The sequence below is a fragment of the Amblyraja radiata genome, chromosome 8 (genome assembly GCF_010909765.2).
Source record: "Amblyraja radiata isolate CabotCenter1 chromosome 8, sAmbRad1.1.pri, whole genome shotgun sequence".
Lineage (NCBI taxonomy): Eukaryota > Metazoa > Chordata > Chondrichthyes > Rajiformes > Rajidae > Amblyraja > Amblyraja radiata.
In genome coordinates, this window is record NC_045963.1 from 8,030,607 (window position 1) to 8,102,695 (window position 72,089).

General features: G+C 46.1%; 1 protein-coding gene across 1 annotated transcript; it reads left to right on the top strand.

The window, feature by feature from the left end:
- The first annotated feature begins 22,818 nt into the window (after positions 1 to 22,818).
- fam161a (FAM161 centrosomal protein A) lies at positions 22,819 to 49,450 on the top strand. Its single transcript, XM_033025132.1, has 6 exons — positions 22,819 to 23,132; positions 28,749 to 28,984; positions 31,602 to 32,753; positions 43,085 to 43,184; positions 47,903 to 48,060; positions 48,805 to 49,450. Exons 1-6 carry the CDS (start codon positions 22,971 to 22,973, stop codon positions 48,911 to 48,913), a joined length of 1,917 nt encoding a protein of 638 aa, XP_032881023.1. The 5' UTR covers positions 22,819 to 22,970; the 3' UTR covers positions 48,914 to 49,450.
- Positions 49,451 to 72,089: the final 22,639 nt, after the last annotated feature.

Below are 72,089 nucleotides of genomic sequence, written 5' to 3' on the forward strand. Positions count from 1 at the left end.
GGATTTAACGACATACCCGGATATGACGACTTACCCGCATATGACGACATACCCGGATATGGCGACATACCCGGATTTAACGACATACCCGGATATGACGACATTCCCAGATATGAGGACATACACGGATATGACGACATACCCGCATATGATGACATACCCGGATATGATGACATACCCGGATATGACGACACTACCGGTTCTGACGACATACCCAGACATGACGACCTTCCCGGATATGACGCCATTCCCAGATATGGCGACATTCCCGGATATGACGACATTCCCAGATATGACGACATACCCGGATATGACGACATATCCGGATATGATGACTTTCCCGGATATGAGGATATACTCGGATATGATGACATTCCCGGATCTGATGATATACCCGGATATGACGACATACCCGGGTATGACGACATACCCGGATATGACGACATTCCCGGTTATGACGACATACCCGGATATGACGACCTTCCCGGATATGACGACATTCCCGAATATGACATTCCCAGATATGGTGACATTTCCGGATATGACGACATACCCGCATATGACGACATACCTGATATGGCGACATACCCAGATATGACGACATACCCGGATATCACGACATTCCCGGATATAAGGAAATACCCGGATATGATGACATTCCCGGATATGACAACATATCCGGATATGACGACATTCCTGGATATTACGACATTCCCGGATATGATGACCTTACCAGATGTAACGGCATTTGCGGATATGACGACATTTGCGGATATGGCGACATTCGCTGATACGGTGACATAACCGGATATAACGACAAAACCAGGTATGGCGACATACCCGGGTATTATGACATTCCCGGATATGATGACATTCGCGGATATGGCGACATCACCGGGTATGGCGACATACCCGGGTATTGCGACATTCCCGGATTATGGCGACATTCCCGGATATGGCGACATTCCCGGATATACAATACAATACAATACAATTCAATTTATTGTCATTTGGACCCCTTGAGGTCCAAACGAAATGTCGTTTCTGCAGCCATACATTACAAAACAAAAAGACCCGAGACACAACACAGTTTACACAAACATCCATCACATCGTTGTGATGGAAGGCAAAAAAAACTTATCTCTCCACTGCACTCTCCCCCCCGATGTCAGAGTCAGAGTTAGAGTCAAAGTCAAAGCCCCCGGCTGGCGATGGCGATTGTCCTGCGGCCATTAAAGCCACGCCGGGTGATGCAAGGTCGCGCACCGGGTCTTGGTGTTAGAGCCCCCGGCGTGCGCTCGCAGAGTCCCGCGGCCATTCCAAGCCGCGCGGGGCGATGGTGTAAAGCCCCGCTCAGGTAATCTTCAACCCCGCAACTCGGGCGGGAGAAGTCGCCATTGCGGAAGCCCCGAAAAGCGGTCACCCAGCAGGGACCCACGGGCTCCCGATGCCGCAGTCCGCCAAACCAGCAGTTGCAGCCTCCGAATCTCCAGAGGTCGGGTGGCAGCAGCGTCCACCACAGCTCCACCCGCTCCGGACTCGGCCAGCCCCGTGACGGTGAGTAGTCGGCAGCTCCGCAGCTGGAACCCCAGGTCGCTCCTGTTGGAGGCCGCTCCACGTTGCAGCCCCAACGACAACGGAGACCCGACAAAGAAAAGGTCGGGTCTCCCGTGCAGGGGAAAGATTTTAAAGTTACCCCCTCCCCCCCACACCACCCCCACCCCCCCACACACATACCCCAACAAAAAACAAAACAAAAACTACATAAAAACGAGACAAAAAATAATAAAACACAGACGGACTGCAGAGGCCGCTGCTGACGAGAGTCGCACCGCCCACCGAGATTCCCAGATACGGCGACATTCCCAGATATGGCGAACTACCCGAATGTTGCGACATACACGGATGTGATGACATACCCGGATGTAGCGACATACCTGGATATGGCGACATTCCCGGAGATGGCGACATACCAGGATATGGCGACATAGCCGGATATGGCTACATACCCGGATATGACGACATACCCACATATGATGACATACCCGGATATGGCGACATACCCGGATTTAACGACATACCCGGATATGAAGACATACCCGGATATGATGACATTCCCGCATCTGACGACATGCCCGGATATGACGACATGCCTGGATATGACGACATACCCGCATATGAGGACATTCCCGGATATGGCGACATTCCCGGATATGATGAAATACCCGGATATGACAACATTCCCGGATATGATGACATACCCGGATATGAAGACATACCCGGATATGACTACATTCCCGCATATGACGACATTCCCGGATATGACAACATACCCGGATATGATGGCATATCCAGATCTGACGACATTACTGGATCTGACGACATTCCCGGATCTGACGGCATACACGGATATGACGACATACCCGCATATGACGACATACCCGGATATGACGACATACCCGGATATGATGACATACCCGGATATGACGAAACTCCCGGTTCTGACGACATACCCAGACAGGACGACCTTCCCGGATATGACGCCATTCCCGGATATGGCGACATACCCGGATATGATGACATTCCCAGATATGACGACATACCCGGATATGACGACATGCCCAGATATGGCGACATTCCCGGATATGACGACATACCCGGATATGATGACATTCCCGTATATGACCACATATCCGGATATGACGGCATTCCCGGATATGACGACATTCCCGGATATGATGACATACCAGGATATGATGACATTCCCGGATATGGCGACATTCCCGGATATGATGACATACCCGGATATGACAACATTCCCGGATATGACATTCCCGGATATGACGACATACCCGGATATGACTACATTCCCAGATATGATGACATTCCCAGATATTATGACATTCCCAGATATGATGACATTCCCGGATATGAGGACATACCCGGATATGACGACATTCCCGGATCTGACGACAAACCCGGATATGATGACATACCCGGATATGAGGACATGCCGGATATAAGGACATACCCGGATATGACGACATTCCCGGAAATGACAACATACCCAGATATGACTAAATATCCGGATCTGACGACATTCCCGGATCTGACGACATTCCCGGATCTGATGACATACACGGATATGACGACACTCCCGGTTCTGACGACATACCCAGACATGACGACCTTCCCGGATATGACGCCATTCCCGGATATGGCGACATACCCGGATATGACGACATTCCCGGATATGACGACATTCCCTGTTACGACGACATACCCGGATATGACGACCTTCCCGGATATGATGACATTCCCGGATATGACGACATACCTGGATATGACTACATACCCGCACATGACGGCATACCCGGATTTGGCGACATACCCGGATATGACGACATACCCGGATATGACGCCATTCCCGGATACGGCGACATGCCCGGATATGACGACATTCCCAGATATGACGACATACTCGGATATGACGACATACCGGGATATGACGACATACCCGGATATGACGACATTCCCAGTTACGATGACATACCCAGATATGACGACCTTCCCGGATATGATGACATTCCCGGATATGAGGACATACTCGGATATGATGACATTCCCGGATCTGGCGATATACCCGGATAAGACGACATACCCGGGTATGACGCCATACCCGGATATGACGACATTTCCGGTTATGACAACATACCCGCATATGACGACATACCCGCATATGACGACATACCCGCATATGACGACATACCTGATATGGCGACATACCCGGATATGAAGACAGACCCGGATATCTGGCGCCGACCTGTAGGGGGTATGGCTGCCTAGCCTGCAGCTGTCTGTTTTTTCATTTCTTTTTTCTTATTTTTAGTTAGTTTAGTGTTTAGTTTTCAGGAGTTCTAGCTTTTTTATGTGTGGGGAGGGGGGGGGGGAAGGGGGAAACTAATTTTCAGGGTCCCTACCTGGTCGGAGATGCAGCTTTTCTCCGGGCTGCACCTTCGACCCGTCCTCGCGGCCTACCAGCGGGCCTGGAGCGGCATTTCCTGAGGGGACCGCCCGGAGCCTCGGCATCGGCATTGGCGGCGGCGGCTGCGGAGCTGCGGGTCCGAGGAGCGAGGGAACCGCCCGGAGCCTTGGCATCGGCGGCGGCGGCATCGGCATCGGCGGCAGCGGAGCTGCGGGTCTGAGGATGGCGGTGCAGCGCTGGAGCGCTATTGCGGGGCAGGCGGTGCCTTGCCTGGGTCGCCGCGCTGGAACTCCGGTGAGCAGGGACCGGCGTTTAAAACATCGCGGAGCTGCGGGTGGCGGCGCTGAACTTTACACAGGGAGCCTGGGATCTCGCGACGAGATCGCCAGCTGAGCTCCATTCGGCGCGGCCTTGTCGGCTCCGGAAGCCACGGTCTCGAGTAAGGAGGCGGCCGTTCCAGGGTTCCCATGCCGCTGAGAGGACTCTCCCGACGCCGGAACATCATCACCCGGCGAGGACGGCCTGGAACATCGGGCCTCCGTAGAGGCAACTGTGGAGGCCTCAATAGGTCCGACTATGGGTGGACATTGGGGATGGGACTGGACTTTGTGCCTTCCCCCATAATGGGAACCATTGTAGGGGGATGTTTTTATGTTAAAGCTATTTATTATTGTTATGTTTGTATTCTTTTTTATGTGCTGCATTGGCCAAAAGAATTTCACTACATCTAGATGTATTTGACAATAAATCAACCTTTGAACCTTTGATATCACTACATTCCCGAATATGAGGATATACCCGGCTATGATGACATTCCCAGATATGACGACATATCCGGATATGATGACATTACTGGATATTACGACATTCCCGGATATGATGACCTTACCAGATGTAACGACATTCGCGGATATGACTACATTTGCGGATATGGCGACATTCGCGGATATGGTGACATAACCGGATATGACGACATTCGCGGATATGACGACATGGGCGGATATGGCGACATAACCGGGTATGACGACATACACGGGTATGGCGACATTCCCGGATTATGGCGACATTCCCGGATATGGCGACATTCCCGGATATGGCGACATTCCCAGATATGGCGACATTCCCAGATATGGCGAACTACCCGGATGTTGCAACATACACGGAAGTGATGACATACCCAGATGTAGCGGCATACCTGGATATGGCGACATTCCCGGAGATGGCATACCCGGATATGGCGACATACCCGGATATGGCGACATACCCGGATATGGCTACATACCCGGATATTACGACATACCCGGATATGACGACATACCCGCATATGATGACATACCCGGATATGGCGACATACCCGGATATGACGACATTCCCGGATATGATGACATTGGCGGATATGGCGACATAACTGGGTATGGCGACATACCCGGGTATGGCGACATTCCAGGATTATGGCGACATTCCCGGATATGGCGACCTTCCCGGATATGGCGACATTCACAGATATGGCGACATTCCCGGATGTGGTGAACTACCCGGATGTTACGACATACACGGATGTGATGACATACCTAGATGTAGTGGCATACCTGGATATGGCAACATACCCGGATATGGCAACATACCCGGATATGACGACATACCCGGATATGACGACATATAACCATATAACCATATAACAATTACAGCACGGAAACAGGCCATCTCGGCCCTACAAGTCCGTGCCGAACAACTTTTTTCCCTTAGTCCCACCTGCCTGCACTCATACCATAACCCTCCATTCCCTTCTCATCCATATGCCTATCCAATTTATTTTTAAATGATACCAACGAACCAGCCGCCACCACTTCCGCTGGAAGCTCATTCCACACCGCTACCACTCTCTGAGTAAAGAAGTTCCCCTCATGTTACCCCTAAACTTCTGTCCCTTAATTCTGAAGTCATGTCCTCTTGTTTGAATCTTCCCTATTCTCAAAGGGAAAAACTTAATCACATCAACTCTGTCTATCCCTCTCATCATTTTAAAGACCTCTATCAAGTCCCCCCTTAACCTTCTGCGCTCCAGAGAATAAAGACCTAACTTTTTTAACCTATCTCTGTAACTTAGTTGTTGAAACCCAGGCAACATTCTAGTAAATCGCCTCTGTACTCTCTCTATTTTGTTGACATCCTTCCTATAATTGGGCGACCAAAATTGTACACCATACTCCAGATTTGGTCTCACCAAAGCCTTGTACAATTTTAACATTACATCCCAGCTTCTATACTCAATGCTCTGATTTATAAAGGCTAGCATACCAAAAGCTTTCTTTACCACCCTATCTATATGAGATTCCACCTTCAAGGAACTATGCACGGTTATTCCCAGATCCCTCTGTTCAACTGTATTCTTCAATTCCCTACCATTTATCATGTACGTCCTATTTTGATTTGTCCTGCCAAGGTGTAACACCTCACATTTATCAGCATTAAACTCCATCTGCCATCTTTCAGCCCATTTTTCCAAATGGCCTAAATCACTCTGTAGACTTTGGAAATCCTCTTCATTATCCACAACACCCCCTATCTTGGTATCATCTGCATACTTACTAATCCAATTTACCACCCCTTCATCCAGATCATTGATGTACATGACAAACAACAAAGGACCCAACACAGATCCCTGAGGCACCCCACTAGTCACCTGCCTCCAACCCGACAAACAGCCATCCACCATTACCCTCTGGCTTCTCCCATTCAGCCACTGCTGAATCCATCTTGCTATTCCTGCATTTATACCCAACAGTTTAACCTTCTTAACCAACCTTCCATGAGGAACCTTGTCAAAGGCCTTACTAAAGTCCATATAGACAACATCCACTGCTTTACCCTCGTCAATTTCCCTAGTAACCTCTTCAAAAAATTCAAGAAGATTAGTCAAACATGACCTTCCAGGCACAAATCCATGTTGACTGTTCCTAATCAGACCCTGTTTATCCAGATGCTTATATATATTATCTCTAAGTATCTTTTCCATTAATTTGCCCACCACTGAAGTCAAACTAACAGGTCTATAATTGCTAGGTTTACTCTTAGAACCCTTTTTAAACAATGGAACAACATGCGCAGTACGCCAATCCTCGGGGACTATTCCCGTTTCTAATGACATTTGAAATATTTCTGTCATAGCCCCGGCTATTTCTACACTAACTTCCCTCAATGTCCTAGGGAATATCCTGTCAGGACCTGGAGACTTATCCACGTTTATATTTTTCAAAAGTGTCAGTACTTCTTTTACTTTGAAAGTCATTGTATCCATAACTACTCTACTCGTTTCCCTTACCTCACATAATTCAATATCCTTCTCCTTGGTGAATACCGAAGAAAAGAAATTGTTCAATATCTCCCCCATCTCTTTTGGCTCTGCAGATAGCTGCCCACTCTGTTTCTCCAATGGACCAATTTTATCCCTCGTTATCCTTTTGCTATTAATATAGCTGTAGAAACCCTTTGGATTTACTTTCACCTTACTTGCCAAAGCAGCCTCATATCTTCTTTTAGCTTTTCTAATTTCTTTCTTAAGATTCTTTTTACATTCCTTATACTCCACAAGCACCTCATTTACTTCATGCTGCCTATAATTATTGTAGATCTCCCTCTTTTTCCGAACAAGATGTCCAATTTCCCTTGAAAACCAGGGCTCTTTCCAATTTTTACTGTTTCCTTTCAAACGAACAGGAACATAAAGATTCTGTACTCTTAAAATTTCCCCTTTAAATGTCCACCATTTCTCTTCTACATCTTTCCCATAAAACAAAATGTCCCAGTCCACTCCTTTTAAATCATCTCGCATCTCATCAAAGTTAGTCTTTCTCCAATCAAAAATCTCAACCCTAGGTCCAGTTCTGACCTTCTCCATAATTATATTGAAACTAATGGTATTGTGATCACTGGACCCGAAGTGCTCCCCAACGCATACCTCCGCCACCTGTCCCGTCTCATTTCCTAACAGGAGGTCCAGCACTGCCCCTCCTCTAGTAGGTACCTCTATGTATTGCTGCAAAAAAACTATCCTGCACACATTTTACAAACTCCAAACCATCCAGCCCATTTACAGAATGTGTTTCCGAATGACATACCCGGATATGACGACATAGCCGGATATGATGACATTCCCGGATCTGATGACATTCCCGGATCTGACGACACTTCCGGTTATGACGACATGCCCTGATATGAGGACCTTCCTGGATATGACGCCATTCCCGGATATGGCGACATACCCGGATATGACAACTTTCCCGGATATACGACCTTCCCGGATATGACGCCTTTCCCGGATATGGCGACCTACCCGGATATGACGACATTCCCAGATATGACGACATTCCCGTTTATGACAAAATGACCGATATGATGACATTCCCGGAGATGGCGACATACCCGGATATGACGACATTCCCATTTATGACGACATACATGGATATGACTACATTCCTGGATATTGCGACTTTCCAGGATATGGCGACATTGTCAGGTATGGCGAACAATCCGGATGTTGCGACATACACGGATGTGATGACATACCCGGATGTAGCGACATACCCGGATATGGCGACATACCCGGATATGACGACATACCCGGATATGACGACATACCCGGGTATGATGACATATCCGGATATGACGACATTCCCGGTTATGAAGACATTCCCGGTTATGACGACATTCCCAGATATTGTGACATACCCGCATATGACGACACAGCCGGATATGAAGACATTCTCGGATATGAGGACATACCCATATATGACGACATTCCCGGATATGATGACATACCCGGATATGACGACATATCCGGAGATGACGACATATCCGGATATGACGACATTCCCGGATCTGATGACATTCCCGGTTCTGACGACATACCCGGATATGACGAAATATCCACATATGACGACATACCCGAATATGGCGACATACCCGGATATAACGACATACCCGGGTATGATGACATACCCGGATATGACGACATTCCCTGTTATGAGGGGTACCTCGGGGATGTGTGTTGGGTCCACTGTTGTTTGCCATGTGAATCAATAATATGGATATTGGTGTGGTAAGATAGATTAAGAAGTATGTAGATGATACTAAGATAGGTGGTGTTGTGAATAATGAAGTAGATTTTAAAAGTGTACAGAGAGATTTAGGTCATTTGGAAGAGTGGGTTGAAACATGACAGATGGGTTTAATGTTGATAAGTGTGAGGTGATACATCTTGGCAGGAAAAATTCAAATTAGACGTACATGGTAAATGATTGTGAATTGAGGAATGAAGTTGAACAGAGGGATCTAGGAATAACTGTGCATAGTTCCCTGAAGGTGGAATCTCATGTAGATAGGATGGTAAAGAAAGATTTTGGTGTGTTGGCCTTTATAAATCAGAGCATTGTGTATAGAAGTTGGGTTGTAATGTTAAATTGTACAAGGTATTGGTGAGGTCAATTGTGGAGTATGGTGTATAATTTTGGTAGGCATAATTATAGGAAAAAGGTTAACAAAATAGAGAGTACAGAGGAGATCAATTAGAATGTTGACTGGGTTTCAGCAACTAAGAGAAAAGTTGAACAAGTTAGGTCTTTTCATCTCTGCTTGTTGACACTAATGGTATAGTGATATTGCCTGGGTTTCAGCACCTAAGTTAAAGAGAAAGGTTGAACAAGTTAGGTCTTTATTATTTGGGAAAGATAGAAGGAATACCCACCATAGAGGGTAGTGATGTTTTCTTAAGGAACTATTTACTGGCAGTATCTCGTTCTATTACAGAATTAAAAATTAAAGGATTGCTGGCCCAGAGCCCACCACTGGACTTCCCGATTCACTCAGTCAAGGCTGGAAACTGGGTATTAATAAAATCATGGAAGGAAGAAAAGCTGCAACCTAAGTGGACTGGACCCTACCTGGTGTTACTAATCACCGAGACAGCAGTACAAACAAAAGAAAAAGGGTGGACACACGCAAGCCGATTTAAGGGTCCTGTGGAGGCCCCACCAGACAATATCAGCCCGTGGACTGTGCGTGAAGGGAAGGAACCATTGACTTTGTGCCTATTCAGATGTTGTATCATTCCCTGCGCACGGGGGCTAGCTCAGCGATTGATAGAGACAGCCCTGACAAAGAACAGCGCCGTCATGATGGCCTTCAGAACACAGTATGACCAGCGAGAGGAGGATAGGGAGGCGAAGAATCTGCTGCTAGCACTAGAAAAGGAGGATATAGTATAAATCAAAAGTTTAGTAACAAAAATAAAAATGGTGGATTGTGAGAAAAGGGTTAATAGGGATGGTTGATTTATACTAGAACTCTGAAATATAACTTAGAAAGAAATACTGCTGGTAGGAGATAAAGTAACAATATACAGAACAGAGAGAAATTCCAGATAAAAGTAGCAAATAGAAATACTTCAGCAGGAGTTTTAAGAAAATTAGCGCAGAGTGGAAAAGTACAAAAGGTCAAACATATCCACGCATGCCTAATGAACTTACATGAATATGTACACACACCCACTATGACAAGATGTCTAATTTAAATGCACATGCAATGCATGATAGGGGAGGTGTCTTTGACGTTGGGTGGGCATTCCAGGATGTTCTCGTGGGAATCTGGGCTTTATGTTATGATTGGAAGAAGCTCAATGGGGAGGGATGAGGGTGTGACAATAGTAAAATGAAATGTATAAAAATAGAAAGCATCTCCATCCTCGGTGTGACTCTAGAGGGCGATAGAGGAGAGACACCCTTTTCTGCGCAGAAATGTAATAAATGAGATAAACTTGTTTCTCTGACTTTGTCTCTGAGCATTTGTGAATTTGAATCTCACAACTACCATAAAGCGCAATAGGCTGTCAAATATTTTAAGGCAGATTTTAATTGGAATTTGGATGTTGTAGAATCTTCTTTTTATTGCGTACAGAGCTCTTCGAGCTTTCTCTTTCAGTGCATTCACTGCCATATTGAAGTTCCCTGATGCTGAAACAGTTAGGCCAAGGTAAGTATAGCTCATAGTGTGTTCGATAACAATACAATTGAGAGTAAATTTGTATTTATCTTCCTGACATCTGGGTCTTTTCTGAAAAATCATGATGTTGGTTTTCTTTATCTCTCTCTCTCTATCTCTATCTCTCTATCTCTCTATCTCTATCTCTCTATCTCTCTCTCTATCTCTCTATCTCTATCTCTCTATATTTCTATCTCTATCTCTTTATCTCTATCTCTCTATCTCTATCTCTCTATCTCTATCTTTATCTCTATCTCTCTATCTCTATCTCTCTATCTCTATCTCTATCTCTATCTCTATCTATCTCTATCTCTATCTCTATCTCTAATCTGGGGCTATGCATGAGTGGATATGGCGGGGATGGGGTAAAAGAAGCCAATGAATAATATTAATATAATATCAAGGGGGGTGGTTAGTGCGTGTGTGGGGGGGGGTGGTTAGTGTGTGTGTGACGTCGCAGGCCAGAGATTTACCCTCTCTCCCCCTCTCCCTCTCCCCCCCTCTGTCTCTGCCCCTCTCTGTCTCTGTCCCTCTCCTGCCCTCACTCTCTAACCCCCTCCCTCTCTAGACACGCCAGAGATTTGGGGGCTATGCGTCAGTGGATAGGGCGGGATGGGGTAAATGGAACAAATTAATATGAATATAATATCTAGGGGGGTGGTTAGTGTGGTTTATATCGAAGTTGCAAGAGAGGAACACTGGCAGCAACACTGAACCTTTATGTTGCCATCATAGCTCCTGGCAGGACAGATGGGGGAGGGTCAATTGGTATTGTAATTGGGAAGATGCTATTGGGGTTTTTTTTTCAACTCCAGTGCTGGGGGAGGCTCACGAGCTATGATCTTTGCTGAGGAGTGCTTGAGTCTTACCTTCGGCAACGGGTTGAGTTGGAGGACCACGCCTCTCGTGGGGGCTACGGTTAGGGGACGGGTGCGATGGTATTAATCAAAAGACTGTTATGAAGATTTATCTTTTGAGAAGCTTTGAACTTGAAGGACGTGGAAAAGCTTACATGTGTATCGAAACTACATACTCCTAATGCCATGCATTCTCCCGAGTGGCTAGAGAGATAACGGAGCGATCTCTTGAACAATATAATAATCTGCTGCTACACTATGACACATATAATGAATGACCTGTAGAGAAGACACCATTTCCCAAAAATTCCCAATCTTCGTACTTTATTCAAATGAACAAATGGGATTAGTGCTGATGAGCAGAAAGCAAGTAAGAATTCCATTGTATAAGACATTGGTGAGACCGCATTTAGAGTATTGTGTTCAGTTATGGGCACCGTGTTATAGAAAAGATGTTGTCAAGCTTGAAATGGTTCAGAGATTTATGAGGATGTTGCCAGGACTAGAGGGTGTGGGCTATAGGAAGAGGTTGATTAGGCTGGGTCTCTATTCCTTGGAGCGCAGGAGGATGAGGGGTGATCTTATAGAGATGTATAAAATTATGAGAGAAATAGCTCTGGTAGATGCACAGATTCTCTTGTTCAGAGTAGGGGAATTGAGGACCTGCGGACATAGGTTCAAGGTGAAGGGGAAAAGATTTAATAGGAATCTGAGGGGTAACTTTTTCACACAAAGGGTGGTGGGTGTATGGAACAAGCTGCCAGAGGAGGCTGGGGCTATCCCAATGTTTAACAGGTACATGGATAGGACAAGTTTGGAGGGATATGGACCAAGCGCAGTAGGTGGGACTAGTTGGCCGTTGTCGACAAGTTGGGCCAAAGGGCCTATTTCCACACTGTATCACTCTGAGTTTATGACTCTTATATAACAGTGACATTCTTTGTTCTGCATACCATACACAATGTATGCAAAGAGGCGCAGATAGTTACAAGTGTTCAATGTATGTAGTCCTCAATGGTCCCTTCTTATTCTCAGCACCCTCTTTCCCCCCCCTCCCCCCCCCCCCCAACCATGCCAGGTGCCTCTTTGTTCTCTCAGCGACCCCAACTTTCTTTGGTCTTTGTTTGTTGAAAAGGTGGAACGGGTATGTCCAAGGGTTATCGTCCACTTGCATTATGTTTTTTGTAAAATAGATTAAAGTTGCCAGAGATCTGTCACCTTGGGTTCAGTGCTGTCTGTGCGAAGTTCTCGTACTCCCTATGACCCCGTGGATTTCCCCTTAGGATTTGGTTTGTGGGTTACTTGGCCTATGTAAATTGCCCTGAGTGTGTAGGGAGTGGATGGGAAAGTAGGATAACATTGAACTAGTGTGAGCAGGTGATCAATGATCGGCATGAACTTGGTGGGCCGAAGGGCTTGTTTCCATGCTATATCTCTAAAAACTAAATTAAAGTCAATTCTCCAAACTTCATTAATGTCAAAGGTGATGTGTTTCGTTGTTCTAGGTTTATGGAACTATTCTGAGCATCAACAGAGGCAAGATACATGATCTTGAAAATTATTATTGATTCATTGGACCACGTACAATGGTACGCAAAAGAGCGCATGTACTTTATTCATAGTAAGGAAAAATAATAGGGAATAATATGAAGATTCATTAAATCGTGCTATATTGGTATTCTCCCGTTTCTTTACGTAGGCCTACCGAGGTTTGCAGTTTCCATTGGTCAACATGCATTCTCAATGAAGCTGATCATTTTCACTGAACCATTAACTTTGTTTCCCTCTCCATAGATGCTGTCTGATCACCTGAGTATTACAAGTATTTATTTCTCCACTCAGGTCTTCCCTCATTTGTATTTCTGTAACTCAAGGTTCCTTCCTCTCTTTCAATTTTAGCCTTCAGCACATCCCCATCTCTGCTTGCTCCACCAGTATATACCAGGATGTCAATTTCTGACATCCCTTCCAAAAATATTTCCCTCCTTATCTTTTTTTTCCGGTGGTTCTTAAAACCTTCACTGAATTTTACTTGACTTACTGACTCTAAGACTCAATGCTGCAACTGATCAACGAAAGCATACCATACACCTTCTTTACTACGCTTGCAACTTGTGTTGCCACTTTTAGGGGGCTATGGACGGAGCCCAAGATCCCTCTGTACATCAGTGTTGTTCTGGGCCTTGCTGTGTATCTTCCCCTTACATTCAACATCTCAAAGCGCAACAATTACACTTGGCTTGGATTGAACTGCATCTATAATTTCACATTTATAGTCAACCCCCACCTATCTTTAATTTCATGGGCCCCAAAATATTCTCATTTTAAAAATACTTGTATAACATAACATTATTGTGGTAAAACAATAATATCTTATTTTATTCCTCTGGTTTATTATAATTTTATATGTAACTAGACCAAGTGCAGACCCGTTGGGTCTGTTCCCCCAACGTGCGGTTGTGGGGGGGGAGGCAGCATGCAGCGTCACACACACTAACTATCCCCCCCCCCTGCACTCACGCTAATTACCCCCCTTGATATTATATTAATATTATTAATTTGCTCCTTTTACCCCATAACAACCCTATCTACTGACGCATAGCCCCCAACTTGCAGTCACATCTAGAGAGAGGGGGGGGGGGGGAAGAGAGTGAGGGCAGAGAGAGAAGGGGCAGAGACAGAGAGAGAGACACACACAGAGAGAGGGGCAAGAGGGATAGGGGGATGGAGAGGAGGAGAAGAGGGAGGGTGGGTGAGGGGGGGAAGGTGGGGAAGGAGGGGAGGAGAGAGAGAGGGTGAGAGTGAGGGGGAGGGAGAGGGGGTGCTGAGAGGAGGGTGAGGGGGAGAGGTGGGGAGCAGGGAGGGGGGAGGGTGGAGGGAAGAGGGTAGGGGGTGTGGAGGGGAGGGGGTATAGGGGAGGGAGGGAGGGTGGGGGAGAGGATGGAGGGGAGAGGGGAGAGAGAGAGAGGGGGGGGAGAGAGAGAGAGGGGGGAGGGGGGGGAGAGAGAGGGGGGAGGGGGGGGGGGGGGGGGGGGGGGGGGAGGAGGGGGGGAGGGAGGGGGGGAGAGAGGGGGGGGGGGGGGGGGGGGGGGAGAGAGGGGGGAGAGAGAGGGTGTGCTGAGAGGGGGGTGAGGTGAGGGGAGGGGGAGAGGTGGGGAGCAGGGAGGGTGGAGGGAAAGGGGTGAGTGTGTGTGGAGGGGAGGGGGGTTTAGGGAGGGACGGTGGGGGAGGGGATGGAGGGGAGGAGGGGGAGAAAAAGAGGGGAGAGAGAGAGGGGGGGGTGGAGATGAGAGGGGGGGGAGATAAGAGGGGGGGGGAGAGGAGAGGGGGGAGAGGAGAGGAGGGGGGGAGAGGAGGGGGGGGGGGAGAGGGGGGGAGAGGAGAGGGGGGGAGAGGAGAGGGGGGGGAGAGGAGAGGGGGGGGAGAGGAGAGGGGGGGAGAGGAGAGGGGGGGAGAGGAGAGGGGGGGGGAGAGGAGAGGGGGGGAGAGGAGGAGGGGGGAGAGGAGAGGAGAGGGGAGAGGAGAGGAGAAGGGGGAGGAGAAGGGGGAGAGAAGGGGGAGAGGAGAGGGGGGAGAGGAGAGGGGGGAGAGCAGAGGGGGGGGGGGGAGAGGGGGGGAGGGGAGGGGGGGGGGGAGGGGGGGGGGGGGGGGGGGGAGAGGAGAGGGGGGGAGAGAGAGTGCCTTTTGATTTCAACCCAAACCCCCCAAACAAACATTTGCAGCCAGTGCTTTTTTACTTTAACCGTATTTTCATTTTCAAACCACATTAAGGGTACTTACTCACAGTTGTGTGGACATGTGTTCAGTGTTATTCACAGCTCAGAGAAACGTGACCCTCTGCCTTCCTCCAGCTTGCAGACTAATTGAGGCACACCACTTCCTGGTTTTATAGTCCATCCCCCCTGCCGCCAGCGGGGGCAGCAGAGAGAATGAGGAATTTTGTAAAATCATTAATATCTCTGTCATTTTTCATCGACTGGAAAAATCCTCGGCACACATGCGGCGGAGGGGGGCTCTGAGCGAGGTGGCCAAAAATGACAGCCGTAGGTGGCGGCGTTCTCTCGGAAATCGCAGCATAGATCGCCAAAACCGGTCAAGAACAGACTTTTAGTAATATAGATAGATGGGTGCTCATACTGTTTGAGGAAGCAGAAGTAGTAGTTTGCAGAATAAAAGGAACACAAGAATCATTGAGAAGAAAAGAAACCCAGCTGATGCCAGGGGTCAACATTATTTTTTAAACAGAAAATGCTGGGAACACCTAGAACTCATTGACCTGAAATATTAACTATTTTTCTCTCCCAACAGTTGGTACTGACCTATTGAACTGAAGAGTAGCTGTGGAAAAAAATTCTGTTTTGTACTCAACATTTTTTGCAATACCAAATGAGGAAAATGCAGAAATAACACCATCTCTTTCTCAATTCATGCTGTGATGAACCATGTTGAAGTGCACTTGGTACACTGCCAAATCCTTATTCATAACTTCCATATATATTACTGTTTACTTGACCCATGGAAACTGCTTATATTTTTTACCAAATTGTGGCTCTGTTTTCCAAACCTCAGGCTTGCCCTATTTGGCTTTATCTAGCCCCTGTATCATTTACTCTTCAGGGTTTTTTTGTCACAATGAACAGTACTTTTCTTGAGTGTGTATCCTTCCTGTCAAAGTTTAGATGGTGAATGTTGGCAGCATGTTAAACTACATTACATTTATTGAGGGAGGCTTCTTTTTAGTTGAATTAATCATAATGTTGATTTCCCCTTTGTTCTGTATTGTGTAGGAAAGAGAGTACAATCCATACGAATCTTCAGTTATATTGTTTTCCAAAGATCAGAACCTTTTGCGTAATCTCCTTACGGATAACAATGTTGTAAATCAGACAGCTACTTTCATGCTTGGAGGTACAATGTGTATAAAAGAAACAAGTGATATACATTTGCACTTCATAGTAATTGCCATTGTTGAAACAATCTTATTTAACCTTCTTGAATACATAAGGACATTTGTTATTCCTTTGTAAAATAATTTTAAAAATTATACTTTGATTCAATAATGACTTATTAGATTTATCATTTGAATCAGCATAATGGTTGTAATTGTTATTATTCGTCAGCTTTTAATTAAAGCTTTGCACTGCACATGGGGAAAGAATATTACCTGGTCTGTGACATGACACATTATTGTGGAATAACCATCACCACGAGGATCAGACCCATCTGCATTCTTTGAAACGATTAAGTTTGGTCAATAAATTCAGCATTACCAGTACATCCTGAATACATATTTTTACAGAACTTTCATAAGGATTAGACAAGAGTAGCAAGGCCAGTGCTTATTGGTCATCTCTCACTGTCCTTGAGAAGTGACTCTGAGTTGAGGAAGAATTTGAAGTTCCTATTGATTATTCGCTTGCGCAGTTTACACCCCAGCGGTATGAACAATGACCTCTAATTTCAGGCAGTCCCTGCTTTCTCCTCCCCTTCTCACTTCTTCCTTTCTTCTTTCCGCCCCCCCGCCCCCCCTCCCCCCCACCCTCACATCAGTCTGAAGAAGGGTTTCAACCCTACTTCCTTTGCTCCATAGATGCTGCCTCACCCGCTGAGTCTCCAGCATTTTTGTCTACCTCCTGATTATTATGTTCTTTTTCCTTTATTTACTCACTTCCCTCTTTATTTCAATCGGACTAAATCACACGTTCCTCTGTGAATAAGATATGAAAGGATGTTGCAAGACCAGTACTTTAACATACTTATAGTACATAAGTATCCAAAATAATCAGTTCTCAGTGTCCCAATAAATCATATATTTTTAAAATAATAATAATAGTAATACTTTATTGTTATTGTAAATACATACAATGAACATTCCGGCGCACTGCCTGAGCGGAGCTCCAACGTATCAGATAAATAATAACAAATAACGAATAACAAAATCGGCAAGAAAACGTCGTCAAGTCACAATATTTCACAGTATAGTGTTGTGGCAGTACAAAATATTGGCTATGGGGGCTGTGTGTTCAGTGCAGTTCAGAGTGGTGATGGCCTTGGGGTAGAAACTGTTTGTTAATCTTGTGGTGTGTGATTGATTTGATGGACCTGTAACACTTTCCTGAGGGCAGAAGGACAAACAAGTGATGTGCGGGACGAGATGAGTGCTTTAGGATGCGTGATGCCTTCCACAGGCAACGAGAGCTATAGATCTCTTCCAGGACAGGCAGGAGTATGTTGGTGATCTTCTGGGCTGTATTGATGACTCTCTGCAGCGCCTTCTTGTCAGCCGCAGAACTGTTGCCATACCACACCAGGATGCATGTGTCAGGACACTCTCTATGGCGCAACAGTAGAATGCCACTAGCAGCTGTTGTGGCAAGTTGAGTTCCCTGAGTGATCTTAGGAAGTAAAGCCATTGTTGTGCCTTCTTTACTCTCATGGTTAACCCTATTTCCACAATTTTTTGCAGTGCAAAAATTGGCCATTTTGCTGTTTTTTTAACAGGGAAAGTGCCTGTCTCACTTTCACGAGTTATTCACGATTTCTCCCGAGTTTTCCCCTTGATTCAAACTCGCAGAATGTTCGTAACGAGTCCATAGGAGGTCGTAGGAGTTCGTAGATATATCGTAGCGGCCAATTATGCTAGCCATAGGTACTCGTGGCATCAGGTAAGTCGGGACGTTTTTTCCAGCCCGATAAAAAATGTCCACGAGTAAAAAAAATGGTTGGGATGAAAGAAATTGCAACTTCTTACTCGTAAGGAGGGCATCGAAATAGTTGTGGGAATTCGTAGACATACTCGTAGGAGTTCGTGAACATAGTCGTGGAAGGTCGGAGGAGTTCGTAGATTACCATGATCTTGATTTTTTTTTTGGTCCTTTAAACTCGGCAGAGGTTATGAATTAAGTCGTGAAAGTGTGACAGGCCCTTAAGAAAGTACGTGTTTCGTGTGTTACAAGTGTATGCCAGAAGCTGCCTTGTGCTCCAGGAGGATTGAGCCGCTCCGTGCGTCACGCCCTTTGACCCGATGACCTTACGTGCATCTGTGTCTGTATCTGTGCTGGCCTGGTTTAACTTCTCAAGACCACAGAACTGAATAGGGAGGTTTCACGGCAGTCGGGTCACGACCCATAACCCGTACTGTTGCTACGCTACGCCAGGTGGAGTACACGCGATGAACTGCAGGTAAGCACTTACCATTGTTTCCAGCGTAGCGGGCCCGTTAAAACCCGCCGAAATTGTCAATTTTTGCGCAGTAAATAATTATGGAAATTGGAATAAGCGTGAGAAACATTTAGCCTACTTCAGAATTCCAAAAGTGAGGAGAAATGACGGTAGATAGAAGCGAGAGCTGAAGGGCCAACAACAGCCAGAGTGCTTGGCGAACATTGGCTGTTTGCTCACTGCATTTCATCAACAGTAAGGCATTATTTGTGTTTTTTCTTGATTCTTTTGGCATCTAAAAAGTTTCAAAGTGATAAATCTGGCTGTAAAATTTTAAAATCACCCATGGTTCTCAAGTGGGTTTTTACATACAAAAAGAAAACGCCTCTGAAGCAAAATTTACAGCCAGATTTATTACTTCTGAGACTTTTTAGATACCAAAGGAATCAAGAAAACCCACAAATAATGCCTTACTGTTGATGCAATGCAGTGAGCAAATGCGACAATTCCCAATATTTCCAATAGGGAGGTTTCACGGCAGTCGGGTCACGACCCATGACCCGTAGTGTTGCTACGCTACTCCAAATGGATTACACACGATGAACTGCAGGTAGGCACTTACCATTGTTTCCAGCGTAGCGGGCCCATTAAAACTCGCTGAAATTGTCAATTTTTGCTCTGTAACTAATTATGGAAATCGGGATAAGCGTGTGAGACATTTAGCCTACTTTAGAATTCCAAAAGTGAGGAGAAATGATGGTAGATAGAAGCGAGAGCAGCAGAATACCCAGAAGGGACAACAACAGCCAGAGTGTTTAGCAAACATTGGCCGTTTGCTCACTGTATTTCATCAACTAAGGCATTATTTGTGTTTTTTCTTGATTCCTTTGGCATCTAAAAAGTTTCAGAAGTGATAAATCTGGCTGTAATTTTTTTAAATCGCCCATGGTTCCCAAGTGGGTTTTTACATACAAAATGTAGGTATGTTGCAAAACGTACCTGAAGCGTCGCTGAAAATCTGTCGCTGCGGGTGTGCGCGATTTTGGGCCGTTTAGAAGGGGGCGAGTTTAAAACGCGATTTTCCCTAGACTGTTCAAATCGAGGATGTTCAGCCTAGTTAATTATTAACGAAAAATCGCTGGAAGATTCCGTCGCTTTAGCTATTATTACTTTTAAGGGCTTTATCTAATTGTTATAGTAGTTAAAAAATTAACCTCTAAACTCGCGACCGCCGGCAACGGCCGGATCTCATACAGGGAACAATAGAAGGTAGGCTGTTTATTTTTACATTAAAAAGGGCTTCTTAAGATCCATTTATACAAAGTTTAATGTTGCGAGTAGCTAATTTTGGGCCCATTATATCCCGCAGTATTTTTCTGGGCATTTGAGGGCACAAATCTACCACAATGTGAACGTTCTAAACCAGCGCGTTCACAGGATCCCACTAGAAAGCTGATTTAAATGGACTTTAATTTACAGCAATTAAACACTAAATTCCTTCCATTTGGCCTATAAATTAATGTAAATGAGATTTAAAAATCATGTTTTATTGTGAATTATTTGTGAATATTATTTGGACACTTAGGCTATTTAAATATGTTAATCATTTATTAAGAAATGGATAGATGTTTAGATCTAGTAATTGAAGTTTGAAATTAGCTACAATTGGGTAACTAACTAATTATATGCTTTAATTTCAGGTCATCCAAGTAAGATTATTTTACATTTGTTTCAGAATGCTTCAATCTATGATAACTGAAAATTTCATTCAGTTCTCTTAATTTTTAAGAAGGTTGTGGGCTTTTGACTGTCCACGATCACAGCTTTTTTGTTATGTCCATAGAAAATCAATAGGGAACAAGATGCTAATTTCCGAGTATGAAAATGGCCATAACTTTTTAAATACTTGAGATATGAAAGTGAATTAGGTGTCAAATTAAACTTCTTTTTATGCTTTATCTGATGGGATAAATTGCAGACTTGATTTTTAAAATCTCAAAATTTTGTAACATTGCTACAAAATGAAAACGCATCTGAAGGAAAATTTACAGCCAGATTTATCACTTCTGAGAATTTTTAGATACCAAAGGAATCAAGAAAAAAACACAAATAATGCCTCATGTTAAAACCCACCCGAGAACCATGGGCGATGAAATGCAGTGAGCAAACGCGATAATTCCCAATATTTTCAATTCCGATATCTGCACAGCCAATGTTTACCAAGCACTTTAGCTGCTGTTGTCCCTTCAGTTCTCGCTTCTCTATAGGGTGATTTCACGAAAGGTCACTGGAGCGTAAATCCCCACTCACGTGACCGAAAATTTTAACTGGGGGACAAGCGTCAATTCCGGTACATGTTAGTGGATGGGAAAACACGCACTTTCACACCCGTTAAAAACATCGAAAACGGCCAGGTTTTGAGCTGCAATTAAGTGAGCCGGTCGGGGTGACCGCGAGGAACAGTGACCTAAATTTACAGTCCAAAAAAAAGATAGAAACTAAGGTAAATACAAGAGCGAGCTGAAGGTGTAAAAAAGGCGGAAGTGCTAGCGGACTTTTTTCTTGGAGATTTAAAGATCCAAAATATCGGGAATTATCGCGTTTGCTCGCTGCATTTCATCAAAAGTGGCATTATTGACTTTTTATCTTTATTCATTTGTTATATGAAAAGTATTAAAAGTTAGAAACCCGTCAGTAAAATTGCAAAATCGCCCATGGTTCTCGGGTGGGTTTTAACATGCAAAATGAACACGCTTCTGAAGCTACATTTACCATTTAAATAATCGTAAGCTCTCAATGCGTTTGGAAATCAATTTTACTCAGATGCAAGTTTACGATTATTTAAATGGTAAATGGAGCTTCAGAAGCGTTTTCATTTTGCATGTTAAAACCCACCCGAGAACCATGGGCGATTTTGCAATTTTACTGACGGGTTTCTAACTTTTAATACTTTTCATATAACAAATGAATAAAGATAAAAAGTCAATAATGCCACTTTTGATGAAATGCAGCGAGCAAACGCGATAATTCCCGATATTTTGGATCTTTAAATCTCCAAGAAAAAAGTCCGCTAGCACTTCCGCCTTTTTTACACCTTCAGCTCGCTCTTGTATTTACCTTAGTTTCTATCTTTTTTTTGGACTGTAAATTTAGGTAGCTGTTCCTCGCGGTCACCCCGACCGGCTCACTTAATTGCAGCTCAAAACCTGGCCGTTTTCGATGTTTTTAACGGGTGTGAAAGTGCGTGTTTTCCCATCCACTAACATGTACCGGAAGTGACGCTTGTCCCCCAGTTAAAATTTTCGGTCACGTGAGTGGGGATTTACGCTCCAGTGACCTTTCGTGAAATCACCCTATACCTTCATTTCGCTTCACATTTGGAATTCTGAAGTTGGGTACGTGTCTCTCACACTTACCCCAACGTCCACAATTTTTTTCAGCGCAAAAAATCAAAATTTTGGCGGTTTTTAACAGGTAGGAAAGCACGCGTTTCTAGCATTAATAACATATACCGGAAGTGACGGATGTCCTCCAGATGGATTGAGCGGCTCTGTGCGTCAAGCCCTATGACCCAGTGACCTTACGTGCAACCCCCCTATACACAATGATGTTGCCTGACTTGCTTGGTAGTATTTAATTTGGAAATGACCTGAAGCCACTGTTGGAGAATGTTCTTCGAAAGACGATGCGCTGTGCGTCCGGCCACGGCGGCTGCGGTTACTCGGCGCTGGTGGAAGACTGTTGCTGGGTAATGGCGGACGGCGGCGGTTGCTAGGCGCTGGCGGCGGTTGCTAAGCGCTGGCCTTTACTGGGCGCTGGCGGCGGTTGCTAAGCGCTGGCCTTTACTGGGCGCTGGCGGCGGTTGCTAAGCGCTGGCCTTTACTGGGCGCTGGCGGCGGTTGCTAAGCGCTGGTCGACGGCCTTTGCTGGCAATGGCGGACGGTGGCACCGCGATGAGGAGTTGCAATCCGCATGGAGACTCTGCTCTCGTCTCTTCCTGCTTCAAGACTCCTGTGAGCCCGCAGACCAGAATACCCAGTACCTTTCACGGCAGAGAGGAGGCCATGGCCGGACGCCGAACGGCCGGCGTGCAGGTAGAGGCCGAGTGCGGGGGGCAGTTCAGGGCGGGACATGGGCGAGGAACGGTCACTATTCTGCAAGCGGCACAATTTTCCCCCATAAAAAAAACCTATTTGCTAACGAGGTTGTTGATCGAAGAGATGTGTATTTGTCCGCTAACGTTTAAAACAACGCGTTGAAATGGCCTAATTCGTAATGCCCTGTTGGGTTTTGGCATGTCAACAGATTACATGTCAACAGATTTTTATGCACGGTTCTTTAAGTGTTATGTTTTTTTGACAATGGAAATTTCTCCTTTTAGAATTTTGATCCTTATTGCGAGTTTAGTCGTTGTTAAGGTCATGGAATTATATCTATAAAATTTTGAGATTTTAAAAATCAAGTCTGCAATTTATCCCATCAGATAAAGCATAAAAATAAGTTTAATTTGACACCTAATTCACTTTCATATCTCAAGTATTTAAAAAGTTATGGCCATTTTCATAATCGGAAATGAGCATCTTGTTCCCTATTGATTTTCTATGGACATAACAAAAAAGCTGTGATTGTGAACAGTCAAAAGCCCACAACTTTCTTAAAAATTAAGAGAACTGAATGAAATTTTCAGTTATCATAGATTGAAGCATTCTGAAACAAATATAAAATAATCTTACTTGGATGACCTGAAATTAAAGCATATAATTAGTTAGTTACCTAATTGTAGCTAATTTCAGACTTCAATTACTAGATCTAAACATCTATCCATTTCTTAATAAATGATTAACATTTTTAAATAGCCTAAATGTCCAAATAATATTCACAAATAATTCACAATAAAACATGATTTTTAAATCTCATTTACATTAATTTATAGGCCAAATGGAAGGAATTCAGTGCTCAATTGCTGTAAATAAATGCCCAATTTAAATCAGCTTTCCAGTGGGTCCCTGTGGAACGCGCTGGTTTAGAACGTTCACATTGCGCTAGATTTGTGCCCCAAATGCCCAGAAAAATACTGCGGGATATAATAGGCCCAAAATGAGCTACTCGCAATATTAAACTTTGTATAAAGGGATCTTAAGAAGCCCTTTTTAATGTAAAAATATACAGCCTACCTTCAGTTGTCTGCTTTATGAGACCCTGCGGTTGCTGGTGGTCGCGGGTTTAGAGATTGATTTTTAAACTACTATAACTATTATTCAAGGCCTTTAAAACTAATAATAGCTTTTGCGACGGGGTCTTTCAGCGATTTTTCGTTAATAATTTACTAGCCTGAACATCTTCGATTGGAACAGCCTAGAGAAAATCGCGTTTTAAACCCGCCCCCCTCTAAACGGCGCCAAAATCGCACACACCCGCAGCGACAGATTTTCAGCGACGCTTCAGGTAGGCTTTGCAACATACCTATATAATGGTGATTTATTCTAACTACTTTTTAATGAAAATGGAGTTCGAATTGTCATGATGTTTTTACGGCAATTCTTGGCATTAACTAGATAACATTTATTGTAAATTTATCTTGGCTTTAAGAAAATAGGTATTGTTTAAGTACAAACATAACTGAATAGGGGAAACAATTACTTATTAAGTAGAAAACAATCTGTGAGTCCAAGCCATTTTAAGTAACCTGTTATTAATTGACAATGTCAATCGAGCCTAGAAAACATCTGAGAACATAGAAAAGTAAAGCACAGGTACAAGCCCTTCTACCTACAATGTCTGTACCGAACATGTCAGTGTAACTAATCTCATCTGCCTGCATACAATCAATACCCCACCATCTACTGCATATCCATGTACCCTTTCTGAAAGCCTCTTAAATAGCATGATTAAATCTGCCTCCACCACCACCATTGGCAGCATATTCCAGGCATCCATCACATTATGTGGGTAACAAAAATCCCCTACATCTCCTTTAAACATTGTCCCTTTCACCTTAAAGCTATAACCCTCTATTCTTTAACATTTCACTCAGTGATAAATGTTCTATGTCTACCCTATCTATACCCCTCATAATTTTATATACTTCTATCAGGTCTCCATCCAGCCTATGACACACCAGGCTTAATTCAAGTTTTTTGTCTAACCTCTCCTTATAACTAATACCCTTGAATCCAGGTAGCATTCTGGTAAACCTCTTCTGCATCCTCTCCAAAGCTTCCACATCCTTGGAGTGACCAGACTGTACACAATACACCATATATGTAGGCTAAGCAAAGTCCTATGAAGCTGCATCATGATTTCCTGAATCTAATACTCACTGCCCTGAACAAACAACGCAAGCACAGCATACACCTTTTTTGACACTCTATCTACTTGTGTTGCCACTTTCAGGGAGCTATGAATTTGGACCCCAAGATCCCTCTGCACATTAATGCTGTTAAGGGTCTTGCCATTGATTATACTTTCCCCATACATTTGACCCCCCCAACGTGTAACACTATACACTTGCTATGATTAAACTCTATCTCCCATTTCTCCACCCATTTCTGCAACTCATCTATATGCCAGTGTATGTTTTGATAGCTTTCCTCATAGTCCGTAACTCTAGCAACCTTGGTGTCATGTGTAAAGTTACTAACCAATCCTTCGACATTTATGTTCGTCATTTGTGTGTATATATCAGAGGTCCCAGCACAGGTTTCAGCAGAACTCCACTGGTCAGTCATCATGCCTGAATAAAGTTCTTCCATCACAACACTTTGTCTTCTATTAGTAAAACAGTTCTGAATCCATGCAACCAAGTCACTGTGAATCCCATGCATCTTAATCTTCTAGATCTGCCTATCATGAGGAACTTTGATGATCCAAAGATCTACATTAAAGCTCCTGCATTCTCCTCTCTTGCCCCTATTAATAACCTGGGATAGATCACATTAGGCCCTGGGAATTTATTCATCGCAATGCTCTTTAAGATCCCCCACATCACCACCTTCTAAATTTGAGACTGTCATTGCATGTTGGTAAAATGAACAAAAAATGCTGGAGTAACGCAGTGGATCAGGCAGCATCTCTGGAGAAATCGGATGGTTGGTTTTTCGTGTCGGGACCCTTCTCGTTTTGCACATTGATCTCACTGTCCCCCATGTCCTTCTCCTTGGTGAATACAGATGCAAAGTACTTGTTTAGTACCTCAACTATATCCTCTGATTCCAAGTACACATTCTCTCCTTTATCCTTGAGTAGTCCCATCTTCTCCCTGGTTACCATTTTATTTTTAATGTAGTTATAAAAATCCTTGCTATTTTCTTTATACGACTTGCCAAAGCTATTTTTTGGCCCTTGTAAATTCGTGCTTGAGTTCTTTCCTACTTGCTTTATTTTCCCTCAAAGGCCCTGTCTGATTTAATCTTCTTAAATCTTACATGCGCTTTTTGACCAAATTTATAACCTCTTTGGTCATCTAAGGTTCCCGTACCATGCCATCATTATTCCTCCTCCTTATTGGACTCTGCAGATCCTGAACTTTGATCAACTGGCCTTTAAACCACTTCCATATCTCTTGCTGCCGATGTTGCTGCAGCCCTGGTGGAATGAGATTTGAAAGTGTCAGTATCCACCCCTGCAGCTCCCAAAACCTGTCTGAGCCATCTAGAGATGGTCTGCACCGATACCCTGTTGTGAGGCTGTTATGGCTGATCCATAATCCCAATTCACTGCCTCTCAGGTTTTTTGTGGTCTCTAAATATAACAATAGGTGTGTCACTACACACAGTCTCCGTAGGGTATGCCCGAAATGTCAGATGCTAATTTACCCAACAAACAAATAGATCCAATTTATTCTCCCTAGCACCTGCCTAATACAGGTGCACAACCTTTTATCCAAAAGCCTTGGGACCAGACACTTCTCGGATTTCGGAATTTTTTGGATTTCCGAATGGAAGATTTTTAGCGTAGATTAGGTAGGTAGCGCGGGCGACTTGAAAAGTCTGGAGCGGCTGCCTCCTCCCCGGAGACCGCGGAATCATTGTAAATCATTGCTTAAATGTTAGTCAGTTAGTTTGGAGGGATTTTATGTGGTGGGGGGGGTGAAGGGGGAAACTTTAATTCTTAGTCCCCTACCTGGTCGGAGAGGCGGGGAGCGGGCAATGCCTTACCGGGTTGCCGTGCAGTAAGCTCCGGAGCGCTGTGGCCGCCGACTCCCAACGTCGCGGAGCTGGGGACTGCGGGCGTCCGGCCGCGGGCGGTGCCGGTTGGAGCTCCGACTCCGGCAACTCTACCCCTGGCTGCGCGGCGCTCCAGATCCAGCGCCGTCTGCGGCCGGACGCCCGCAGCCCCAGCTCCGCGATGTTGGGAGTCGGCGGCCACAGCGCTCCGGAGCTTACTGCACGGCAACCCGGTAAGGCATTGCCCGCTCCCCGCCTCTCCGACCAGGTAGGGGACTAAGAATTAAAGTTTCCCCCTTCACCCCCCCCCCCCCTTCTTCACATAAAAGCCCTCCAAACTAACTGACTAACATTTAAGCAATGATTTACAGATGTTTAAGTGTCTCCCCGGTCTCCGGGAAGGAGGCAGCCGCTACAGTAGTACAGACCTGGGTTGACCGTGGGTCGTTTCGGGTCAAGTTTGGCGCCAAACGCGAGCTTTGGTGTGCAGACGACATCCTGGAAAAAATGTCCGATTTTCGGAGCTTTTCGGTTTCCGGAACTCCGGATAAAAAGTTGTGCACCTGTACATTGTAACTCCAACTTGTTGCTCCAATTTAGTATCTCCTCATCAGGTCCAGACTTATCCCTAATCAAAACATTCTTAATACTTATGTAGTTAATAATATATTTTTACCACCACTAAAAGAACCATGCATTTCTTATTTTTTATTGTCATTGCAATAAAAAATTTTTTTAAATAAATAAAAGATATAAAAGATATTATTAACTACATAAGTATTAAGAATGTTTTGATTAGGGATAGTTGTGATCACTATCCTTGGCCAGGATCTTTTCCCAACACAAGGTCCAGTTTCGTCCCTCCTCGAGTTGGACTATCCATAAACGGTTTTATAAAACTCTTGGATACACCTCACAAATTGCTGCTACAAGTAAGAATTTAACTGTTCTGTTTTGGGACATTTGACAATAAAACACCCTTGACTTGATTCTCTTTTGCACCAAGTCCTTGTCAATTTTGGAGAAGTTAATGTCACCCACCACAACAACTCTGTTGCTTTTGTATCTTTCAGTAATCTGTCTACATATCTGTTTCTCTGTCTCCCAATGACTATTGAGATCCTGTTGTATACTCCTATGAAGAACATTAGGCTAGATTGTCATACACTGACCTCCAGTGTAGGACTTGGACTGTTTACTGACTCATTGAATGACTCATTAAATTTATATTCTTCCTTCGATTTAGAATATTTTAATTTTGAATGATTTAACTAATTTGAGAATTATTTTAATGCAATTTTTGCAGAAGAAAATAAATATTCACTGCATTTTAGGTTGAATGTTTGTAATTTGTTGGCTGGTGTGGCTTGTTTGGCTTTGGATTTTCTGGAATATTACGTGCTATCTTTTGTTTGTTTTCTTTTAAATATACTCTTGCCCCTCCTCATCTAACAATAACATAGTAGTGGCAGTGTAGTATTTTGTTGACATGACAATAGTAAATTGTGACAAACAGGAAAAAACAACCAATTTTCTGTTTTTAAGAATGAAAATTATTTTGATCCAGAAGAAAACGTTTATCATGTGGACAGTGAAGATTCCTTGATCTCCAGCAATTTGTGTGGCAAGTCCAATGAAGATTACTATAAGCAAATAGAGAATCTGAAAAATGCACATGTTCATGCTATGGCACAACTAGAGAATTTGTATGAGAGTAAACTGCATGTCAGAAGTGAGATCATTGCTTCAAAGGATCCCTGTGAAACTCCAGTATGCTTCAGGTAGGCACATTGGCCACATGTTCAAAAGGAAACAAAATTGATCTTGCTATCTACCATAATACAAAAGACAAATAAGAAATGCATGGTTCTTTTAGTGGTGGTAAAAATTAATTACGCACTCTGAAGTTTAAGGCAAAAAGAAAATGCCTGTTATAAATCAAAACAGTTTTGAACTGAATATCGATCTCTGTTGGTTGACTCGTGGAGCAGAGTTCTTATTTTTGTACTCTGTTTATCCTCCTACTTTACTTCCAGCTTCTCAGCATTTCCCAGTCACTGTCTTTCATTTTCTTTTTCTAATCTGCTATCTGTACAATCATTATATTCTGCTCATTCACTGCCTTGCTGGTATGTCACTGTTCTTCCTGGACAATGCCTCTGCTCATTAATTTATCTACTTGATTGCACAGAGCCTGACAACCACTTTCATATGCCTAGTAGCAAAGTTATGAAGGGACATTTTAGAAGGGAAATGTCATGAAGGGACATTTTAGCAGGGACTTCTTGAACTCTCAACTTTACCTTCAGTGCACTGACATCAGCATGTAATTGATAGCCTCAGTTCTATCTCACCACAAGATCCTGAATGCGAACAAGCCCATTACTGGAAAGCCACAACAGCTAAATGAAATCCTATAGTTTCAAATTCTGAGAGCTCATTTGCAATTCAACAGCTGAACAAGGATAGACAATAGGTGCAGGAGTAGGCCATTTGGCCCTTTGAGCCAGCACCGCCATTCAATGTGATCATGGCTGATCATCCCCAATCAGTACCCCGTTCCTGACACACAAAGATTTCTAGTTTTATATAGACTACCACGTCCCCGTCCCCCCCCCCCCCCTTATTCTTCCTTGCATATCTGAAGTGTTCGTAGACTTTATTTTGAAATCAAGGCCATTTACTGGGTTGGAATTTGCTTCTTCTGTCTCCTTGAATCTCCCTTCATTGTACTACATTGGTCTTTCTCAGCCTTTGCACAGATTTGCTAAGTGCTATCTGATCACCTTGCAATCAGCCTCCGTATACCACTTCTTCTGGTCTTCCTCCTTGTTAATAATGCAATCTATTGGTTCGCCTTGTTAAACTCAAGCTAAAAAACACACTGGAGTAACTCAGCAGGTCAGGCAGCATCTCTGGAGACCATGGATAAGTGCCGTTTTGGGTCAGGACCCATCTTCAAACCAGTCAGTGTGCTGCCTCACCTGATGAGTTACTCCAGCACTTTATGTCTTTTTTTGTAAACTAGTATCTGCAGTTCCTTGTTTTTAGTTAAAATTCAACCTATCACTTTTTAAGAACTATCGATCCCTCTGCCTTAATATCCATGGTAGAGCTGTCCCCTAAATGTGATAGTGTCACTGAAGCACGTTGCATCACTCCTGTTTGAGATCCACTAATGGGTTTTTTTCCTCAACAAATTCAGATGTAATTATAATGATCTGTGGCCCAATTTGCGAATCTTTTTGTACCTTACAGTATTCGCTCAATTATGTTCTTTCCTCTTCATACCTCTCATTAGATGGTTGTAAACATTTCTCCATTACGCGCACATTTTTTCCCTTTTTCTTGGTACTCTTCCGTTTATAATTTGCATATTAATAATTTAGATTATTAATGGAGATAATGAAGGTTTTACCTTTCATATGTAAATTGTTGATACATTTACCAATGAATCCAGATTGGTCACTCCACTGCTGAGTATTCCATCCTTATTTATCTATCTATCTATATTTCTCTCTCCCCTCCTCCCCTCCATTAGTGTGAGTGCGGGGGGGGGGGGGTAGTTAGTGTGTGACGCTGCATGCCGCCTCCCCCCCCCCCCCCCCACAACCGCACGTTGGGGGAACATACCCGACGGGTCTGCAGTTGGTCTAGTATATTACTAAAAGTCTGTTCTTGACCGGTTTTGGCCATCTGTGCTGCGATTTCCGAGAGAACGCCGCCACCTACGGCCGTCATTCTTGGCCACCTTGCTCAGAGCCCCCCTCCGCCGTATGTGTGCCGAGGATTTTTCCTGTTGATGAAAAATGACAGAGATATTAATGTTTTTACAAAATTCCCCATTCTCTCTGCTGCCCCCGCTGGAGGCAGGGGAAGGGACTATAAAACCAGGAAGTGGTGTGCCTCAATTAGTCTCTGCAAGCTGGAGCTCTGTCAATTAGTCTCTGTCACTCTGAGCTCTGAATGACACTGAACAAATGTCTACAGCACTGTGATTACCCTTAATTTGGTTTGAAAATGAAAATATAGTTAGTTTGAAGTAAAAAAGCACTGCCTGCAAATGGTTGTTTGGGTTGAATTAAAAAGGCGCTCTCTCTCTCTCTCTCTCTCCCCCCCTCCCCCTCCCCCTCCCCCTCCCCCTCCCCCCTCCCCCTCCCCCCTCTTATCCTTATCTCAGGGTGCACTTTATATAAATTGCTATTCTAAAATGATTTCTACCTTGAAGACCCTTTGACTGAAAGTAATCTACTAAATTATCCTATTTTTCTGCATCATCTACTTCCCAGTGCTTAAGTTTTGAGAAGTTATCTTATATGAATATGTTATGCAAGCCATTTTAATAAATATGCCATAATATAATGAAGTAAAATAATTTTGCTTTGTACATTTTTATAGTACAACCTGCAAACCGAGTTCAGATAAGAAAAATGATGACCATCTTTCTCATTTGTCTACGGAGGTGGACAGTATTGTTTCCTTAAACCTATCGGAATTGTCCACTGAAGATCTGAAAGCAGATGAGGAAAATTTTATATTCCATGGAAGAGATCGAATTCGGGGAATGTGGGATGGATTTTCTTTGGAGATGTATGCCACATGTGAAAAGCCAGAAAAGCGTGGAAGTTCTAATTTGCAAAGAACAAAAATAATTAAAAAGGAGCACAAACACTGGTCACCAAAGATAACAATACCAGAACCTTTCCAAATGACCCTCAGAGACGATGAAAAGAAGCAGCAAAAGATCAAGTCTAGATCGGAAATGGAAATAGAGAATTATACGCTAAGAAAACAATTAGAGGAAGAAGCAGAATGCCAAAAACTATTCCGTGCTAACCCTGCACCCGCCCACACCTATATCCCATTAATGGAAGAAATAATGGAACGGAATGAGGAAAGGAGGAAGTTTATTAAGGCAAGGACCAAAGAGATTTTACTGGCAATGCAAAAACCATTTGCTTTTATTGAGAGGGAGGAAAAGAAGAAAGAAATTCAAAACATGCAAATAATCGACCTTGCATCTTCAGTAAAGAAAACAAAGACATTTAAAGCAAAACCTGTCCCCAAATATCTTCATGATCAAAAGATCATTGATAGGATTGAAGAGGAGGAGCTCTACAGAACAATAAGGATGAAAGTGAGAGCTCAAGAAATGTTAAACAGTGCATCCCTTCCACAAAGTATGCTTAATAATGCTGTTTTGAAAAGAAGAAAAAAGGTATGTGAGCCAGATAAAAAACTGAAATTCAAACCCCAGAATAATGCCAAAGTTCCAGATTTTCAGATTTTGCACAGAAAATCTCAGAGACAACTCATGAAAAAGAAATTAAAGTTGGCAACTGTATGTGAACCCTTCCAACTGCATACTTCGCATGTTTTTTCAAAAAACAACGTTATGAATGACACAACAGCAGATGAAACTCGGTTGCAAGAATGGCCTTGCAGAAAACAGTCAAAATCACATATTATCATTACTTTACCTCCATCGAGATCTTTGGACTTGGAAATTATAAAGAGTACTGAAGCTTCAAAGAAGAAAGAAGCTGTCAGGTAAGATTTATGCACACTTAACTGAAAATATTACCACAATGTTTCCAACAAGGGGTGCACTTCTGTAATCATTTGTACGTATGGAATCCATTCCTGAGAATGGTCCATAAATCAGAATTATCTTTTTTTCTATGGTAACTAATATTAGATCATTCTACATACACTTGTTATCATAATTAGCCAAATATGTTTTGCAACATACGAAGAAGTTGATTTACCATACATTCATACCAATGAAAAGCAACAAGACACACAAAATACATATTAACATGAACATCCACCACAGTGACTCCTCCACATTCCTCACTGTGATGGAAGGCAAAAAAAAGTTCAATCTCTTCACTTCTTTGTTCTCACGCGGTCGGGGGCCTTGAGCCTTCCATTGACGGGACGATCTTGGCTCCCGTGGCTGGAGGTCGAGCCCTCCACGTCAGGGCGATCAAGCTCTCGCATCGGGGGGGGGATCTCAGCTTCCCCGTGCCGGGCTATCGGACCCCGGGTCGGGGCTAGTCGAACCTCCTGCGACGTTGGAGCTTCCCGACATCAATCTCTACCCGAGACTGCGAGCTCCTCGATGATGAAATCTGTTTGGAGCGTCGATCCCAGGCAAGGGATCGCAGGCTCTGATGGTAAGTCCACGGCCCCGCGGTGGGGCTCAAAGTCAGTCTCGAGCAAGGCCGCCAGCTCCATGATGTTAGGCCGCAGAGCGACCGGAGATACGATCCGGAAAACAATCGCATCTCTGGCAAGGTAAGAGATTGAAAAAAGTTTTCCCCAGGCCCCTCCCCCACCCCCCACATAAAAAAACCAGGGAACATTAACACATACTTTTAAAACACACAAAAATAACCAAAAAAACGAAAAGACTGACAGACTGTTGGCGAGGCGCCACCCGGTGGTAATTTAATTTAATTGTAGAATCATGCTAACATTACCATAATTAAATTAATGGGTTATATACAGTATTCAGTGATTAAAGAATAACATGAAACATATTATTACTTCTAGTTTGAAAATTGTTTTAAAAATATATGAGGTAGTTTGCATAATATAATATTACCAAAAATTAGTCATTTGTATCCTAACGAGTCCCTGTGTAATAGAAAATGTGCAAAGGATTTTGACTTGCATCAAGCTAGTTGATTCAGCATTACTCTACAATTTTCTTGCTTCCCATCTTATTGGAATTACTGTTGGGCAGATCATACGGGATCTGGCTCACTGCCCACATTTGCCACCAGTGGTGTCCACCTTCTTGCACTAATTTAAACCTGACACAGTGAGGGAGTCAAGGAAGCCCCTCCATATGTAAGAGACCTCCTGTGAAATAAAGTGGAGCAGGCTGTAGGTGACAGCCAGACCTCAGGTGGCATATCTTGAAGCCCCAACCAAGAAATGCCCTGATGGGTTTTAGACTGCTTGCTGTCTAAAAGTCATCAAGGCCTTTTGTTGCAAATGAATTTTCAATCTAATAGTCATAAAAAACTAAAATATGATTTCGTTTTTTAAACTTACATTCATTATATTGGTGTGTTGGAAAGTATTAAAAGAAAAGTTATTTAATCATTTACATTTTTACTTGCTCTGATTTGAGAACCCATTCTGATAAATGGACGTAATACTGAGAGATCAAATGCAAATTTAAACTGGCCCTTCCACTCTGTGTATCAGGTGTTAATTGTGCACGCACGGGGTTGGGCAATGAGGAGAATTAGCCTAACAATAAAGAACAGTATTTTTGGGCAAACCTCGTGTCTGCCTCATTCTTTAACGGACAATTCCGCGTCCGCTACATTTGGTGACCCCGACGTCCAGAATAAAAATTCTGGCAGAAAAAATGCGTCCCGCCAGCGCCCAACTCTCCATCGCCGCCGCCGACCAGGCCCAATTCAGCGCCGTCGCCCTGAAGCTGCCGACCTTCTGTACCGCCCAGCCGCAGGTATGGTTTCAGCAGGCCGAGTAACAATTCTTCATTCGCGGGGTAATGAACGACGAGACCCGATACCATTATGTGGTCGGCATGCTCGACCAGGAAAAGGCCGGGTGGATAAATCCCTATGTGCAGGATAAATATGGTGGCCTGAAGGCTCTGCTGCTCCGTACCTTCGGCCTCAGTTGGATGGAGCGAGCGGCCCACATTTTCAACATGGGCAGGCTCGGTGACCGGAAACTATCTGCCCTAATGAGCGAGATGCTCTCGCTTATGGACAGCCACCAGCATTGCATGCTTTTTGAATATGCCTACCTGCAACAGCTTCCAGCCAACATCCGCCCACTCCACGCAGGGGTAAGTTTCGAAAACCCTCGGGCTCTAGGGGAGCATGCCGACGAACTGTGGCTGGCCAGGCGGCAGGAAGTGGGCGTGCTGGATTGGGTGTCCACAATGCCCAGGAAGGCGCAGCGGCCTAGAACCACGCCCACCAGGGGCTCCGCGGAGCATCTGGAGCCTGCCCTTAAAGGGGAAGTCCTTAAAGGGGAATGGTGCTTATACCACCAGCGTTGGGGCTCGGCGGCCCGCCAATGCCGTCCACTCTGTGCGTTTCTGGGAAACACTGAGGCCGGCCGCCAGTAATCACCGCAGCGGTCGGCAAGATTCATCGCCTTTACGCCTGGGACTGGCACTTGGGCCAAAGATCTTTGGTCGATATGGGGGCCGTGGTCAGCGTGGTGACCCCGTCTGGGATGGACCCCCGTGCCGGTAAGCGGGGGGCCCTTGTTGACTGCTGCGAATGGTGGCCCCATACAGATGTATGAGGTCTGCACCATACCTTTGATAGTTGGCGCTTGCCATTTTTCCTGGCCATTTTCAGACGTGTCCCAGCCATTGTTGGGTGCAGATTTTTTTGGGTGCAATCTCTGCTAGTGGACGTGAGGGGACAGCGCCTTGTCCATGCTTCGACGCTCGTAGCAATCTCCTAGTGCCCTGCTGCGTCTGCTGTGCCAGTTCGCAACCCGGTGGCGGCGGTGGACAATATCTACGCACAAATTTTGGCAGTGTACCAAGGCTATCCTGACCCCTCAAATCAACTTGATCAACCCGAAGCATGGAGTACATCATCACATTCTGACTTCGGGGCCGCCGCTTCGCGCCCGCAGGCTGGCCCCTGACAAACTCCAGCTTGCGAATGCGGAGTTTCAAAAGATGGAAGTAATGGGAATTGTTTGACGATCAAACAGCCCATGGGCCTCCCCTTTGCACATGGTGCCCAAGGACTCTGGGGGCTGGAGGCCTTGTGGCGACTACCGCCGCCTGAATAACGCCACGATTGCAGACCGGTACCCTGTCCAACACATTCAGGACTTCTCTGTCCATCTAGCTGTAGCTAAATTCTTCTCCAAAATTGACCTGGTCAGGAAGTACAACCAGATCCCGTGCGAGTGGAGGATGTGCCAAAACAGCTATCATCACCAGTCAGAGCTTCGGGCTCTTCGAATTTGTGCATATGCCCTTCGGCCTTAAGTATGCCGCACAGGCATTCCAACGCCTGATGGACACTGTGGGGTAAGGGCTTGATTTTGTCTTCATTTATCTGGACGACATCCTGGTGGCGAGTCGTTTGCGCCCATCTCCGGTTGTTGTGCCAGCTCCTGTACAAAGTCGGGTTGGTAATAAACCCGGATAAGTGTTTGGCGGCGAGGAGAATACTGCGGCCTCTATTTCACCTGTTGTCGGGCAAGCAGCGGGACGTGAAGTGGATTGACGTCGCCGTGACGGCCTTCGAGGGGGCGAAAGAGGCGTTGGCTCGGGCGATGATGCTGGTACATCCGCGGGTCGATGCCCCTACAGCACTAACTGTGGATGCCTCAGACTCTGCGGTTGGTGGTGTGTTGGAACAGTTTGTTGACGGTCACTGGTGGCCTCTCGCCTTTTTCAGCCGCCAACTCAACCCGGTGGAGCATAAATATAGCACTTCGACCGGGAGCTGCTCGCTTTATACCTGGGAGTTAGGCATTTCCGTTATTTCCTGGAGGGCCTGGACTTTGTTGCATTTACTGACTATAAGCCCTTCACTTTCGCCTTCGCCAAGGTTGCCGACCCTTGATCCACTCGGCATCAGCGCCAGCTCACCGCTATCTCCAAGTTCACGACAGACATCCGCCACATCGCCGGGAAAAATAACCTGGTCGCGGACCCCTTGCCCCGCCCGGCTGTTATGGCCATTCTCGACGTGTCCATGCGAATCGATTACTCCGCTGTGGCGGCGCCGCTAGCGGACGAGGAGATGAGGGTGTACCGAACTGCCATCACAGGGCTGGTGCTCGAGGACGTGCCTTTGGGTTCCGCTGGCATCACCGTCCTGTGTGACGTCTCCATGGGGCAGCCGCGGCCTATTGTTCCGGCGGCCTGGCATCGTCGGGTTTTCAACACCATTCATGGTTTGGTCCACGAGTTCAAGATTTTGCAGAGCCTCGCCGATGTTTCGACCACATCCACATGAATATCGTGGGGCCGCTGCTTCTGTCCGGTGGCATTCACACTTGCTTACGGTGGTGAACCGTTTCACCCGGTGGCTGGAGGCCATCCCGTTTTTTGACACCTGGGCCCTGTCCTGCGCGCGTGCCCTGGTGGCCTATTGGGTTGCCCATTTCGGGGTACCGCTGGACATCTCGTCCGACCGGGGTGCCCAATTCACGTCCGAGCTGTGGTCTGCAATGGCACGCCTGTTGGGGCTCAGATCCACCACTCAACGGCCTATCACCCCAGTCGAATGGGTTGGTGGAACGTTTCCACCGATGGCTGAAGGACGCTTTCAAGGCTCGACTCACCGGTCCTGGTTGAATGGACGAGTTGCCGTGGATCCTGCTAGGGATCCGCACCGCCTTTAAGGAGGACTTGCAGGCTTCATCAGCCGAGTTGGTTTACGGCGTTCCACTGACCGTGCCCGGGGAGTTTATCCCAACCGCTGGCGGCCCCCAGGAGTCGCCATCATCCATGTTGGTCTGACTGCGGGAGAGGGTCGGCGCCCTGTCTCCTGTCCCAATGTCTCGGCATGGTGTCGCTCCATCTCATGTGCCGCCGGCTCTTGCAGACTGTCAGTAAGGACTCCCTCCGCCGCGACGCCCACAGGTCGCCCTTACAGCGCCTTTACGAAGGTCCTTTTCGGGTGCTACGGCACGGACCCATGACTTATGAATTGGACATTGGGGGGTCGGCGGGAGACCGTGTCGGTGGCTCGTTTGAAGCCGGCCCAATTGGACCTGAGTGAGTCAGTCGAGGTGGCCCAGCCTCGCCGTCGAGGGTCCCACCTAGTTCGTCCTTACTAGAAAATAAACTTTTGCGTGGGGACTTATGTACGAGGTCCGGCCACCTCGTTTGGCTACCCGTCCGTTATTGTGCCTCCGGTTCTGGGGGGGGGGGGGGGGTCACGTGTCCCGGTGACGAGAGGTAGGGTGTCAAGGTGTGGTCATGGGTGCCCCTGGGGAGTATTTAAGGTATTAATCGCGCACGCACATGGGGTGGTGAGTGAGGAGAATTAACGTAGCAATAAAGAACAGTATCTTTGGACAAACTTCGGATCTGCCTCGTTCTTTAACAGACAACTCCGGGTATGCTACAATCTATTAAAGTTGAAGGTCTAGTATCTTCATTGAGTATTCAATAAAACGCAAACTGCAGGAGGAACTCAGCGAGTCAGGCATCTGTGGAGGGAATGAATAGAGTACCTTTTGGGTTGTGACTCTGATTTGGTCTGAAGAAGGGTCCTGATCCAAAACACAATTTATCCATTCCTTCCACAGATGCTGCCTGATTTACTGAGTTCCACTCGCACTTGTGTTTTGCTTAAAATTCCAGCATCGAATGTTCCTTGTGCCTCCACTGGGATAATCAATTTAGATCTGAACTGGCCTCTGAACAGAGAGTGATCTAATTTTTCTTTCTCCAGCTTAGTGTGGGGAAATTTAGGCAAAACTAGGTCCTGAGTCCAGTTATGAAGAACAGTAACAGTGCAGCAGTATTGTTGTTTAGTAAACCTTCCATGTTTGCTGGTTTATGATAGCCAGTCTGAAGTTTTGAAAGAACCATTGACTCTAATCGGGCAATTTTTATCCAGGCATTGGAGTAATATTCCATTTGGAACTGTTGACTGGACTTCTGTGAGACTTGATGGTTGTAGTTGTATTGTTTCTCTGTGACTGGCCAATTTCATTTTCATTTACTTTTAAGAAGCCTGTTTAACTCCCACAACATGATTTTTTTTTTTAATCCACCTTCTCCCATTTTGTTTCTAAGGTAAACTCATATTCTATTTGCTACACATTCTGCCTTACTATTACAGTAATAGACTCTTTAATTAACATTGAAATGCAAATTCCCTTTTTACACCCTTTCCCCATCATATCTGAAGATTCTATATATACCCTGTTGAGTTGACAGTCCACCCCTTCTTTCAAACACCTCTCTAATAGCAACAATCCTATATTCCTGTGTGCTGTCGGTTCATCTGCCTTATTACTCAAACAAAATCCCATAAAGTGCTGGAGTAATTTAGCAAGTCATGGAGCATCTCTGGAGAACACAGAGAGGTGACGTTTCGGGTCAGGACCTTGCTGTTTTTTTTGTTAAGCAGCAACTGCAGCTCCTTGTTTTTGTCTTACTACTCGGGCTCTTTGCAGGCATATTGATGCAATTCATGCATTCCTGCAATGTGCCTTATCATTGCGATGTACGTGTCTGTCTGTTTGATGTGAACTAAATAATATTTAGATTATCCCAGGAAATAATCCACTTCTTAAATCAATGGATTAGTTGCCATTAGGGCCATTAATAAAATAAATGTTCAAATTCCATAAAGCTGGGAAATTTAAATTCAAGTAATTAATAAAAACGTTGGATTTTTTTTTAAACTAATCTTGTAATCTGTATAATCTCACCCCTGAAAGTGCTGAGTAAAAAAACAAAAGTGCTGGGTCAGGGTCAGACACAACCTGTGGAGGTCCAAAGTACTGGAATGGACATACAATGTTTTGGGTCAGGACCCTTTATCAGACTGAAAGGAGTAGTGGGAAGAAAGCAATAAACTAGAGGTGGGGATGGACATAACAGGGCACATGATAGGCAGATGAAGGTGAGGGGCTTTGATTGCAGATGGATGGAGTAATTGACAAAGGATAAAGGTAAAAAGAAGACAAAAGGGCGTCAGATAATAATAAAAGAGGTAAAATGTAAAGCCGGAGGAAGGAATATGGATAGAAGGTGACAGGGAAAGTATGGGGGAAGGGTAAAATAAAAATGGTAGATACGGGGATGGGAGGTGAGTGTACCGTGCCCTCAAATTCACTTGGACTATCTCTGATACCTCTCTCCCGTTTCTTGATTTCTCTGTTTCTCACCACAGGTGACAGATTATGTATGAATGTCGACTGAGTGACACAGTTACGTTGACTACTCCTCACACCCTGGGTCTTGCAAGGATGCCATCCCTTACACTCTATGTTTTATAAAATCTGCTCTCAAGAGGAGGCTTTCCACCTTTGGACATCCAAAAGGTCCTTTTTCTTCGGTAAACGTAGTGTCCTCCTGCTGTTATGGATGGAGTCCTCACCCATGTCTCCTCTGTATCTAGTTTAGAGTTTAGTTTAGCGTGGAAACAAGCTCTTTGGCTTAACGAATCCACGCCGACCAACAATCACCCTTAAACTAGTTCTATCCAACACACAAGGGACAATTTAGAGAAGCCAGTTAACCTACAAACCTGCATGTCTTTGGAATGTGGGAGGAAACCGGAGCACCTAGAGAAAACCCACACGGTCACAGGGAGAACATACATGCTCTGTATGGTCAGCATCAGTAGTCAGGATCAAATCCGTGTTTCTGGCGCTGTAAGGCAGCAGCTCTACCACTGCGCCATTGCGTCGTGCAGTACTGCTCTATTTCTGCCTCATCCAGAAGAAACAAAGATAGAATTCCCCTGGTCCTCGCCTCCATATGGGTGGGTGGGCGGCGCGTCTCACGTCGCAGCGGCCTCTGCAGTCTGTCTGTCGTTTTATTTTTTGTCTTGTTTGAGTGTAGTTTATAGTCTTTTTTTTAACTGGGTATGTGTGGGGGGGGGTGGGGGGGGTCGGGGGGTGGGGAAACTTTAAAAATCTTTTCCCTGTACGGAGGACCTGACCTTTTCTCTGTCGGGTCTCCGTTGTCGTTGGGGCCTAGCACCGTGGAGCGGCCTCCAACCGGAACCACCTGGGGCTCCAGTCTGCATTTTCTGGGTTAATAAACACAAAATGCTGGAGTAACTGAACAGGACAGGCAGAATCTCTGGAAAGAAGGAATGGGTGGTGTTTCCGGTCGAGACCCTTCTTCAGTCATTTTGTGTCTATATCCGTTTAAACCAGTTTCTTCCTACACATTTTTCTGGGTTAAAGTTCAGTACAGTGTCAGAAGATGATCAGTGCACTGATCCTTTGTCCGCCATCTATCTATACTATTACTAAAACTCTCATCTTGACCACTTCCGGTTTGCGTTTAAAAAAAAAAAAAATCGCAAAAATGGTAACCTATATCGCTAGGATTTTTTCACTACCTTACTCACCGTTCTCTTCTCCAAGCGCACCAAGTTTTGTTCCGATCGGTGAAATGGTAGAAACGTTATGAAAGTTTAAAAAACCGTGAGATCAGCAGATTGGTCTTCTCGCCTGTCAGTCACCATGAAGGTAACGTCCTTCCGGCACCCATGGAGAATAAAACCCCGGAGGCAGTGCTGAGTCTGTGAGCAGCGTGCGGGTAGTGTTAAGTTGAACCGGAAGCCTCTGAGTGAAGTCGGAGTGGGACCGGGACCTGCTGCGTGAGGCCGAAAGTGCGGGGTGAGCGGAGTGCGAGGTGCGTCTGATGTGACCATCCCCCCTTCCCACAGGCCCCTTCCCACACGCCCCTTCCCACACCACCCCTTCCCCCACCACCCCTTCAGCCACCCCCCCTTCAGCCACCCCCCCTTCAGCCACCCCCCTTCAGCCACCCCCTTCAGCCACCCCCCTTCAGCCACCCCCCCTTCAGCCACCCCCTCCCCTTCAGCCACCCCCCCTTCAGCCACCCCCCCCTTCAGCCACCCCCCCCCCCTTCAGCCACCCCCCTCCCCTTCAGCCACCCCCCCCCCCTTCAGCCACCCCCCCCCTTCAGCCACCCCCCTCCCCTTCAGCCACCCCCCCTTCAGCCACCCCCCCTTCAGCCACCCCCCTCCCTTCAGCCACCCCCCCCCCTTCAGCCACCCCCCTCCCCTTCAGCCACCCCCCCCCCTTCAGTCACCCCCTCCCCTTCAGCCACCCCCCCTTCAGCCACCCCCCCTTTCAGCCTTCACCCACACACCCCCCTTCCCCCACCGCCCCTCCCTGATCCCTTCCCCCAACCTCCTTCCCCCACTCCCCCTACCCCCGCCCCCCCCCACCCCCACACCCCCCCCTACCCTCACAAACCCCGACCCCCCCACACCCCCTCTACCCCCACACCCCCCCTACCCCCATACCCCCCCACCAAATGCTGGAGCAACTCAGCGAGTCAGGCAGCATATCTGGAGAAAATGGATAGGTGACATTTTGGATTAGGAACCTTCTTAAGACTAAGTGAGTGGGTGGGGGTGGGGGGAGCTGGAAATGAAAGGAATAAAATAAGGACAAATCGGGGCTGGCCTCAGGAGGTCACCTGATAATGTGTAGGAAGTAACTACAGATACTGATTTACACCGAAGATAGACACAAAATGTTGGAGTAACTCAGCGGGACAGTCAGCGTCTCTAGAGAGAAAGAATGGGTGACGTTTCGGGTCTTCAGACTCTAGAGGTTCCCTGATAAGCCGGTTGTTGGCTAGCGGTGTGAGCCCAAGAGGGATACATTGTTTGAAACTGTGGAACTGACTAATACTGGGGATATTGGCCTGTTAGAAAACAGACAATGGTTTGTTTGGCTGGCCTGCCAGTGGATTTAGAGGATTTATGGTCCTGCTCTAGTGCTTCGAGATCTTCTTTATGTTGATGTACCTCTGACATACACTGGACAGCAGGTTTAATTCAGATCAGCGAACCACAAACTTGATGTTGTGGTCTTGAGGTCTTGACAAATGAACAGACATCTCTGCCAGTGGCTGTGGCTACACTGGCCGATTGATGATGGCAGTTGATTTTGCATTAATGCCTCCCCAGGCAGAGAGGTGGTTCCAAATCCATGTTGATACTAATGACTTTCTACTGATGTTTGTAACAAAGAATAACTCAAAAATTATGCAAGTGTACGAGAAGCACAGATTTGTTGTCTTGTATTTCAGTCATTGGTTACAGATTAATAATGTTTCAATGCCTGCATCTTTTTGGGGGATTTTGCAAATTTGCCCCATTGTGTCTGACCAGAAATCACCAAAGAAAAAGGACAACAAACAATTTTTTAGAGCACGATGAGATGCAGGAAAGAGTAAACAGGAGGCCCTTTCTCCTAGAAGTACTGGCACAGGTAAGCTCTTAACATATTTTGTACAGCTTAAGGATTGCATGTTATATATTCTAACATTTTCTCTGGTTAATTTTCAGGACTTGCATATCTTGAAAGTGTAAGTGTGAATCATATTAGACTGGAAATTGTTGATGCGTTGAAGCTAGTGTTGCAGGCCCCAAGTATCCCGTACACCATTGACATAGCTTGAACAGCAGCAGGATCTCCAATAGCAAACTGTGGAAACCACATCCCCAAAAGCTTCCTTAAAATCTTTGTACTGGAAAAGCCCCTTCTCAGCTTGGTCAGCTATAAAATCGGTTAATCATTTTTAAATAACTCTGGGGTCTTTCAGAGGGATTAAAAACCAGTCTTCTTCTTTTCGTGTCCATCTTGTTACAAATGTTGGCCTCGCTGTCATCGTCCGTCCTGAAAAGGACGCAAGCTTCTGGCGACAATCAGTGGGAGCCATCGCTTGTCGCAATAGATGATGGTGGTAGCAGAATTAGCTCAGGATACTTCCAGTTTCCAGCCCCGCGACGTGGACGCTCCTGCTATGGGGCGGATGTAAAGATGTAGTAAATAGGTTCAGGTGTATGTTTATTATTCTCACGTGTGTGCCAAGATAATAATAATAAATTTTATTTATGGGCGCCTTTCAAGAGTCTCAAGGACACCTTACAAAAATTTAGCAAGTAGAGGAAAAACATGTAAGGGGAATTAAATAAATAGTAGAGACATGACTAGTACACAAATTAAAGACAGAATTCAATTCAAAACACAATATGAGGCAATTCAAGCACAGATGAAAAGGGAGGGGGACGTGGGGCTAAGGATAGGCAGAGGTGAAGAGATGGGTCTTGAGGCGGGACTGGAAGATGGTGAGGGACACGGAATTGCGGATCAGTTGGGGGAGGGAGTTCCAGAGCCTGGGAGCTGCCCTGGAGAAGGCTCTGTCCCCAAAACTGCGGAGGTTGGACTTGTGGATGGAGAGGAGACCGGCTGATGTGGATCTGAGGGACCGTGAGGGTTGGTAGGGGGAGAGGAGGTCAGTGAGATATGGGGGGGCCAGATGGTGGAGGGCTTTGTAGGTGAGGACCAGGATTTTGTAGGTGATCCGGTGGGAGATGGGAAGCCAGTGAAGTTGTTTGAGGACTGGAGTGATGTGATGCCAGGATTTGGTGTGGGTGATGAGTCGGGCGGCTGCGTTCTGGACCAGTTGGAGTCGGTTGATGTAGGTGGAGCTGATGCCAAGGAGAAGTGAGTTGCAGTAGTCCAGTCGGGAGGAGATGAAGGCATGGATGAGTCTTTCAGCAGCGGGAGGTGTGAGAGAGGGTCTGAGTTTGGCGATGTTGCGGAGGTGAAAGAAGGAGGTTTTAATGACATGGCGGATGTGAGGCTCAAGGGAGAGGGTGGAATCAAAGATCACGCCAAGGTTGCGGGCCTGGGGAGATGGGGAGACAGTGGTGCCGTCGATGGTGAGAGTGGGGTTATTGATTTTGCTGAGTGTGGATTTGGAGCCTATGAGGAGGAATTCTGTCTTATCGCTGTTGAGTTTGAGGAAGTTATGTTGCATCCAGGTTTTTATAGCTGACAAACAGGAGTTGATATGGGAGAGGGGGGGGGGGTTGTGGGGGGATTTGGTGCCGAGGTAGATCTGGGTGTCATCGGCGTAACAGTGGAAGTCCAGGTTGAAGTGGCGGAGTATCTGACCAAGGGGGAGGATGTAGATGATGAAGAGGAGGGGGCCGAGTACGGAGCCTTGGGGAACGCCTTGAGTGACTGTAGCAGAGGTGTGGTTATGGAGAGAGATGAAGTGGGATCTGTGGGAAAGGTAGGAACGGAGCCAGCTGAGTGCAGAACCTTCAATGCCGAGGTCTTTGAGTCTGGTGAGCAGGATGTTATGGTTCACTGTATCAAAGGCTGCGCTCAGGTCGAGGAGGATGAGGATGTTGAGGGAACCAGTGTCAGCAGAGGTGAGGAGGTCGTTGAGGACTTTGGAGGAGAGCAGTTTCTGTGCTATGGAGGGGGCGAAAGCCAGATTGGAGGGGTTCAAGTAGGTTATACGCAAGGAGGTGGGAATGAAGTTGTGACGCAACGATACGCTCCAGGGTTTTTGAAAGAAAGGGGAGGTTTGAGATTGGGCGGTAGTTAATGAGAGAGGAGGGATCAAGACCAGGTTTCTTTAAGATTGGTGTGACAGCAGCAGTTTTGAAAGCGGAGGGGACAATTCCTTGGGACAATGAGGAGTTGAAGAGATTAGTGAGGTAGGGGCAGAGAACGGGGAGGCAGGACTTCAGCAGGGGAGTGGGGAGAGGGTCGAGGGAGCAGGTAGTGGGTTTGGAAGAGCTGATGAGTTTGGAGATTTCAGTAGGGGTGACCAGGTCAAACTGGGAGAGGAAGCAGTGTGGAGGAGGGGTAAGGAGGTCAGTGGAGATGTTGAAAGGAGGGGCCTTGGTAGGTGGTGGAGTAGATGCTGGGGAGTCGGGTACAGGGGATAAAGATTGATAGATGGTGCTGATTTTATCAGCGAAAAAGTGGAGGAATGAGTTGCAGAGATCCGGAGTAGAGGTAGGGAGAGTGTTGGCTCGAGGCTTGAGGAGGTTGCCCACTGTGGAGAAGAGGGTTCTGTGGTTTAGGCAGGGGTCGGTGAATATGGAGGAGAGGTAGGCAGATTTTGCAGCAATGAGGGCATCTTTGTAGGCAGTGAGGTGGAGTTTGTAAGCTTCATGGTGGACTGTGAGAGATGATTTCTTTGTGAGTCGTTCAAGTCGGCGACCAGTCTGTTTCAGCTTACGAAGTGCAGGTGTGTACCAGGGTGAAGATGTGTTGAAAGTTACGGTTCTTGTTTTGAGGGGGGCCAGAGTGTTAAGGGAGGTAGACAAGGTGGAGTTGAGATGGTTTGTGAGATCATCAGGTGAGATATGGGTTGAGTCCAGGGGGAGAGTGGCGGAGAGCAGGTCAGAGAGATGGTGGGGATCAATGGATTTTAGATTACGGAAGGTGATTTCTCGGAGGAAGCGGGGGCGAGGTGTCGGAGAAGGGATGGTGAACCGTATAAGCTTATGATCAGAGAGGGGGAAGAGGCATGGATGGAGGTCGAGTACCGGTTGATTTGTGGAGCAGACCAGGTCAAGGATGTGACCTTTGTCATGGGTGGGAAAGGTGACGTGCTGAGTGAGAGAGAAGTTGTCAAGTAAAAAGGCGAATTCAGATGCGAGCTTGCAGGTGGGGGAGTCCATATGAATATTTAAGTCACCAAGTAGCAGCAGACGTGGGGAGAGGGATGCGGCAAGTGTGAGGAGTTCAGTGAAGGTACAGCGAAAAGCTTTGTTTTGCATGTTATCCATATTATATTATCAGATCAGATCATTACAGTCAAGCCAAACTCAAGTATAATAGGAAGAGCAAGGGTAAAATACAGAGAGCAGAATATATTTTTCAGCATTTGTAGCATGCCAGTCCCATAAATCAAAGTCCAAGTGCAGCAATGGGGTAGTAGTGAATCAGACTGTACCCCAGCTTATGGTAATGGGGGGGGAAGAAGCTGTTCCTGAGTCTGGCGGTGCACTCTTTCAAGCTTCTGTATCTTGTGCCCGACTGGAGCAGGGAGAAGAAGGAATGACCAGGGTGGGGCAAGACTGATTATTAAGGGCCTGTCCCACTTTCACAATCTTTTTTACTCGTGGACATTTTTCATCAGGCTAGAGAAACGCCCTGACCTACTTGACGCCACGAGTACCTACGACTAGCATCACGACCTACCTACGACCTCGTGACGACCATGCTGCGAGTATGAGTCTAGGGCAAACTCGGCAGAGGTCGTGAATTAGGTCGTGAAAGTGGGACAGGCCCTGTAGGTTGGCTACTTTCCCAAGGCATCGTAAAGTACAGATGGAGTTAATGGTGGGCGTCTGGTCTGTGTGATGTACTGCGCTACATCCACAACCCATTGCAATTTCTTGCTGTCTTGGGCAGAGTGTTCCCAAACCAAGCTGTGATGCAACCAACAGTATGCTTTCTATGGTGCATCAGTAGAAGATTGTAAGAATCATTGGAGGCATGCTGAATTTCCACAGTCTCCTAAGAAAGTAGAGGCATTAGCCTGCCTTCTTGGCCGTCTCTTCAATGTGATATAACATGCCTTTAACCCAAATTTAAAAAAAAAACACATTTACCCAAAAGAAACGCTGGTTTGGAACTTTTTTTCTAAATTGTCTAAAAAAGCCTAAAGGCATACCTCAAATAAAACATTAAACTAAACTCCTTTCTATTTAAAAGACATTTGCTTTCCCCATCACATTCTAATTGCAGCCCTCACATCTAGTTAATTGAGTTTTGGATCTTATGCTACATTTATTCTCATTTTTATTTTGGCAGTTTTAAAAAGAAAGTTTATGATTAGAAGTCTTAAATTTGCTTTCATTTGGCAGCAAGATCCAAAGCCAGTGTTTCATTGGGTTAAAGATTTGTGCATTATTTTTATTTGTGTTATAGGCATGCTATTTTGCTATGTTATTTATAAACTAAAAGGAATGAATGAATGATTAATTTTGAAGAAAGTTATATTGCAAATTTACAAATCTCAAATTGTGGAGTACAGAAGCAAATAAATAAATGGTCTTTGTCCCAAACATTATGGAGGGCACTGTGTATTGTCCTTGGTGTGAATTTGCAATTGTCATTAAATTTGCAATAATTCATTAAAGATCTGAACCGTTAACTGTTATTATATGCAGAGAAATGATGAAAGACCAGCAGAGCGATACCGTACAGCAGCACAAAACGAACGAAGATTTAAGAAGGAATTTGTTTCCTGGCAAAATCACTCAGTTTTACAGTCAAGTGGTAGAGAGTCTGTGGAAAATGAAGATGTAAGCAGTATATATGAAGAAAGGTAATTTTAGTTTTGAGGTTTATGACCTACTTCTAAGATGCCTTCTTGTTGTGGCTCAATAATTGGTGGGGTATTATGAATTTGGAATTGCTTTATTAAATTATTAAACTGGGATTCCACAGTTTGCCTTTAAATTTGTAAATAAAAAATTGTATGTTTGTATTCTTAAATAAGTGCAGTGGAAACCATCCAAAGTTAAACTTACTGGTGAATTAATGTGTAACATCATTAAAATTCCATCCCTTCCTAAAGAAATATTGCAGTTTTAGATTGGATCATTTTTCTTATTCCACAAAACAACATTGGATTAAATAGCAAATAAGATTTTTGAGTGAACTGTAATGAATATTGTGGATTTAACATTTTTTAAATTAATTTTTTGTATATAATTTTGGTATACGGAGATCAATTATTGGTGTATGACAAAGCATTTTAAGTTTTGTTGGCCATGCACGTGATCTAAGTAACAATTTACTGTTGAGTAAGATCAGCAAAATATTTGTTACTTTCAGTGGGCTAAATTATGTAAGCTTTGGAATCCAACAGACCTATTTTGGTAAATATAATATGATTCCTTATCAGGTGAAAAACAGATAATCTGTAGCACATTCAACAACATATTTTTCTGAGATTGATGTCTTGTGACTATAATTCAGTTTTGTTCATTTGTAAAGGCTTTGGCTATCGGTACTAAGAATGGAACGGTGGAGACTAATTTCATAGGTCTTAAACTTGTTTCTCTAGTTCTCAAGTGGAAACTGATGGACTTGACTTTGACTTCCAAGAAGATATTGAAGATAAGGAATCAAGGGGAGTCGAAGAAAATGAAGACCAAGAATCTGAAGCTGAGTGATTGTAAAATGGCAAGAAGATTGAAGAATTTGACATGAATGACTAACTACATAAATTAAGATTTAAAAAAACAGAATTACATTTTATCCCAATGGGTACTATTTTTATGATTTGATATGATCAAAGAGGCAAATTGTAGAATTAATGATAGATTATTTAATTTGATGATAAAACAGATCTATTTTTAATACTGAATTTAAGGGGCTTTAATCATGTCTGGCAAGTTTGTCTTGTGATACTGATGTTAATGCCGGCAATATTTTTTTGCAGCCGATGTAGATGCTTGCTAATACTTTGCTAGTGCTTGCATGGAATGTAATTTATGCAGAATATTATCCAATAATCTCTTTAACTTTAAAACTCTCATCTTGTATGTATGTGTGTATATGTGTGTGTCTTTATATTTTCGCTAAAACGCTACGCGGTAACAATATATTTTTAACATATTCTCTCACATTTGTCCCCTCTAAGCAGTGATCAGCTTCACTTAAGATTTGATGCGATATTTCACGACTTATCGGTGATTAAAGTTTTTTTTTTAAAAAGACAAAACTGCCTTTTAAGCTTCGACTGATGACGTCACAATGAGGTGGGTGGGCATGATGGCTTGGGTCGGTGCCCGTTTCACACACAGAATATTCCACGAGCTTCGAGTGCCATCATTGGGCAGGCCGCTTTTTCCAAAACATTCCTCAAACGCTTCACCACCTACCCAACGGTTGACCTGCTTCATTCTCACTGCTTGATGCACTCCTTGATGCTTCATTCTGACCGCCATCTTTAAAGATACGACGTCACAATGAGGTGGGTGGGCACCATGGTTCAGGTTGGCGCCAGTTTCACACATGCCTTCCCGCGGCCTCGCTCGGGGTCCTCGGGTCCACCCCCGCATACGGCCTCGCTCGAGGTCCTCGGGTTCACGCCCTCACGTGGCCTCGCTCGGGTCCACGTCTGCCCGCAGCGCGGTGCCTGGTGGGGAGGCTCCTGTCGCGAACCGAGCCCGGCGACTCCCTCTCTACACCCTCCCCCTCCCTCTCCACCCCCTCGCTCTCCCTCTACCCCCTTCTTCTCTACCCCCTCTCCCTCTCTACCCCCCTCCCTCTCTAGGGAGTGATGAGTATTGGGATCTATGGGTGAGTGGTGGAGTATTGCATTCGGGGACCAGCCCTCCCCTGTGACACAGCCCCCCCCCCCCCCAGCCGGCCTTGGGGGACGGGACCCAACGGGTTCCACTTGGTCAAGTATCCAATAAAAATTGTAATATAAAAAAAGTCCTGACCAGAAATGTTATCTGTCCATTTCCTTCCATAGACGCTGCCTGACCTGGTTTTTGCAGCAGTTTTTGTTCAAATATCTTAGTCTTTCTCAATTTGATAGCCAAATTCTCTGTAAATGTTGACATTGAAGGAATCTTTGTGGCATGTAGCTATGCATTAATTTCTAGCAATGCCTGTATTGAAACAAAGCACAAAATATTTAAACAGAGATTTTGAAATTCTCAACTTCATACTCAAAACTTTCTATGCCCTCAGCCTATCCAACCTCTAAATTTCCTTCAGCCCAACTACCCTTACAGAAGCCGGTTCTTCTCAAATTCTGGCCTCTTGATCATTTTGAAATGTAATTAAAAGAAGACAACAAAATTGCTGGAGAAACTCAGCGGGTGAGGCAGCATCTATGGAGAAAAGGAGTAGGCAATGTTTCGGGTCGAGACCCTTCCACAGATTGATGTCGGGGGGGGGGGGGGGGGGAATGGGAAAAAGAAAGGAAGAGGCGGATACAGTAGGCTATGTGGGAGAGCTGGGGAGGGCGAGGGGAATGGGGGAGAAAACAAGAACTACCTGAAATTAGAGAAGTCGATGTTCATACCGCTGGGGTGTAAACTACCCAAGCAAAATATGAGGTGTTGTTCCTCCAATTTGCGCTGGGCCTCACTCTGGCAATGGAGAAGGCCCAGGGCAGAAAGGTCAGATTCAAAATGGGAGGGGGAGTTGAAGTGCTGGGCAACTGGGAGATCAGGTAGGTTAGTACGGACTGAGCGGAGGTGTTGGGCGGAACGGTTGCTGAGACTACGCTTCGTCTCGCCGATGTAGAGAAGGTTACACTTACGACAGCGGATGCAGTAGATGAGGTTGGAGGAGGTGCAGGTGAACCTCTGCCTCACCTGGAAAGACTGTTTGGGTCCTTGGATGGAGTCGAGGGGGGAGGTAAAGTGACAAGTGTAGCATTTCCTGTGGTTGCAGGGGAAAGTACCAGAGGAGGGGTTGGTCTGGGTGGGAAGGGACGAATTGACCAGTGAGTTATGGAGAGAACGGTCTCTACAGAAAGTAGAAAGGGGAGGAGATGGGAAGATGTGGCCAGTGGTAGGATCTCGCTGGAGGTGACGAAAGTCAGAGGATTATATGTTGTATGTGACGGCTGATGGGGTGGAAGGTGAGGACAAGGGGGACTCTGTCCTTGTTACGAGTAGGGGGATGGGGAGTGAGAGCGGAGCTGCGGGATATAGAGGAGACCTTGGTGAGAGCCTCATCTATAATAGAATCGTTTCCTGAAGAATGAGGACATCTCCGATGCCCTGGTTTGGAACATCTCATCCTGGGTGCAGATGTAGCATAGACGGAGGAATTAGGAGTAGGGGATAAGAGTCCTTACAGGGAAGCAGGGTGGGAAGAAGTGTAGTCAAGATAGTTGTGGGAGTCAGTGGGTTTGTAGTAGATGTCGGTCAGTAGTCTGTTACCTGCGATGGAGTTGGTGAGATCAAGGAACGGTAGGGAGATGTCTGAAATGGTCCAGGTGAATTTGAGTGCCGGATGGAAATTGGTGAAATGGAGGAAATCAGTGAGTTCTGCATGGGTGCAGGAGGTAGCCCCGATGCAGTCGTCAATGTAGCCGAGGTAGAGTTCAGGGATAGGGCTACGGTCAGCCTCAAACAGGGATTGTTCGACATTCCTTACAGAGGCAGGCATAGCTGGGGCCTATGCGCATGCCCATAGCTACGCCTTAGAATTGGAGGAAATAGGAGGAGTCAAAGGAAAAGTTGTTAAGGATGAGGACCATCGCCGCTAGGCGGAGGAGAGTATCGGTAGATGGAAATTGGTTGGTTCTACAGTCGAGGAAGAAACGGAGGGCTTTAAGACCCTCCTGGTGGGGGATGGAGGTGTAGAGTGAGTGGACATCCATAGTGAAGATGAGGGGTGGGGGCCTGGGAAACGGAAGTCGTGAAGGAGACAAAGAGCGTGTGAGCTGTCTTGGACATAGGTGGGGAGGGATTGGACCAGGGGGGATAGGATGGAGTCAAGGTATGTGGAAATAAGTGTGGTGGGACATGAGCAAGCAGAAACAATGGGTCTGCCAGGACAGTCAGGTTTGGATTTTGGGGAGAAGATAAAATCGGGCTGTGCGGGGTTGTGGAACGATGAGGTTAGAGGCTTGGGCAGGCAGGGTGCCGGAAGCGATGAAGCCAGTGATGGTGCTTGAGATGATGGCCTGGCGCTCGTCTGTGGGGTCATGGTCCAAGGATAAGTAGCAGGAGGTGTCTGAGAGTTGTCCCCTGGCCCCAGCCCAGTAGAGGTCAGCGTGCCAGACTACCACGGCACCTCCCTTGTCGGCGGGTTTGATTGCCCAGTCGGGGTTGTTGCAGAGTGAATGGAGGGCTGTACATTCAGGGGGGGAGAGGTTAGAGTGAGTAAGGGGAGTGGAAAAGTTGAGGTGGTTGCTGTCCCGCTGGCAGTTTGAAATGAACAGGTCTAAGAAGTAGATGGCTATGGGGGGTGGGGTGGGGGGGGGGGTGGGGTAGTCCAGGAGAAGGGGGTCCATTGGAGACTGGAGAAGGGGTCATCACTAGGAGGTGAGGACTCCTTCTCATGGAAAAAAGCTTGGATACGGAGGCAACGGAAGAAGAGCTCCACATCGTGGCGGACATGGAACTCATTGAGGTGGGGACGGAGGGGAACAAAGGTGAGGCCTCTGCTGAGGACAGACCGTTGGGTATCGGAAAGGGGGATGTCAGAGGGGATGGTGAACACAAGGCAAGGGTGGGGGTTGGGGGTCAGAGGGAAGGCAGGTGAATATGTAATTATTTCACTATTGACAAAGCTGCCCTCTGTTACAGACGCCTTAAGTTCTCGAATTTCCTCTGTAACCTCCATGTTTAAGATATTAATTTACCAACCTTTTTGACATCTGCCCAATGTTTCCTCATGTCTCAACAACAGTTTTTTCACATTAAAGCCCGCAGTATGTATATGGTAATTTTGTTGAAATAGTATTTAAAATGCAAAAGAGCTCCGGTCATTTGCAAAAATTAAAATGCCAATTGCAATTTTTGGCTCCCGGTTCAGGAATGATCAGAATTGGCTCTCTTGCAGCTGATTCTAACCAAAACCCAAGATTTCAAATCCTGAATATAATGTTAAATAAGGCTTAGAGAGTCATGAGGAAGTATAAATACCATGGGAGTAACTGAGATCACTTCAAAAAGGAACAGGATTGATCAGTAAATATTCTTGGAAGCAATGTTAAGAATATAAAATGAGGAAGAAAGGAGTGGGTGTGTCAGTACTGATTAATGTTTATATTGCCTGAGACACAGGATGTTCTTTCTAACAGTATATGGTAAGCATATTTTCATATCTAAAGCAAAAGCAAGTGCCTTCTTAATACAGGCACTCGTCAACTTACATAATAGGCGACTTGCGTAAACTCGTACTTATGTAAACATTTGTCCACTGCTGAATTTCAGTTGCGTTATGGTAGCAGTGCGCAACTGCTGTCACATGCAGCCATTTCTTACAATGGTGACAAAAATCGTGCATAATGTTTCCTGAATTACCCGTGTTATTGAAGCCACGTTTATAGAATCATTTCAGAGCAATCTAATAAACCACGGATTCTTGCTGAAACCTTTTCATTGGCAACTCTACTTTGTAGAGAAATGTTAAATTGCAACTAGATGGAGAATTGGGCAAGTTCATCCAAGCCTGGGCTCGCAACACAGAGGGATCTGGATGCTTTGCAGCCATTAGGTTGGGACCCAGTAGGTTTAGCGGGGGGGGGGGGGGGGACAGGTTAGTTTTGTTGTAGTCTGAGGGATTAACAAAAGTGAGAAACACAATTTAGCAATGGGTAGATGGGAAGGGCTTCCTGTCCACTTCATAGATATAACAGCATCGCCCGAGCTTGGTGCTCTTCCAGTTTTGGCCACTTTCGGAGCGACACTGAGAAGGTAGCTGAGAACAAGGGAGGCGGTGGAGAGCAACACCTGGCTGAGACCCGTTGGTAATTCCGCGAGAGAAGGAGGAGGAAGCGACGGTGGAGGAGGGAGCAGCTGAGTGGACAAAGCAACGGCTATTCATGTTCTCCAGTGATGCTGCCTGACCTGCTGAGTTACTCCAATATTTTGTGTTGTTTTGTGTATTAACCACCATCTGCAGTTCTCTGTTTCGGCCTAGTTTTAAGGTGATTCTGACGTGTAAAATCGGACTTACCTAAAGGTTTACAGAACTTAACCCTTACTGAAGTCAGGGAGTGTCTGTAGTAGGAAGAATATAGAGGAAATCTTACAATGAACTTTACAGAGTTGTGTCAGAAGTCCATGTTGTGGTAACATTGATTTCAACTATCCTAATATAGACTGGGATAATAATTGATAATGTGAAGAGCAATAGGGAATCTATTCAGAAGAGTTTCATTATTAGTTTACTTTCTTATTGTCACAGGCACTGAGATACAGTGAAGAGCTTGCCATGCATGCCACCATGTCAAATCATACTATACAATCATACACAAGAAAAATAAATAAACAATTGTACGTAGATTGTCTTCTGTAACTGCACAGGAAGATTCTCCATGTTCCAGCGCCATCTTGCAATTTCCGACTCTCCAGTCTTGAAAGCTTCAATCTTGGCCGAAGGAGATATGCAATTTATTTTCTCACTTTAATCCCCGGTTTCCTGGTGGTACTAGATCAATGAAGAAGAGGCCAGCCCGGCCCAGCATGATGCCGTTGGGTCCTTTCACGGATGCTCCGAGCAGCTGCTGCAGGCTGCAGCGAACTGCTTGCTGCTGTAGGCCATTCAGTGGGCACCACCAACAAACTCCACTGCCATCATTGTTAAGCTTCTGGCCCAACAGGGAAAGCAGCATTGCAAAATTTGATTCAGAGAAATGAAGTGAGGTAAGTGTTAATGGAGGAATGCTGGGGAAGAGCAGTCAACAGATCAGGCAATATCTGTGAAGATAGAACGATTCAATATTTCAGATTGATGACCTTCATGAGTGAGAAGAGATGAAGATAAACAAGAGAGGGGGGCAGAGAAAACAAAAACGTATTGGTGTAGAAGTAAATGTACAATTAATATTGATATTAGCTTATTATTGTCATACATACCAAGATACATGAAAAACTTTGTTTTTGTGCCATGCAGTAAATCATACAGTATGTTAGTACAATCAAGCAATACATGAGTGCAACGGGTAGGTAAAAAGAAAAATGCCAAAGTGCATAAGATAGTATATATCATTTATAACGTTACAGTTATAGAGAATGTGAAGATAAAAAGAAAGCTCAAGGTCTGCAATGAGATAAATTGGGAGATTGGGACTACATCCTAGTTTATGGGAGGACCGTCTGATAACAACTGGGAAGAAGCTGTTCCTGAATCTGGTGGTACGTGCTTTCAAGCTTTTTATCTTCTGCCTGGCGGGAGAGGGGAGAAGAGGGAATGACCGGGTGAAGCAATTAAAAGTAATATTAGCAAATTTGCAGATGACACAAAGCTGGGTGGCAGTGTGAACTGTGAAGAGGATGCTATGAGGATGCAGGATGACTTGGACAGGTTGGGTGAGTAGGCAGATGCATGGCAGATGCAGTATAATGTGGATAAATGTGAGGTTATCCACTTTGGTGGCAAGAACAAGAAAGCAGATTATTATCTGAATGGTGTCAGAAAGAACTGCAGATGCTGGTTTAAATCGAAGGTAGACACAAAATGCTGGAGTAACTCAGCGGGACAAGCAGCATCTCTGGAGAGAAGGAATGGGTGATGTTTCGGGTCGAGACCCGTCTTCAGACTGAATGGTGTCAGGTTAGGAAAAGGGGAAGTACAACAAGACCTAGGTGTCATTGTACATCAGTCACTGAAAGTAAGCATGCAGGTACAGGAGGCAGTGAAGAAAGGTCATGGCATGTTGGCCTTCATAATGAGAGGAGTGGAGTATAAGAGCAAAGAGGTCCTTCTGCCGTTGTACGGGGCTCTGGTGAGACCACACCTGGAGTATTGTGTGCAGTTTTGGTCTCCTAATTTGAGGAAGGACATTCTTGCTATTGTGGGAGTGCAGCGTAGGTTCACCAGGTTAATTCCTGGGATGGCGGGAATGTCATATGAAGAAAGAATGGAGCGACTGGGCTTGTATTCACTGGAATTTAGAAGGATGAGAGGATATCTTATAGAAACATATAACATTATTAAGGAATTGGGCACGCTAGATGCAGGAAACATGTTCCCGATGTTGGGGTAGTCCAGAACCTGGGGCCATAGTTTAAGAATAAGGGGTAGGCCATTTAGAACTGAGATGAGGAAAAACATTTTCACACAGAGTTGTGAATTTGTGGAATTCTCTGCCTCAGAAGGCAGTGGAGGCCGATTCACTGGATGCATTCAAAAGAGAGTTAGATAGAGCTCTTAGGGCTAGCAGAATCAAGGGATATGGGGAGAAGACAGGAACGATGAACTGATTGTGAATGATCAGCCATGATCACATTGAATGGCGGTGCTGGCTTGAAGGGCCGAATGGCCTACTCCTGCACCTATTGTCTATCTATGTAAAATGGTCCTTGATTATATGCTTTCCCATGGCAGCGTGAAGTATAAATGTCGATGGGGAGGAGGCTGGTTTGTGTGATGTACTGGGCCACATCCACAACTCTATAATTCCTTGCAGAGCTGGAAGGAATAGGAAGAGCTATTGCCAAACCAACCTGAAAAGATACTTTCTATGGGGCCTCTAGAAGTTGGTGAGAATCATTTGCAAAATTTCTGTGGAATTAGATGTGTTGGTGTTTTCTTGTCTGTAACTTCAATGTGTTTGACCCTGGACAAATTGTTGGTGATATTTACCCCTAGGAACTTGAAGCTCTCAACCATGTCCACTTCAACACATTTGATGCTGACTGGGGTGTTTACACCACCTCACTTCCTGAAGTCAATAACTAGCTCTTTTGTTTTGCTGACATTGAGGGGGAGGTGGTTGTCTTGGCACCATGTTACCAAGCTTTCTATTTCCTTCCTGTACTCTGAATGACAAAAGTGATGGTGGAACCAACTGAAAGGTCATGGTTACGACAATAATAAATTGAATACATTCAATGGGAAATTAAATGGACTTTTAAATGTTACCGGCTTGTTTGGAAAAGATGATTTGTCATTTTCAAAAGACGTTCGGAAAAAATGTATCACTTGCATAAGTGCAAATTAATAAAGGTAAGCTAGCACAAATTTGTTAAGGGCAGATTGTGTTTACTTAACCACATTGGTTATTTTTAATATTGCTGTTGGTATTTCAAAAAACTGCTGCATGATTAGATTAGAGTAGATTAGATATAATTTATTGCCACACAGCCAGGCTGGTGGAAATTTGGGTTGTCTGCAGCGATACAATAATAAAGAACACACAACCACAATAAAACTATAACACAAACATCCACCACAGCATTCATCACTGTGGTGGAAGGCACAAAATTTGGCCAGTCCTCCTCCATTTCCCCCCCGTGGTCAGGACCAGAGTCCAGAGTCAGTCCAGGATCGGCTCTTCCTCACCGGAGACCGCGGCTTTAAGTTGTTGTAGGCCGCAGGCCGGCGGTCAAGATTTAAAGTCCCCGCCGCAGCCAGAAGCACCGCAGACTGCAGGGCCGGCGGTCGAAGCTCCCCTCCAGGGGTGATGGTAAGTCCATGCCGGACCCGCGGTAGAAGTTGGCCGCGGGCCGGCAGTGATGGCTTCTTCTTCCCCCGGGTCCCCAACGTGAGATCCCGGGCTGTAGACGCCGCACCAGCTGGAGCTCTGCAGACCGCGACTTCAGGCTGCGACTTCAGGCTGCCGGCTGCCCCGGGTCAGCGAAACGGAGCGCTCCCCTCCAGCGAGGGCTCACCCGCTCCACGCCGAGAGTCCACGCTGCGCCCGCCGCTGAAGCCCCGGGCGTGTCTCCGGGAAAGGCCGCGTCGATCCTTGATGTTAGGCCACGGGGGAGGCGACCTGGAAAAACTCGCCTCTCCGTGGAGGAGGCGACCGAAGCGGTTTCCCCCTCACCCCCCCACACCACCCCCCACATAAAACACACAAAGAAACATTAAATACAGACTTTAAAACATACTAAAAAAATAAAAAAAGGTTGAAAAACTGACGAGCTGCATGACATGGCTGCTGCCAGAGCAGCGCCCCCTACAGATGTTTTCACCAGGATGAAACCCAAGTTGGGGCAGTTGCAGCATAGATTTATCATAGGAACAAGAAACAGTGGCAGTGAAAGTTTATATTTTTAACAGGATATCAGGAAGGGCAGATCCCTAGCAGTCTGAGACCTCTGTCCTTTTGATGTACATTAATATCTTAGATATTCAAGATAGGATACAGACAGACTAGTGGAATAAGCAAGCATAGGATAGATGAAAATAGGAGAATTAATGCATTAATTAATGGTACAATTCTAATGAGTTGCAGGACATACACAGCCAAACACTTTAAAAAAAGAAGTGATTTCAACATAAACATTTACGACCATAGCCAATGCAACTGAAGCTGCTAAGTTCAAAAGCAAGGATGTCTTTGTGAAGTATGGATTTGCCCACAACTGACGTATTGCACCCATCTCTGAGGATCACAGTTTAAGAATGAAACAATGAGAGCAAGAAAGATTTATAGAATAATTGTGGAGTTGAAATTTCAATGTTATGGATCAACTAGAAAAACTGGGATGTCCTCCTTGGAGCAGAGATTAATGAGAGGCAAAAAACACAAGTCCTGGAGTAACTCAGCGGGTCAGGCAGCATCTCTGGGGAACATGGATAGGTGAAGTTTAGGGTCGGGAAGGTAGTGCATCCGTGGATAACAAGGGAAATCAGGGATAATATCAAAACAAAAGATGAAGCATACAAATTAGCCAGAAAAAGCAGCCTACCAGAGGACTGGGAGAATGAATTTCCAGTTCTCTGAGTCCAACAGAGGAGGACAAAGGGCTTAATTAGGAAAGGGAAAATAGATTATGAAAGAAAACTGGCAGGGAACATAAAAACTTACTGCAAAAGTTTTTATAGATATGTGAAGAGAAAAAGATTAGTTAAAACAAATGTAGGTCCCTTGCAGTTTGAAACAGGTGAATTGATCATGGGGACAAAGACATGGCAGACCAATTGAATAACTACTTTGGTTCTGTCTTCACTAAGGAGGACATAAATAATCTGCCGGAAACAGCAGGAAACCGGGGGTCAAATGAGATGGAGGAACTGAGTGAAATCCAGGTTAGCCGCGAAGTGGTGTTAGGTAAATTGAATGGATTAAATCCCCAGGGCCAGATAGGCTGCATCCCACTTAAGGAAGTAACCGCAGAAATAGTGGATGCATTAGTGATAATTTTTCAAAACTCTTTGGATTCTGGAGTAGTTCCTGAGGATTGGAGGGTAGCTAATGTAACCCCACTTTTTTAAAAGGGAGGGAGAGAGAAAACCAGTTAGTCTAACATCGGTAGTGGGGAAACTGCTAGAGTCAGTTCTTAAAGATGGGATAGCAGCACATTTGGAAAGTGGTGAAATCATTGGACAAAGTCAGCATGGATTTACGAACGGTAAATCATGTCTGACGAATCTTATAGAATTTTTCGAGGTTGTAACTAGTAGAGTAGATAAGGGAGAACCAGTGGATGTGTTATATCTGGACTTTCAGAAGGCTTTCGACAAGGTCCCACATAAGAAATTAGTATACAAACTTAAAGCACACGGTATTGGGGGTTCAGTATTGATGTGGATAGAGAACTGGCTGGCAGACAGGAAGCAAAGAGTAGGAGTAAACGGGTCCTTTTCAGAATGGCAGGCAGTGACTAGTGGGGTACCGCAAGGCTCAGTGCTGGGACCCCAGCTATTTACAATATATATTAATGATTTGGACGAGGGAATTGAATGCAGCATTTTCAAGTATGCGGATGACACGAAGCTGGGGGCAGCGTTAGCTGTGAGGAGGAAGCTAGGAGGCTGCAAGGTGACTTGGATAGGCTGGGTGAGTGGGCAAATGCATGGCAGATGCAGTATAATGTGGATAAATGTGAGGTTATCCACTTTGGTGGCAAAAACAGGAAAGTAGACTATTATCTGAATGGTGGCCGATTAGGAAAAGGGGAGATGCAACGAGACGTGGGTGTCATGGTACACCAGTCATTGAAAGTAGGCATGCAGGTGCGGCAGGCAGTGAAGAAAGCAAATGGTATGTTAGCATTCATAGCAAAAGGATTTGAGTATAGGAGCAGGGAGGTTCTACTGCAGTTGTACAGGGTCTTGGTGAGACCACACCTAGAGTATTGCGTACAGTATTGGTCTCCTAATCTGAGGAAAGGCATTCTTGCCATAGAGGGGGTACAGAGAAGGTTCACCAGACTGATTCCTGGGATGTCAGGACTTTCATATGAAGAAAGACTGGATAGACTCGGCTTGTACTCGCTAGAATTTAGAAGATTGAGGGGAGATCTTATAGAAACTTACAAAATTCTTAAGGGGTTGGACAGGCTAGATGCAGGAAGATTGTTCCCGATGTTGGGGAAGTCCAGAACAAGGGGTCACAGTTTAAGGATAAGGGGGAAATCTTTTAGGACCGAGATGAGAAAAACATTTTTCACATAGAGAGTGGTGAATCTGTGGAATTCTCTGCCACAGAAGGTAGTTGAGGCCAGTTCATTGGTTATATTTAAGAGGGAGTTAGATGTGGCCCTTGTGACTAAAGGTATCAGGGGGTATGGAGAGAAGGCAGGTACAGGATACTGAGTTGGATGATCAGCCATGATCATATTGAATGGCGGTGCAGGCTCGAAGGGCTGAATGGCCTACTCCTGCACCTATTTTCTATGTTTCTAATTCAATGCTCATACCATTAGGTTGAAAGTTACCCAAGTTGAATATGAGGTGCTGTTCCTCCTGTTTGCACGTGGCCTCACTTTGACAATGGTGGAGGCCCAGGAAAGAAAGATCAGTATGAGAATGGGAGTTAAAATGGTTAGCAACCAGGAAATCCACTAGGCCTTGGCAGACCAAACGCTATCGGGGACAGTGGATGCTCTAGTTGAGGTTATAGGAGGTACACATGAACCTCTCACCAGGAAGGATTGCTGGGGTCCCTGGATAGATGTGAGGGAGGAGATATAGGGACATGTGTTACATCTCCTGTGGTTGCAGGGGAAAGTACTTGGGGAGAGGGTATTTTCAGTTGGAAGGGATGTGAACCTCGGAACCTCGGAATTGTGAACATCGGAACCTCGGAATTGTGGCGGGAACAATCCCCTACTCTCAATTTTCCCACCTCCACCACATCTGCTCCCAAGACGATACTTTCCATTCTATGACATCTGAGATGTTCTCTTTCTTTCATAAATGTGGTTTCTCCCCTGCTGTCACAGATGGATCCCTGACCCATATCTCCTCTGTGTCCTGGAGTTCTACTTTCACTTCCCCTCCCCCAACAGGGAGCAAGGATAGAGTTCCTTGGTCCTTGCCCTACATCCAACACATTATTCTCGCATTTCTGCCGCATTCAATGTGACCCCATCACCAGTCATATTTTTCCATCCCCACCCCTTTCCGTCTTTTGCAGAGATTGCTCCCTCCGCAACTCCTTGGTTCACTCCTCCCTTCCCTCCCACACCACCCCCTCCCCAGTTACTTTTCCCTGCAACCACATCTCCTGCCTCACTTCCATCCAAGGAAAAACTGGCTTGCATGCACCCCTTCTAAACTCATCTAATGCATCGGATATTCCCGATGTGACCTCCATTACTTCGACGAGACCAAGTTAGACTCGACCACCGTTTCGCCAAACATGTGTGCTTGGTCTGCCAAGGCTTACTAAATCTCCTGGTTGCTAACCATTTTAACGCCCCTTCTCATTCTGACCTTTTTGTCCTGGGCTGCCTCCATTGCCAGAGTGAGGCCATGCGCAAAGTGGAGAAATAGCACCTTGTGTACCATTTGAGTAGCTTACAACCTAATGGCATGAACATTGAATTCTCCAATTTTAGGTAATTAACCTACCCCGCTTCCATGTGCCTCACCTGGGAGTGTACTCATTTCATTTTTGCACAGTGACTAGTTACTGGTTTTGATAATATCAGGCATTTTGGGTGCTTGACAAAATGGAGGATTTCTGCTTCTGTAAAACCTGCTTGACATCTTTTGCAAAAGCTGCAAAGGCCATGAGGCTACAGACACTCCAGAGTGTCTGTAGCCTGGGACGAAGTTGAATGGAGGTTGAATGAATGTCGAGATGGCCTTGAATTGTTAATATTTATGAGATTTAGCAGAAGGAGCTAGGTCCTGTTGCAAATGCATGCTTGTGATTTGTTGGGAAATGATGGGTTACAATTATGTTGCAGACTATGTTCCATGGTCTTCGCGCCGTTACTTGTGATTGGTCAAGGAGAGGGGCCTTACCCAAATAGTTTACCTGGTATAATGTTTCTTTACTTAGCAGAATTATTTCCCACTAAGCGCTTTTTATCAAAACTATGTTATGTGATGTTTTGTGATTGGGTTAGGGAACTGTCATTCAATGTATTTTGTAATCCTTATTGATAATTGGCTTGTAGGGGTTCCCCCCCCCATATATTTTCGCCCCAAGGGACCGTAAGGGTATAAAAGAGGTGTGTCATTGGGGTGTGCCGATCTTCTGGGATAGCTAATTGGAGTGTACTGATCTTCTGGAGTTGTTCCATTCGCACGAGGCTGATGGGTTCGAATGAGTAGAGACAAGGATCGGACCCACGGTATTGGACTAGGAATTGTATTGGTGTTGTATAATAAAGAAAGTTGAATTCCAGTGTTTCGTATTCGGTGTTTGGTTGAACCAGACTAGGGGGGGGGGGGGGGGGGTAAGATTAGGACCGGAATTACATTGGGGGCTCGTCCGGGACCTCAACGGATTGCCAAACATAAATTTGCGGTCAGGGAATTGAGTTGTGTCGGATTGCGAGAGGACAAATCGACGCCACGGTGCGACTTTCGCATCGGTTTTCCCTGCTCTGCTGATCTGAGACGAATCGGTCATCGCGTGCTTTTGTTTGGATTCTCGACGAGATCGATAAGATTACTAGTCTGACGAAGCACTTGAGGGCGAGGGTTTGAGGCCCTAGAGGGTTTGAGTCCCTGCCTAGGGGGTTAGAGGCCCCACGGACGGTGGGAGTTGGGCTCAGAAGGCTGTTCTCTAGCGGGTTAAAGGCCCCACACCTTTGGCAGTCAACAGCTGTTGCAATCGGAACCCACTGGTTTGGCCCGAGGTTTGAGGGTTTGTGGACCCTGGGGTTTGAGGCCCCACTCAGCCTGGGATATAGATTTCGAGGTATCCTCATAGACAGGACTGAGAGGGAACAGTTCTAAGAGGGGAAGTACTGCGTCAGTGCTGAGAGTGCGATTGGGAAGAGACATTTTAAAGATCGGCATCGAGAAACAGCACAAAGCGGGTACGTGCTGAAGACCATTATTTAACGGGTGGAAGGCAGTGGCGAACTAGGTCTAAAAATATTGGTTGCCAGAAGACAAAGGGGGCCCACTTCATCAGGGGCCCACTTGATATAGGGGGCCCACTTCATTAGGGGCCCACTTGCCATCGGGCAAGCTGACACCCTGGTCAGTCCGCCACTGGTGGAAGGGTTTGAGGCCTAGGGGGTTCGAGGCGACGCCTGCGTGTGGTTTAAGGCCGGAACAGTACTGGGAACTCAGTGTTGGAGTATAGATTGGCTGAGTATACTTAAAGTCAACACTGAGAGGGTGGAGATGCGTCTATTATCTGGAACAGTGATCTAAATGTTCCGATTTAAATGTCACCAAATTCAGGGCTTCATATTGAAGGGTACTGGTTATTGTATAGAGATCCGTTTTGATCTTGTAAAATTGTAATATAGTGCCGTAATTGTATATAACTCCGTATACATATATAACTCTGTAATTGAGATATAGTGATTGTGTAGAGGAAGAAGTACCTTGAAGGGAATAGTACCGTCAAGCGAAAAGGTACTTTGACGGGAAAGACCCATATCCGTAGGGGAGGTCCCTTTGGTTAATATAGCGCGATTTGGGGTAATTTAGAATATTGTGATATACTTTAGAACTGTATTGTATCGAATGCTTATTAGTCGGACGCTTGTATTTTATGTTGCAGTGTGTTTTTGCATGATAGTTATTAGAAGTATTATTTCTTGTTTAAGAGCGATTTTGCTTGCGTCTTACAACTTTATCTGCTTTTGTTTGGATTGACGTATTTAAGTGTAGGAGATTTGCTGCTGAAGTGTGTTTGATTGTACTGTTGAGAAGGTGGTCTCCACCTTGAGCTGAGAGTGTTTACCGATTTAAAAGCTTGTGTGATTTCTGTGTGTGAGATTTGGGTAAAAGATTCTTGGGTACCCGGTTGAAAGGAGATAGATTGGTTATATGAGAGACTAAAGGGGCCTGTTCACTTGGCTGTCTTTCACGCGCCATTTACGCGACCTGCTAGCGTGTGGGTAGCACGTGGGTAGCACGGGACGGGCGCATGGATTGGTGTGGAGGAGTGTGGACTTCGTCCTGAACGAAATCTTCATGTGCCTGTCGCGTAACTGATGGCCAAAGTGGGACAGGCCCAAGACCCTGTTGCGGGGCAACGTCTCACCTCCAACAGCAGCAGAAGCAGGCAAACGATCATCGAACTTGGCCTGGGGCTCACGGCCATTGCAGATCCGGATCCGCCCCCACTCCTACTCCCAGAACGGGGCCAAGATGATTGGAGATAGACACAAAATGCAGGAGTAACTCAGCGGGACCGGCAGCATCTCTGGAGAGAAGCAATGTGTGACGTTTCGGGTCAAGACCCTTCTTTCAAACTGAAGAGTCTCGACCCGAAACATCATCCATTCCTTCTCTCTGCCAGTCCCGTTGAGTTACTATTCAAATGATGTCACGTGCTCCAGACGGTTGTGCGGACGCATGATCACGCGAGCGACTCTCGCGGGACCGCCGCGCGTCAGTCACTACCGGCCTGTCGCGTAAGTGATGGCCCAAGTGGGACAGGCCCTTTACTGGTGCGTTTGGCCATTGTTGGCATTTTGGCCATTGTTTTGTGAGTGAACTTGTTAAAGTGGCTGCCCCATGAGCATGCGACTCCATGCGGCAAGCGCGACCTAACGTGGTCGCTTGAGCCGTACGGCCTCGCGGGGCCGGTCCCACTTCGATCACCGGAGCCGTATGGAGTTGTGCGTAGCTGGTCCCGACATTGCGCGGGGCTCCGAAAAACTGACCGTGTTCAAAAATTCCGCGCGGCAACGGCCTGCCGGCCCGCAGCCGCCCTGACGCCGTGCGCACCGCCTCGACGGCCGTGCGCAGCGTCTTGACGCCTTACGTCACGCGCGGACTTCGCTCGAACTTCACGTCACTCACTCGACCTCCGTGCGGCCCCCGCTTCCGATTTGGTCACGCTCGCCGCATGCAGGCGCATGCTGGTGTGACCGGCCCTGTACGGGGATCACTCGACCTCCGCGCGGCCCCCGCTTCCGGTTTGGTCGCGCTTGCCGCATGCAGGTCGCCTGCTCGTGGGACAGGCCCTTTAGTCTTAGGAATTTTGTGAGTGAAGTCTGAATAGCTTGAAATATGAAGGAAGAGCAACTATCCCGTCAGTTCCCAGTTAGGGAGATGCCTAACCCAGCCTTTGATCCGGCTAATGCAGACAATCCTCGAAGCATGATGTGTATTCCCCATGGAAACCAAATGAAATTATGGCAGTACTCAGTAAAATACCTGACAGAAAGAAATCACCTGCTTCTTTTGTGGACTATCTCCGGACCACTATGTGTGTGTATCAAGCGGATTTGAGAGATTTGTGGGCTGTAATACAACAGATCATAACTCCAACAGAGCATACCAGGTTCCGAGCTACTTTAGGACATCCAACTCATGAGGCACTGGCCAATGTAATCGCTGATAATAATGCAAGGGAAGATGCAATTTTACTGCCCTTGCCACTACCCTCTAAAAGCCAATAGACATTGCCAGGATTCTGGATGTTAGATCAAAGAAAGGAGAGGGAGCAAATGAGTTTTTAGAAAGGTTCTCGGAACTATATATGGATCAGTCAGGAGATTTTCGAATGGGACGAATTCTCCCCAGTACTGCGTAATATTGTTATACTGTCTGCCAACTAATGTAGCAGAAGCAATCAAGACAAACAACATGGATTGGTCAGAGAGTGGTGCAAGTCAAATGGCTCGTGCAGTTAGGTATCATTGGAAAGATATTAGAAAGCAAGAGAAGCAGCCAGTAGTTAAAGCAAAAACTGAATACGTAACGAAAAAGGAGGCGCCAAGATCTTATTTAGACTTATGGAATAGTCCTCAGACAAAAGCAAGGCATGATGCGCCAGATTGGACATGGGGCCCAGAACCGGATTATCCAGGTTACCCTGATGAACCACCTCCCTTAGAACCAATTTCCCCAAGACAACACTGGAGAGGGAATAGAGTATTGTGACCAGACCAATATTATGCTTGCGGTGGATCGGGGGCAGAGAAGACAGACATCCCTATCTCAAAATAATCCATTCTCACGTTCCTGATTAGCTAACTTGATGGTGAATGGATGCAAATCTGACAAAGAACCTGTACTGTCATTGCGAGTAGAAGGAAGGATATGCGCTTTTTTGATAGATACAGGAGCATCCATGTCATCTCTTCAAGTTATAACCTTCCCAAGTCCAGTGAAGTTCAGAGCCTGTCCGGATTTCAGAGACAAGTTTGCCAGTATCCCATCTCTAAGCCAGTTATCGGAGTGTATCGAAGCAAGGCAATAAAACATAAATTCGTAATAACAACGGGATTGGATTGCAATTTAATGGCTAGAGATTTGCTCTGCGCATTTCAATTGAAAATTGAATGCAGCGATGGTGGAATAATAGTGACCCTATGGACCCCATAGTGACCCCATGGAAAGGCAATACTATTCAACAGTGACACCCGAATGGTGGTCCTTAGACTTAGATGAAGAGCCTCCACTTCATATTACATTGGCCTATGATAGAAGTGGCAAAAATAAAGAATTAGAAACCTTTTTCAGACTTCAAGAAGGGAAAAATTGGAATGTGAATATTTTGGCACGGATAACAGGACAAGGAACTGCAGAGTACGTTACAATACCCCTAGACATATGGAAACAAGCTTCAGAGGTTGCTCCACACATCACGAGGAAGGTGAATTTTCCAGCAAGTGCGAAAGACTTTGGAGCAATGGTAAAAAAAGCAATTAATCTGGCAGATCCAAATATATATGAAGAATAAAACTTGTCTAACCAATGTACTGTTAATTTTTACCAGACCCCGAGGACAGCTGTTGCCCAGCTACGCCAGCATCTGGGGAGTGAGGTATGCAAGTATATGGTGTGGTGTGGGCAGAAGACGCAACTCAGGTAGGATGTGTTCGCATTGATCCCATCCAGATAGCTCTCCAGAAAGGGGTGACACTGCCTTCGATACAGCAGTAACCATTGAAACAACAGGCAATTCCTAGTATCGACAAGCTGATTCTGGGGTTGCTGGAACAAGACATCTTAGTGGTGCCAGTCTATTTGCAACACACCAATCCTTGCAGTGCCCAAGGCAGGGAAAGAGGGCCAGTACAGACTGGTTCAGGACTTAAGATCTGTCAATGCAGTGGTAGAACCGCTCTATGCCTTGGTGCCAAACCCGGCTCATATTTTAGCTTTGATTCCTGCGGAAGTGAAGATTTTTTCAATTAGAGACCTGCAGCATGCCTTCTTCTCATTACTTCTGCACAGAAACAGCCAGTATTTATTTGCCTTTACTTACAGGGGACAAAAATATACATGGACAAGACTACCTCATGGATTCATTAATTTGCCTACCTTGTTTTCTCGATGTCTTCAAGAACAGATAAGCACCTTAAGTTTTGAAAGGAAATCCACTTTAGTTCAGTATGTGGACGACTTGTTAGTGGCTAATTTAGATGAGCAGAGCAATTGTGAGGATAATGCTCAATTATTGAACCACTTGGCAACCTTAGGATATGCGGTCTCTCAGTCCAAAGTATTAATGGCACAACAAGAAGTAAAGTTTCTGGGAGTAATAATTTCGGCCACGGAAAGAAGTCTAGAAAGCAGTAGACTTGAACCAATTTGAGAATTTTCTGTACCAAATGAGGCGAAGCAGATGAGATAGTGGCTCGGTATGGTGAACTACTGCCGACCCTGGATCCCTAATATTGCACTACATCAAGGAATTGACTCCTTATACTAGCCTAGAGGGCGAATTTCAGTTGTCCAAAGAAGCTCAGAAAACTTTCGAGAATTTAAAGAGATCTTTAATGCAGGCTCCAGCATTAGGAAGGCCACTGTACGATAGACCTATGGCTTATTATTCTTCAAAGCTTGACCCAATAGCGAGAGAACACCTAATATACACCCAGATATTAACAGCAATCTATAATAGTCCACAGTCTGCTGCTAAACCTGACCCTACAGCAGGAGATCTAACAAAAATCTTCTGAGCGTTTCCTAACCAGAAGCCTTGGATAAACCATGAGATCTGCATTCTTCTGAAGACCAGATCCCAGGCATACTGGAGATACAGAGGTATACAAGAAGTCCAGATACGACCTTGGTAAGGCCATCAAAAAGGCCAAAAGGGACCTGCTCCAAGCTGGAGGATGTCGGATGTTCGGCAACTGTGGCAGGGCTTGAATGCCATCACCTCCTACAAGGCGAAATCAGGAGGCAGCTCAAATGTCAGCGAAGCATCACTCCCCATTGAGCTCAATGCGTTTTAGGCATGTTTTGATGGGGAGAACACTGATATGCCTTCCCGAGCCCCATTCGTTGTGTTGGGATTTCAGTCACAGAGGCCGATGTCAGAAGATCCTTCAGTGGGGAGAACCCTCGGAAAGTGCCTGGACCTGATGGTATACCCGGTTGTGTTCTAAAAACCTGTGCGGACCAACTGGCTGGAGTTTTTACGGACATTTTCAACCTCTCACTTCTGAGGTCTAAGGTGCTTTAAAAGGGCATCAATAATACCGGTGCCCAAGAAGAGCAAGGTGACGTGCCTCAATGACTATCGACCAGTGGCACTAACATCTGTGGTGATGAACTGCTTTGAGAGGTTGATTATGGCGCATATCAACTCCTACCTCGACAAGAACCTCAACCCACTGCAGTTCGCTTACCTCCACAACAGGTCAACGGTGGATGCGATCTCACTGGCTCTCCACTCCGCTCTGGACCACTTGGACAACAAAAACTCATATGTCAGGCACTACAGCTCGGCGTTTAATACCATCATCCCCTCCAAGCTGGTTACGCGAGGAGGTGTGGTGATTAGGAGCTCCCGTCCGGACAAAAGAACTAGTGTGTTTTACATCTTTATGGAATTCGGAGGAGATACAGCGGTACCTTAAACATCTTTTTGTATCGCTGCAACGCTGCAGAGACTTGTTTTGGGACTGCGAGCAGTCTTATCAACTGACTGCGTAGCTCCCACTACGGTGGCTGGCAACCTGCCAGGAAACTGTTTTGTGTCCAAAAGAGGGGAGAAAATTCTTTCTGGACTTGTACAACTGCGTCCAGAACAACCCCCTTACTGACTCGTTGCCCGGTCTGGTTTTCGTGGGGTGTGGGAGGTTTTCTGCACCTCCACCATCTCGACCTTCTTTTGCGGCCTTGGAGTTTGGAGCTGACGACGAAGCCTCCTTTCTCTCGGCAAGACCGAGAGAGATAAGAGGCTTCCAACAACAAGACTGCAGGCAAGTCCCCTTTTTGTTGCTGTAGGAGCGGCGAAGAACAGCTGGGATTGCCTGCGAAGGTCAGCAGCTCGCCAGGGAACGCAGGAGAGCCGAGATAATCCAGCGAAGAGGTGGTGACGCAGCAGTTTTCCGGGGGAGCTGCCATTATCAGCGTTTGAGGCGACACCAATTTGCCTCCCTCTCTCGAACTTCCAGTCGTTTGTTTTTTTTGTCTTTGAACTTGGCCTCGTGCCATTTGGACTGTCGTTCTGTTTCAGTGATATGTTTTAAAATTGTAGCACCTGATACTATGCTGGGTCAGTGTTCAGGGGGAGCGGGGCCCTCCAGGAGCTATGCAAAGGCGGCTGCTTCAGCTGCTTCGGCTACTGCTCTGGGGGCTCGGTTCCCCATGAAGAACCTGCCATTTGAGCATGGGATAAGGTGCTACTTGCCCCCCCAGATCAACCTGGAGGACTGCTCGGCTGCCGTTGCCGTGGCGGCCAAGCCCGCAGGTGTCCTGTATGTGGGCAAAATGTTTGGGAAGGCCGTGCTCTTCCTTGAGCCTGTTGAGGGGGTGAATGCGGCCGTGAGTAAAGGGGTCACAGTGGGGGGAATGTTTTTGCAGGTTGAGCCCTTGGTGACCACTGCGCAGCGGGTGGTCCTGTCCAATGTCCCACCCTGCATCACAAACGAGGCCCTCCTTCCCCACCTTCACACCCTGGGGAAGGTACTCACGGACATCACCCCGATATCCCAAGGGTTCCGCAGGAAGGAGCTGCGGCACGTTCTTTCCCTCCGGCGCCAGCTGTCAATAATGCTGGACCAGGAGGAGGTAGTTGATGGGCGCTTCTGTGTCCAGCAGGATGGGCGTGACTTTACCATCTTCTGGACATCGGAGCGCCCAAGGTGCCATGCCTGTAAGGAAGTGGGGCATATTCGGAGGAATTGCCCCAAATCCCGGGCGGGGGCCTCCGCCTCCAGTGCCACTAACCCCCCTCTCCCCCCTGCTCCCACCCCCCATGTAGTTGAGGCAGCGAACCCTGGGGTTGCGCAGAGCGTGGGTGGGGGTGGGGAGGTTCAAAAGAAGGGGGGCAAGGTGGCAAAGAAGGTGAAGCACCTGGGGAACAAAAACCCCAAGGACAAGAGCAATCTACCCATCCCGTCACCTCCCATTAGGGAGTCCGCAAGCCCCATAATCCAGCCGGGGGCAGTGGGGATCGGGCGGGAGGAGGGGGAGCCACAGGAAAAGGCTGTTAAGGCGACACCAGAGCCTGTGAGCTCCTCCCCTGTGAAGAAAAGGAGGAGGCATCTCTCTGGGGAGGAGCAGAAGGGGGACGAACGGGAATCCTCCAGGGGGGAGGGGAGTACTGTGGTGAAGGAAGACTCCCACCCTCTGGTTCAGGCCCCGGTCCCATGTTCTGGAGGGGATTCTGGGGAGGGTGGTGATGGGGACCACTCCGGTGCTATGGAGCAGGGGGAGATTCCTGTTGGGGAGGGACTCCCGCATCAGGCACCTGAGGAAGCCCAGAAGCAACCCACCCAGGACGAGGCGCAGAGCACACCTCTGGAGTTAGAGGCTGTAGATGGAGAGGGGGTTGGGGAACCCAGCCCTTCTCTGCCTCAGGACCTGGCTCCAGAGGGACTCCCTGAGCCTGATGCACCAGAGTCCTCTCTGGGCCCAACTGGGGGAGGGATAGTCACCCCCACTGCCGATGGTCTTGAATCCCCGGGTACATCTGGGGAAGGCCCCTCTACCACGGATCCCAGTGTTGGGGCTGAGGTGGAGGAGAGACCAGCGGGTGGGGCAGAGGCAACCGCTGCACAGGGTGAGGTGGGTGTTTTAAGCACAGAAGGTGTGTCCGGAGTTGGGGATGGTGACTCCATCTGCAGTGAGCAGGTGGAAGGGGACTCCTCGGGCAATGAGTCAATGGATGTTCTCGCTCCCCCCGACGCCACTCCACTCATTTCAGTGGAGGAGATCCGCGAGTTCATCACGGCCACCGAAGGAGCCCAACATCGGCCCAGACTGGCCTCCCTTCGGTGGCCGAACATAAAAGGGCTCACTAGCTCGCTAAAACTCATCCTCAAAAAGAGGGTGAGGGGCAAGGGGTCAAAGGGGGTGAAGGGGAACGACCGGCGTCAGCTCAGGTCCTTTTTGGACGACCTGGTGAAGGACGCCAAG

Coding starts and splice junctions, on each gene's coding strand:
- fam161a (XM_033025132.1), top strand. CDS start 22,971: ATGGCGGACGGTGGCACCGCGATGAGGAGTTGCAATCCGCATGGAGAC. Junction 28,985..31,601: donor GAAACTCCAGTATGCTTCAG/GTAGGCACATTG, acceptor ACATTTTTATAG/TACAACCTGCAAACCGAGTT. Junction 43,185..47,902: donor TCCTAGAAGTACTGGCACAG/GTAAGCTCTTAA, acceptor TATTATATGCAG/AGAAATGATGAAAGACCAGC.